The sequence below is a fragment of the Sparus aurata genome, chromosome 19 (genome assembly GCF_900880675.1).
Source record: "Sparus aurata chromosome 19, fSpaAur1.1, whole genome shotgun sequence".
Lineage (NCBI taxonomy): Eukaryota > Metazoa > Chordata > Actinopteri > Spariformes > Sparidae > Sparus > Sparus aurata.
This window is the reverse complement of record NC_044205.1, coordinates 9,829,558-9,898,741: the sequence shown is the minus strand read 5'-3', so window position 1 is coordinate 9,898,741 and position 69,184 is coordinate 9,829,558. Positions and strand designations below refer to the sequence as shown.

The window sequence follows — 69,184 nt, the reverse complement described above, 5'->3', positions numbered from 1 at the left end:
AATCTGGGAAGTAACTAACACAGCTGTGAGATCCAGTATGTAAGACTAATGTTAAAGCTATAATCAACGCAATGTTTTTTTACTGAAATTGAGTGTAAATACTGAAGGAGAAGTAGCCAAACATTCTAATAAATCACGTGTTTCAGTGTGGTCAGTGATGTGGTCCCTCTTGCCGACCTGATGGAGGATCCTCCCGTGCTACAGTTTCACCCACCATTAGAGATCACTAAAATAATTCCAGCATCTCTCAGTTTCAGTGTAAAGATTAAACACTTTGTGATAGACTAAATGTTGTTTTTTAGAGGCTTTTTCACCCTTGTAAATCAGAAGCAAATGCTTTCCGCTGTTATTTCTTTGGCATTGAAATTGACTTTATCACTTTACAAAGTTCTACAATCTTTCCTCCTTGAAAAAAGGCCAAATTCACACCATCTCAACTCCAGCCTCCACTAATTTGACTCAAATGCCAGCCTTTGCACCTCCCTCATTAAATCAGATGTTGTTTTTTTTATCACCTCTATTTACTTTTTACTGTATTTCTTCCACATTCTGCACCTTATGCTATTTCTAGTAACAGAGCTTTCTGGCAACAAAGGAGCTGGTGAATAGACTGTTGCTGTGTTATTCATACTATCAGTCCAGTCATAAAACCCAACATCATCGATACACTGGATGGCTCTGAATCGATACCCTCCTGCTGATTTAAATGGCTGTGTGAAACTGTTAATAGAACATCTCAGGGCCTGAGGCTGGATGCATTGATCCTATACAGTGTTTTCACTGGGTCCAGATAGAGAATATTGATATACTGAGTATAGATCCTCTGTATTAGACTTCACATGGTTGTGGAGTTTCTAGTCTTTGAACATAGATTGGATCATGGTAGGCATGTGTATGAGTGAGTGCATTGCTTTGTGTGGCTTTTCTAAACATTGTGAGGTTCAGCTAAAGACGCCGCACGAGCTCGTTGATGCAAACACGATCGCGACGCGCCCAACGGACGTCAGATATTCATGATGAATGGGCTTCAAGGCTGATTGATTTGTCTGAGACTTCCATGACAGACCAAATGTTTCATTATATCAATCAATACGAGCGTCTGGCCCCTGAAAGCGCAGTTTCATTAGGAGTAAGGAGTTAATCTAGCGTTTCATCTGCAGTGCGTGATGAGGGTTATTAGGGAACAAGGTTCAAAGATCAAAGCGGCTCTCAGAAGTCGTCCTCTCTCCGATGTTGCTGTTTGCGTTGCCAGGAAACCAAACACCGAGGCGATAACAGGAAATGATTTCATCGCCTCCTTCCTCTGACTTACAGCAGGAGCTGACGTGCTGCGGTGCATGAAAGATGTGTGTGTGGGGCGGGGGGGGTGTGACAAAAGCAAAATTATTATTAATTTAACATGGAGCTGTCAAATCTCATATGAGCTTACGTTAAAATGAAGCATTTTATATAGAATATAACTCAAGAAGCAGGTATATCAGGGTACACTAAAGAAAATCAAGTATGATTATGATCAGAATGTTATGTTGTGAACCATGGTGATAAACTTACCTCAAACAGTTATTCAAAGATACAATATGCAACATTTCTGCTTTCAAACTTTTGAAAACAACCAGTCTTTTTAGTTCGATCTATGTATGCACCGTTACATCTAATTGAAATGCAACGGAAGCAATTAATAGACTTCTATCAGTTGTGTACTTAAATCATCCCAAATGTTTTCAACAGTCTTCAAACCCAGTGAAATCTGTATTTGGTCCAGGGGAAATGGTGCGTTTCGATTGGTCACCTGTCGCTATAAAATTCCAGGAGAGAGTCAGAGAGCGAGGAAGGAAGGAAGTTGAGAACGTGACTAAATGTTACGTTGAATTAAAACTTCCATCCACGTTTCTGCCTGAGTCTCCTTGGATAGATTTTCATTAGCAATGGCAGCTTTTTAACAGTGAAAACAACAACTCCCATGATCCCACACTACTTACATCTTTTGTTTTGTTTTGATTGAAACACATATAGTTGCATATTATGTATATATTTCTTTATCTGCTCTAGCTCTTCTTCTTACCTTTTTATTATATTGTTTGTTTTTTACTAATATGATTGTATTGAATCATCTTTTGGCTGCTGAGGCGCAGAGATTTCCCAGTTTGCAGGACCAATAAAGGAATTTGTGGTTGTGATTTTCTGATACATCGCAAACTGCTCGTTTATTCGGCTACCAACTCATCTGAATTGTCACAAGGGCCAAAAAGGCTGAGAAGCTCCAGTGAATATTGAACTGAGTATTTCTTAAGCTTACCATATGTGTTTGCGGGTAAAACCTTAGCTGTAAATTAAACGTAGCCGAGAAAATGTGTAAAGGAAATACATAAAAAAAGTGTCCTGAATGTTTTCAGTATTTCAGGAAATGTTGTTTTCCACTACTGCACAGAAAAGAAGAGGAACACAGATCACTCGTGATAGGAGGACATTTTAAATGGTCTTTGGTTTTTATGGACATAAATCTGAGTGATTGCTTCCTGTTGCCTCACAGAAAGCTGCCTTAATGTGTGGTGGCAGCATGTGAGTGCCTCGACTACTGATCTGCGCTCCTTTCATTAGGAGGCTCAGTGTGCTCGGCGTCGGAGCTGGCTGATGGTTGCCAGGTCAGAGCCAGAAGGGGTTCATCTGTGCAGATAAGAATGAACCGTACCAGAGCAGCCTCAGGCACCCTCTCTGACATCTTCTCATGCCTGCTTGATAAAGCTGGGAGGAATGTAGTGTCATGTACACGTCCCCTCTCCTGAGCTCCCCCCTCCGTCTTTTGCCCTTTAAAAAAAGCAGGACGAAGAAAAAAAAAAAAGGATTTGGACTTGAATATCCACCAGCGTGTTGCGCGGAGGGATGCCGGTGTAAGAATCAGCTCTATTTGCTTGCGTTTTGATACTAAGTGATAGTGTCCCTTAATGAATATTCAACCGTGCGTGATGTCAAAACATGGCTGATGTAACAAGGCCTGTTCATCCTGAAGATGTACACCTCTGAAACCCTCCCGATCCCCGTCGTGTCACACAGCTCTGTCTCTTCCATTAACATCTTGATAATAGCCCAGCGGTACCTGTCAGGGGTTAAAAGAAAGACTTCAGTGTCTGCTCCCTCAATAATTTGTAGCGTTTTTTGGCCTCGGCGGGGGGAGGCCCGGGCCTTCTCAGGGGAGGCTCACTAAAGCCGAGCGTTACATTCCCAGAAAACATGGCTGGAATTTGGCTCCGGGGCAGATGGGTATCCTTTTGACAAGAGGAGGGTGGAATGTGTTTCTATGTGGGAGGGAGTGTTGTGTGTTGAAGGGAGGAGGTGGGGGGGAGGGGGGCGCTGCCTCTGAGTCGGTGCCAAACTCCAGCCAACGCTCGGCGGATGAGAGATGTATATGTGATGTAAACATGTGGCGAGCTGACGAAAACACGCAGCTCGAGCAGAGATAGCGGATCTGGGGCCGAGCCGAGCGGGAGCCGGAGGGCGGCGGCGGCGGAAGGCATCGGAGCCGCTGCTGCTCGGCCACGTTCAGGCTTTGATGCCGCGCTGTTTCACTGCAGGTTTTTAAATTATATAACTGCGCCCAGTATAACATTGTTCGTCTAATTTGATTTGGAATTTGAGTTTCTAAATGTTTTTTTTTTTTTCAAAAAGAGTGCCACAAAGTGCCGTGCAGCATAAAAAGAGGTTTATAAATTAAAATTGCACTGAAAAATCAGACACAGAAAGCCAAAACAAAGGAAGCGTAATAAATTGCTCTTTACTTAAATGCAATGTGAAAACATTTTGGACCCAGACACTGTTTTTTCTAGCCTAATTTCTACCTTATTTTTTTTGTACTTTCATCAGCGACATCACGGACCGACCAGCTTTAGTGTTAAAGAAAATTACAAAAAAACTCCCCAAAAAGCCGAGCATGTAATTCAATGCACAGTATCTAGAATCATTCACTCCTTAAAGACATAAACTGTAAAACTGACTTCAAAACCACCAGCCAGCGGTCCACAAACAATAATATGAACAAAAATGATTACGGCCCGCGCATTTAGACTTCATTAATATCCTCGAAAAAATGTAATTGGTTGGAAAATATGACAATATAAGCGCATGCTTAATATTGTCTAAGGGCAGAAGGAAAAAGGTTCAATAAACTCATCACTGCTTATTTCCAAGTATTGATCAATGAACCTTCCCATCATTAGTGTGTTCCTTAATCAGCCTTTTCCATTTCAATATTTCAATCAGGAGAGACTAATTGAAAGGACCGGGCTCGAAAAGTAATTAAATTATACGACCTAGAGTGCACAACAGGGAAACAAAGTTAAAGAAATGTGTGATCACATCATGAAGTCATCATTTTTTTTTCCCGGGAGCAGTCACGCTACAGGGCGTACTGGAGTATTTCCCCCAGGTAGCCACCGGTGTTAGAGAGAAAGTGACAGAGCGGCTTGGCTCAAGATCTGAATAGATGAGGTACTCCTGTGAAGAGAATGCAGCAAAGAAAGGAACACATTTTCAACTCTGACAGTAAGGAAATGAGCTCACAGAGGTTCTGTCAAAAAGTGATTGGTCAAAGTCCAAAAGAGCAAATGCCCAACATCTGCTGAGTGAGCTGGAAGCAGGCAAAAAATGTAAATACATAGAGTAAGCATGAGAACATCTTTCAAGTTTCATTAAGGCTCTGTGGATATATCCCTGATCAATTTCTAGTTCAGCATCTTACCTTTACTTTTTAATAGCTCAGAACTCTACTCCCCAGAAAAACTGCCACATTTACCAGGGCCTATTAAGTACCAATTTAACCACGTTAGCAGTGTAAAACAAAAAGCAACAACGTTTCTATCATACCCTTTCATTCAAGATGCAAATGCAAAATTCAGAGACTAATGTCCTCGAGATGACAATGAATGCGTGTGCTCTGTTTTAACACTACTTGACCTGATTGCAGCCTTTCACACAAAGGACTCTTGTAGACTGATTGACAGAATAAAACTCCTCGTTGTTCTTAATGAGGTACGGAGTCCCACAAGGCTCAGCTCTTGGCCCCGTTTAGTTCCCTCCATACAGCGGTGCACCAGAACATTATTCACCTCTCTAGCACCATGTTTTCAAATTTTCTCGATGAAGACACCCAGATGTACCTCCCAGCTATCATTTTCTGAAAACAGATGATAGGAAAATATGAAAACAGGTTGACCACACAAGGAAAAACAAAAAGATATCGCAAACATAAATGCTTGTCATTTGCCCCTCAGCACATTAACAAATGGGTATTGTTGATTGAAATCTTTTAACTGGCTCCAGACTGTCCAGAACTCGTGGGCAGAATCACTTTAGCCCGATTTCAGCCTCCCCGCACAGGCTGCCTTCCTGCCAGAATTGATTTTAAAATTCTCCCAATAACTTTTGAAGCACTTCATGCCCCGGATCCCTGCTACATGCGTTTTATGTTTATATCACCACCGACGGTGGTTCACTCAGAATAAACAGAAGAAAAGAGCTTGGCAGCGAGCATGAAAAGAGATAAACAGTATATGGCTGAGAGAAGACAGAGAAGTAAGCAACACTTACAGGAACCGACTCTGTTTGACTGACCGGTGACGTTTCCAATGTGAAGTGTGCAATTTCTTTTCTTCCAGTAATTAGTACCAAAGTACACACACACAAAAACAGATCAGCTCTTTAACGTGGCTCAGATCTAATCCTTTAAAGCTGCAGCTGTGAACACACTACACGGTCAGTTTTTTTAAGCTCTAAGTATCGAGCCTCACTTCTCGTATTAGCGAGGCCCGGGTGTTTACTGGACTTCGCTGAGCCTCTGTTGCATCCTCCAGGGAGAAAAGTCTCTTCCCATTAACTCACCCAAGGTTGGGGCAAGATTTTCATCTCCAAAGATATGCATTTCTAAACATTGTATAAGCATTGTGCATTATTCATTGGGCTTATTAGAGGAGGTGGACTTTGGGTTATTGCAAATCAGAGGAACAAATATTAACCCATAACATTAGCATACGAATGAGTAAGCTTCTCGCTGAATGACTTACAAGGACTGGTTGCAAAGAACATGCCCTCAAGGTAAGCGCTGCTCCACACCCAATACAAACAATATAGGGTGGAATTAAAATTGTATGTCATCTGGTCGTGTAAGGCAAATTTTTGTTTGCACCTAGACAATAGCCTGTGTTTTGTAGTCGTCAGGAGACCCCCATCTTTATAAATGTCACTGGTGTTTTCTGTATTTACCACAGAAACTAACATAACTAACCTCGCAAGCAGGAGTCAGCATACCATATTGCCGCTGTTCCGGAAAAAGTACATCAACAAAAGAACGTTATGGCTGGCTTGCTCGCGTCACGCGGACCTGGTGCGGCTTTGACTCAGTGCACATGCCTGCACATATGTTTCCCCCGGTTTATGACGTCTCTGAGCATCAATTCATCGCGGATGAAAATCAATGATCCTCCAGGACCAGATTGTCTGGGTATCGCCCGAGGTTTTTATTTCTCGGAGACTGCAGCCTAATGAGGCCCCCGCAATCCCTCCTTTACACACACATGCACATTTCAATGCCATCCTGCGCCCCCACCCACCCAGCCGGCTGGTCCTACACTCTACATGCCCTGATGCAGATGTCTTCAGCACTGGATACTCATTAGCCATAGGGCGCAATTCTAGCCTTGTCTCCCCTTTTTTCATTCATTATGAAACAGAAGTATTGAAATTATTCACAACCAGCGAGAAAAACTGGTGCCACGAGATGCAAGCTGATACGGCAGACTGAAACACTACCCGATGCATCATTTTTATGAGGGATCACAAGCCGGACTGCCGCTGTTTAAACAGCCAAGTAAACATTTGAATAGATTTCAATTCAATGGCCCGCATCAATTTCTAAGTGTCTCAAATTTAGGCCTAAGTATCCTTCATGTCAGCTTACAACAGTTTCCAAAGATAAAGTAAATGGTTTTTCACACTAAAATAGTATGAAAATACACATTTTGCCGCTCATTTGTGTCAATCATGTTCAAACTTGGCAGCATCCTACTCGTCTGTGGCCATCAGATGCTTGATGGGAGTCATCACACTTCAGTCATCGGGCAGCCTGTAACAACTTGTCATCTCGGTGATGCGCGCATCTCAACTTTGCTTGACCCGGTTAGATCACTTAATTTCTTCTCAGCTTACCGCATTTGTCACATTTATATTTTCATCAGCGGGTGAGCATGTGTGTGTGTGTGTGTGTGAGGGTGAGCGTAGGTGTGTATGAGAGAAAGTTAAGGAAGCTTTCGCTGCCTTTTCCGATCCCGACCGCAGTGTTTTTTAGTTTTTTTTCTAATTACTGTCTGGTACACAAAACTCCTACCAGAGCAGGTGGCTGCACATTTTGCAAGCGTCACCAAGTTTGAAGATCAACAATTGCAAAATGCACACTGAAGAGAACAGTATGTTTCTTGAGAACGTTATGCTGACAGGGAACACAATGCGCCTCAGTTTCATAATCCAATCAGGCAAATTGACCGTTAAACCATGTTGCCCCTCAGAGGCTTTTGATTCTCACATGACACAGATACAGTTTAATGCATCTGTAGGGATCAACAGGAAGATGTTAATTTAAGCCTGAAATTGATAAGGTTTTAAGTTGCTGTATTTATTATTTATAAGAAAACTTTTCATGTGACAGCCTCCCCCTAACCCACAATTTTTTTCTTTCTTTTTTCTATAAAAGTTCAGTCAGCTACCCAGTGAGGATTCTCCTTCATGACATGTACGACACATTTTACAAAGACGATGCTCGTTCCCCAAAAAAGTATGTAATCTGTACCGGATTGCACAGCCCTAACATTTGCAGACACAGAATTCAGACGCATCAATTGTTCACTGTACTCAGGGTTTACATATGCACCTATGTCTGGTTTCATATGAAAGCACAAAGGGCTTAGAACCTGAGCCAGCGTTCAAGGAGCGTATTGTTTTTACACTTTTAATGTGTGTTAAGTATGTCAAATCTCTTCATAAGATGGCATAAGGTTGCTGTTATGTCACATGAGCTATGTTATGTATCAAGGTTTTAATTCAACATAATAAAAAGAAAACAGCCCCAGAAAAGCCAGTATAATAAGATTAATACGATGCTCTGGCAGTGTCTTGATCCGCCTGATATTAAGTTTTTCCGTGGCTCGTGCCCGATACTCTCAGCCTTCCCCCAGCCAGACAGGTCAGTAATGAGAAAAACTTGTTTTACTCTTGAAAACATGGCTTTCCAAAGGGGAAGGATGGAAACACTTTGTTTGGCTCTTCTGACCAGAGCCTAAGTGGGTCAGCCATAGTAATGGGCTGCTTCATCGTCTTTCGTCTGGTAATTTGGAGCATTGATTGAACTCAGTCTCAACTTTCCGCTAACCTGTGCAGGGAGGCAGAAGACACGGTATCACTCAGGAGGAAAGGAGGATAGAAACGGGAGGGGTGGTCGAAGGGAAGGATGATGTTCTCGTACGCCTGACTTGGTCCCTGAAAGGAACATGTATTTCCAAATATAGCAATGTGACCCGAGGACATGGCATTTAGACCTCCGTAGGCCAGATTCCACTGAATGAAAGTTACCTGAAAAGCAATTAACTAGTCAATATAAACATGATTTATACTCTTTATTTGAAATATAAGCAGCTGCCGGAATTCATTTTCATGTGGACATGTTCGCGCTGTAAGCATAGCCTTGGCCTTTATGTAAACGTCACACTTTCAGCACCTTAACCATACACAAACAGTGGAGTTAACTCGCGTGCTGTGCTTAAAACTGCTCAATCCCTTTCGTCGTCACAGTCTCGCTGATGTATTTAGGCGTAATATAGTGTACATTGCTGTTCCGATACCAATAATCTTGTTTTTATAATCAATGACTCCCGGAGGACCCGTGATGGATCGCAAACGCTGCACGAACGCGGCGCCGACATTAATGATTTAAATTCTCAATACCGGCCGGCGCTGCATTGTTTGTCCTTGCCACATTTCGGCACATCTATTTCGTATCGAATGCCATTCATCATTCCTCAGTCAAACATGTTTCATGTGAGCACACATAATGTGGTCGTAAAAAGACGGATGCTGCGCCGCATAAGAAGCAGTAGATAATGGCCCTTTTTGGACTTGAGGGGATTTGTCACTTTTGTTTGTACACCGAATAGCAAAGTACATCAGCAAGGACAACTGTGGTTTACACGAACCACTGGCAGGCAGCCAAGCAAAGAGTAATAACAGAGACGGGAAGAAAAAAGGAGCCACCTTACATCATCTATCGCGCTGAAGACCGACAGGAGAGTGATGTACTCGGTGTCACACGGGGTTTTTTTTAGACGGCTTGAATTGTAGCGCAGACTATTACGACGGCTGCCTCGAGAGCCTCGCTTTCCACCTCGTTCGCCTATCTGTACAATTATTTGGAGTATGAATCTCACACTGAGCGCGTCGAGTTAACATTCAGACAGAAACGCTATTTCTTTGTGCGAAAGTAACAGCCTATTGAACCGCACCTCAAGAAAATAGGCTATATCGTGACCCTGTTATCCATTTTCTAGGCACTGAGCATATTTTCCCGGCTGCTGTTCGCACTTCCAAAGAGGTGACAGATTATTTTCGAAACATTCTAATTCGTCTGCGGTCCATTTGCAGCCCTCTGAGGTCAATAGATAGACGCTGCACCTACACACGTATTATTTCTCCCCTGTGGCCACCCCCCTCCCTCTCTTCTCTCTTTCTGACAGAGCTCTGGCTGCCTGAGCCAGATGGCATTTCTCAACACAAATGAACCCCGCCGCCGAACGCATGCCCGTAACGCGACAGAGAGAAAATAGTGATGGTCCGAGTGCGGTGTCTCTGAATAAATCATGGGCTGGAGAACAAAAGCTTCCAGCGGGTTTGATCAACGGAGCTCATTTAAATCTCTTTTTAATGCGCTAAGACCTGCAAAATGTATCAACCTGGCCGCATTAAACTCAGCTTAACATTTACAACGATGGGGGAGCCTTGTCTGAAGGAGCTGTTAATTCCTCATTTATTCTGCGGAAAAGGACACTCTCTGAGGTGCGCCGACTTAATCTCTATTAGTCGATGACAGTGTGGATTTTTGCTTTCATTAATCGGCCGGCCTTTCTTGACGACAGAGCAGAGGCGCAGCTAGTAACAACTGTGCTTTTATTCTGCTTTATCCTTTAGACCGCGGGAGATCCTGCTGGATTCACAGCCTCTTCTCATTTTCAGGTTGTCGAAGAGCGAGAAAGTTTTGTCCAATCCTACAGACCGGAGGTACCCAGTGAAACTACTTTTATAGTAACCTCTGTCGCGAGGTAGGTCGTGAGAAGCGTGTGGAGAGTTCTTGGTGACGCCTTGATGACGTCACTCCGGTCTGTCAGTGCGGCAGATGTCACGCGTCCTACCTGTGTGTGGCCTGATTGTACAATGCAACTCTGTGACATAAGTTACGTATTTGTCAGTATAACTGTAAGGGAACTTCTGTAGCCTAATTCAACAAGACGCACAGGACATGAAAATCCATCTCTTTGATGAAAGTCCTGTGTTTATTTGACCCATACATCAACCCCAACCTTCGCGCTTCCTGGACTTTGCCGCTCTTTTTATTTTGTCACCTGGCTTGCCTGAGCATCCAGTATTGCCATATTTACACTGGAGTTAGTTGAGCCTTGCGCAGTGTACCTAGTGGATCTGTATGAAGCGCCATGCTGTGTGAACAAAATACAAGTTTTTGACAACCTGGGGATGAGAATGGTCTGGGATTTCAAGAGCCTCCAAATGTGGCCTTTTTACAAATTAACCCATTTCAAATAACTCTGTCCTTAGCTATGCTAGCAGCTTGGCCCAAGGAATCACAATGTTGGTCAGTTGGTCCACCGCCAAACTTCATTTTTGTAGACTGTAGACTCTTGCAATCTTGTATTGTATGAGATAATCTCTGCATGTGTTTGATTACCATGGAGTCATGATTTGATCGCTATTTTTCTCTTAGATTTGACTGATCTGACGTGAAATCGGTAGCCTTCGACTCAGCTAGCAGCTTCAGACATGCAGTGGGAAGTCTTTTTTTTTTTGCAGAAACAAGAGTTATAGACTTGGCCTTCATCTTTTGAAAACTGCACTGTCTGCCCATGGCAATCGACTTCGCCTCCTGTTTAATCAGCTCTTTTTCTGACAAAGGTCATCAGGAAACCTCCAAACCTGGACCACAAATATTAGCCCATTTGTGATCAGAAAGGCCTCATCCTGAACATTTTACCTTGGATTTTTGCAAGCACAGCCATTAACCTTTTCAAAAATTGAATCTGGCTTTGACAAACTGGGGCTCGCCGTAATGTGCTTCATCCCTCAGCGTGGATTAAGAAAACCAGAGTCCTCTATCAAGCAGGACGAAAAATCAGAGATAGCATAGTGAGACAGTATGAGGTAAACTGTATCTGGGTCAGGTCCAGTCTGCCAGACTGTTAGTGCTTATTATTGAACACTGCCATCGCCTTCTTCTGTCTCCCTCTCTCTCTTGCCTCTCGAGTTCATCCAGCAGATCCTCTCTCATATTGACCGCATGCATTACGGGGCTCGGGGAACATGGCTACAAAAGTCCCTCATTAGAAGTTTGGGTTTCTCTGAACATTATGGGAGGAGGTGGAGTATTGATCGCTGCAAGATAGCTAACTGGAAAACACTTCCCATCGGAGCCGACTGGAGCTCATTTGGGAGGGATGCTGCTGGCAAGCTGGAGACTATTCCACATCTGGTTATTGGACCCGGGGCGGTAGTGACTACAGTATGTTTCTCCTGCAATCAGGAAACACTGGGAAATCTATATGTGGTAATTACAAATTCATGCCACCACTGTGAAATTGAACACTTGGCGTCATTATAAAGTAATGGGCACATTAGAGGGAAGTTTGCAGTGATGATTTCCCTCTCGTATGAGTATCATCAGCAGCGATCCACACAAATGCAACATTATCCCGTCAAATTGCACAAAGGATGGTATTATATGGGGATGTAGCTCCGGAATGTACTTTATCCTATCTTTCCTTTATATAAAAAACAAAGTGGAATGTGGCTCAAAAACTGAAATACGACACAATAGACGGTTCATTTGGTTCAAAGTAAATCCTTCACTTTGCTTACCAAGCTCATTTGGAAGCCATTAATTCAAGGGGGCTTTTTATATATCCACTACAATGGCCAATTTGTACATGAGATTGTAAAATATGCCATGACTCACATCCATTCTCTCTATCTGTAATGTAATTACCTCACATGCTGTAACTCCCACTATGATTTCATAAATATTCATGCAAATCCAACAATTCAGAGGAGGCACATATTCACTATCAAGTCTGAAGTGGCACGTGTGCTTTATGGCAAAAAATATCCCTGACTCTGTGTTCGGTGGGGGACATGAATGGCCGTTGTATTCCTGCTGCTGACAGGGTAAGACAATGGATATAGGTCATGAAGAATGGGGTCCACTTAAAAAGTGCTCATCTTACTGGAAGGCGCGGTCATTATTTTTCACAAAAACCCAGTAATGGGCCAGCGCAGATGCAGAGATGAAAGGCCAACATCTGCTTTCATAGTCATCTCTTGGAGACCTTTTTTTTTTTTTTTTTTTTTTACAAATGCTATCCGGCCTATTTCACCGTCATCGACAGCCTTTAATCAATGCATAAAGATCGTCTGACTCGGCCGTATCTGCCCGATGAAAAAGCCTGCTTGAAAGAATCCACTGTTTTCGTTCATCATTACGGATATTGGCGAGACTTTGTTTTCTCTCGAGACATCAAAGCGTCTCCGAGTCCTCTGCTGCTGCTCAGACACAGATTCAGATTCGCCCTCCGCATCTAAACACACATCCTTTTTACAAAGTGTGAAAATGACGTCTTTTGCCCGCCCATTGCTGCAGTCGAGATGTCACAACTCAATTATGAGTCCGACTTAACATCAGGAAGCTGTGGTTTTCCTCCGCGCTTGTGTGGCTGAAAGGCTTCTTGTAATTCACCCTCGCATGTCCGTTTAGCATGAAATGGTGTGTACAAAGCCAATTGAACTTGAGACAATCCCCCTCATAATTAGAGCTCTTCCCATCCCTTAACCAGAGCTATTGCTCCTCTGTGTCCTCTGCAACACTGAATAAGAATTTGGGCCCAGTCATCTGGAAATGAGGAAGGAGGGAGGTGACTGGAAGGTATTTGTTTTGGCCATGCTCGATGAAGCCGCTAATTGTCCTTGGCCATGTAAAGCAAACCTACATGTCCTATCCCTTTTTCATTAACGCCACTGGGCTGCCTCTTTATTCTCCAAAACCGCCAACGCCGTACAAGGCCGCTGATAAAAATGGCAAAGGGCGCAGAGCATGGACACCCAAGGACCACTCTACATTTTCCAAGGAGTATCTCACTATTGAATTTGTCCTGAAAGCACATTTTCCCTCATTTGCTTGATTCAGAAAGTCTTTCCGAAGCCTGAATGTCATTTCAGAGCCGCTTTCCCCCCCGCATGCATAGGGCACATAAATTAAGGGTGAGCTGAAAGGAGATTTCAGCAGTGGAAGACAACATTTCATGGTGCACAGAGGGGTTTGCTACATCATTGCTGTGTGGGTGTGAGCGCGATGCAACACTATTATTCCTATCTGAGGTCAGGCTGACATTGATAATACTCTGCAGACGTTAGTGAATATCAGCTATTTTAGTCAAACATTTGTTTTTTAAGCTAAATTGCGTCACTTACAGTCAACCCAAATGGCAAACTGGTAAATATGGTAAAAAAAAAATGCGATGTATTAATATTGGCAATTGTGATATTGGCTGATTTACTTAAAGGGGCCTGGCACCGATTCTATCAGCTTTTAAGTCTCCAGTGCAGACTAAAAGAATGAAAACATTCCCGTTTTGTCTCTCTGTTGAAAATGAAAAGCAATCCGGTTGTCTTTTGGAGTGCATAACCGACAATGATACCACATGGAAATGTCTGTTTTAACCTGAACAATTGCGTTTTGTGGTTCCACCAGTGTTGGGCAGGTAACTCGAAAAGTGTAATATTTTTAAACCCTCGGAATCCTCCAGTCACAAACACGTGTGTGTTTCCTGTATTTAACCTGTAGAAATAGAAAAACTAATCATTTCGGTTAGACAAGCAGCCAGCATCGGTTCAGTCCTGCCCTCACAGTAAAGCTGCGGGGCGAACACAAAATATGAATATAAACATTTCTCTTCTGACAGAGACTAGCTGCCTCCCAGACCCTCCAGCCCATGCTCGAGGCAAACGTGTATGGAGTCTGTTCGCTGAATGCATAGAGACCAAACTGATATCAGCCATCCATCAAGCTCCTGGTAAGACAGCAAGCACGTTAAGATTGTCAAGGTATCTATTAAAAAAATGCAATTCCCTAACAGTACACCACTCATTACTGAAAAGAGTCATCACAAACAGGGATGCATTACGAACTAGGGCTGCAACTAACTATTATTTTCATTCTCTCATGGTTTGGTTTGTCAGCAGGATGACACAAAACTCGGATGGAGGCTGGGTTTCTTCCAGCCCAGAACAGACCCCATTAACTTTTAATGGGGATCTGGATAAAGGGACGGATCCAGGAATTTCTCCTCACACAGGGTATTTTTCCAACCATTTTGTTCATTTCTCAGGGAAAAACTCATGGATCCTGATGAAAACAAATCAGGCCTATTCAGTTGGCTGGTATTTATGAGTGAGTACAATTGAATGCAGATCCAAATAAATACGCCGATCTAGCAGATTGAATTGTGTTTTTATGGATACTGGATTAGCTTTGAATGAATTAAAGGGGACTCCTGGGCCCTGGTGGAGGTATGGCCATTCAAGATGATTTTCATGATGGAAAAAGAAACGCTGCAATGACATTTTTGCTTGAAAAATGACCGAAACAATTAACTGATTATCAAAATAGAAACCTATTCTCTTTCAATCGACACATCGATTGATTGACTCATTCTCGCAGCTCTATTACAGAGCAATGTGAAGTTAACTTTTTGAATAACTCGCTCAAGTCCTGCTTTAAGGTAAGAGGGATTTTAGTCTGCGTCGAACTTCCAGCATAATTTCCAGGACTAATTCGTAGCTGTCCGATAAATATCGGCCATTTTTTTGAAAAATTCCTTTGGAATATTTTGGCTGCAGCCAGATTGCACACTGGACGATTAATGCTCATATATGGATTGCCACTTTACCATGACATGCACTAATGCATGGCGCGGAGAAAATGTATAAATCTGACGAAATCACTGGCGCCCTTCATTTTTCAGTCTAATGGCGGTAGCATTAACAGCTGCTAGTCGCTGTCTTATAGTCATTTATTACCACCCATGTTATCCTAGTCTGCCATTTTACTACCATAGCACCATAAATCAGGGGGGCAAGAAGGGGGCCAGCACCCCCATTCACGCCTGCTTCAGGAGAGAAATATGGAGCGGCGTGATGTCTCGTGCACCACAAGCCGAGGTGGAGATCATGTCTGAAACGTACCGTTTAAAAGTCAGTCGTAACTTCTCTTTTTTGCCTTCGGGTCAAATACTTTACTTTGCATTACAGCATCGCCCGTGCTGAATAACTCCACTGTTATCGTGCTTACATAATTTCTGTGCGACTGCATGATCCGTCATGCCGAATAGACTCACTTGGCTGTTGACAGCTTTAATGTCTGGGTTTGATTTCTCGACTGTGGGCAATGGTTTTAACTACGAATGCCTTCTTGCGGCTTTTTCCACGAGGCTGACGAGCCTTCAAAACACTGGGCGGGCATATATATATGTATATATGTAATGTGGTATGATGTTTAGGCCACAGCATCACAAGCCGGCGTATCCCCGCTCGGCCTGTGTTGCTCCTGTGTGGCATGACGACACACTGCATTTAATTTACTAGCGGCTCGACTAAATGTACCGGTGGAGGCTCTCCATAATTCATGAGCGAAAGAGAAAAGGGGAGAGAAAAAACATGATGAATCTACGGTTGCTATTCATGTAACCCCCCCCAACCCCCATTCACTTTCAATTGAATGTTAATGGCCAAGAGACAAAAGACGAGAAGAGATGGAAGCAGAGATAGAGATGGAGATCTGAGGTTAAAATAACAAGTTGAAATGTGTGGTGGAGTTTGTGTGTGTTTGTATGGGCGAGTGGAGGATCTTAAAGCTGAATTCTAATGAGACGGAAATAGAGAGAGAGAAAGAGAGAGGGAGAAAAAAAAAAAAAAGCCTTCTCAGACTTTGCATTAATCATCGCCAATTCTGTTCCTGACCATTTTCTTATCTCCATAATTAAGTAATTAACAGTTCTTGGTGCCAGTTAGCCCGGCGCTCGGACAGGGCACGGCGGGAAAATAATAACACTAAATCACTCAACCGTTGGAGGATTTTTGGGAAACTGCCGCGTGGTAATCAAAGATTAAAGGTAACGAGGGAAGAAATAGATATCCCCGGCTTGGCGAGGCGGCCTGGAGCGAACGTTCTCACACTCCCGCACGCAATACACACACACACACACACACGCGCACCGTAACAAACACACGCACATACACGCAGGCACTAACTAATCTGAGAGATGAAAAATGACCACGGGCACTTTCACACACTTAACATGCCGGCACATGCGCTCATGCACGAATTCACCCGCAGATGCGTCAAGTTGACCTGTAAATCAACGCCTGACAGGAAGGAATTTATCACTGATCTCTGCACTTTCCCCCGCTTTCACGTGGGAATGCACACAAACGGCATTGTGCAAACGGTGATGCATAGCAGGGATCTGACATCATGATCATGGAGATATACATGCATAAATATATATATTTACGTATAAACATCTAATATCTGGTCAAAAGCTCACCAAGAAGAAGAATTTTTTCCTGCCGCTATGCGACTGCTTGGGGTTTGCTGGTGGTAGTGAATTACTGTTTCCAGCTGATGATGTCAGTCCTGGTAATTGGAGCATGGGTTTGCAGTAAAAAATGCTACTGAAATTTCCGATGGCCACACAGGCTGTTAACCAGCTGGGGGCCCACATTTGTAGCTGTTGCTTCACCTCATCCCTGATTTCAGGACTTGATACATTTGTTGGTGTGTGTGGTGGAATTTGAATCTCAGAGTATCTCACAAAGTGCTGCCCCCCGCCCCCCCACTGTTGTGAGTTTTGTTAGTCTGGTGATTAAACGTCACCGCAGTTCAAGAGACTCAGCTAACAACAGCAGGAAACCCCTTTTGCGTAATGTGGGACGAATACAACATCAAGTATGTGGGAGCTGCTGAGGACATCAAGAAAAAAGGATTTTTGTAAAAATCAGTAGTAAGTCCAAATGGAAGCTAGTGGTAGAAAAAAAAAAAAAACTTGACACAAAACAATTAATGGCACAGTTCAAATGGGATCAAAATTAAGTTTTCCCACCCCTACTAATTAACTTCTTGGCATTTTTTTCCTGGAATAACAAATGCGACACACTAAAAGGGGGTGGGACTTCGCCTCTCTATAGGTTTCTGAAGAGCCATTGTGAAGGTCAGTGTGCTGGCGTTAGCTGTCACCATACTGGCACTGCCTGACTGCACAAAACTCTCAGCTACTCCAAAACTGGGCAAAGACGTGGAGCATGGGGGGAACGAAGCCTGGTGGGATTAGCTGAGTTGACGCCTAGCAGACAGCTAGCAGTTAGTTGTCATGTGTTAGCTAAGTTAGCTATGTGTATCATGCTTTGAACATGTTCATTTCTTAACTGTTTTCAAAATAACAGTTTTTTGCACCTCTACGTTGGCTTCATTTTTTAGCCCTGGAGGTCTCTGATTGGTCTGCTCGCAACGAAGACTTTTGAGTGTCAGTCAACCATTTCCAAATGGTCAAACCAGGCTTAAAAATGTCAAAACAGTATATTTTTTAAAGATTTAAAAAGATTTAAAGATGTGTACAATAGCTGCAGGATCATTCTAGTTTATATTTCGGGTTAGGGTTAGGGTGATGATGGTTGAATTTTCAGTTTGACTTTAACAACTTAACTTGGTATTTACTTTTGTCATTTTGGATGATCTGTAGCATCACCTTTGTATTTACAATCATATTTACGAGTTATTTCCTTTAATACATCCTGCGTGTCTTATAGCCTTTGTATCCGAGTCACATTAAAGGCCCGACCTTCACTTGCCCGGCTTCCATAAACAGCGCCTTCTCGGGAAAAAAAAACAAAAAACGGGTGCCACCGTTCCATGTAAGGCTCCGTGCACCTGATGCAAACTCAGTTTATCGCGATTTATTGGACGTGATCTTACACACACCTATAAAAGTTAACAGGCCCACTATTAAACCGGGGTTTCTGACATTTATAAGGTTGTGGGGGGCGTCGCGTTGCCTCTCTCAGAGAGGCCGGAGCACAAAGGACAGCTGTTGAAGGGGACGCTGATGTATCGTTCGTCCTTTGGCGTCCTCGGACTTCAATGAATACATCTCTTCTTTTGATCCGCTAAAGTTGTTTATAATGATTCTCTATTAGTGGCACAGTCATTACCCTTTCCCGTGGGAGTAGCGCGCCCCCACCTTTTAACACACACATACAGACCATTCATTCCCGTCCCCAGCAGAGCGTCCGGCAGATTAAAAAGAGAAAGTGGACATATCTCAAAGCGGCCATACATCAAGCCGTCTTTGCTTGCTGGTTGCTCTACCTCTGAGGTGCCATTGTTACGGCTGGGAGTGCTGGTGGTGGTGGTTGTGCTGTTTTTTTTGTTGTCATGCAACAAACTCCTCTTCCACACTTTTTTTTTTTTTTTTTTAAAGACAGAGAAAGGGAGGTCTTTCATTGTGTCCGCTTTGTGAGATAGTTAATCCCGGCGCTGTAATGGGCTTGTTCGACTCAACAATGTGGCCGGGCATGTCCCTTTGATTCGGAGGCCTTGTTCCAATCTGGCTCCAATCAGCGCGTCGAGTTTTCCGGGGCCACTGCTGATTTTCTCGCCTCAGATGAGTGATCGCCGGGAGACAGCCGGACATGCGCTGCCAAGCCTAGATCGCATGTGTTGAAAAATCACACAATCTCATGCTGAAATGACCAACTGTGTGTATTTGTGTGTGCGTGTGTGTGTTCTGGCAAGGCGCTGGTAAACCAAAATGTACTGGCTGGCCTCCAGTTTAAAAGTTCTTTAATCCTCCATCTGCAGGAGAGCGCGCAGGTTTGCACGACTCACCTCAGCACGGATACCTTTTTTTTTATTTCCACGCGTACACACTCGACACTGTGATATTATGCTGTTTGCGTTTGATGTGGCCAACTAAAGAATCCCTCTCATAACCTGGTATAAAACAGCCACAGCGGGGGAAGAACAACCTGCTGCTTCGATTGAAGTGCACTCGTCAATGGCGACCCGCAGGATCAAAACAACCACGTCGCCAACCCCTGTGGCTCGCACACCTTTGTCGTTTTCTTTAGAAGACACATTGTTAGACATTCAAAGGGGACACGGGAGAGGTTATTACTTTGTCAGAGAATATTTCCAACTGACAAAAGATGAAAAATACTCTTCCTCTCTCGGCAGCAGCGGGTGAAAGTGAGAGGAAGAGAGGGTAACCTTGGCGTTTGGCGAAGCGCTGACCCGGGTCACTTTGTCTGATGTATGATGCAGCATCACGGAACACACAGCACATTTATTAGACTGCGTAATGATAAAAAGATAGTGGGGGAAATGGATGATGGTTGAATTGGAGCCCACACATGGAGACGAGGCCCCTGTCCGCAAGTCTCCTGGCGGTAATATCATAAAGCCGAGCATCTCCTCAGGAATACAAATGCCGCCTTTAAGTTGGAAACGTGTGGTCTGAGATGGGCCACCATATTGAAGGGGGGGGGGGGGGGGGGGGGGGAATGGGGAGGAGGTGGTAGGTCTTTAGCCGATTAATCCTTGTCATCATCATGGCATTGTGGAGAAGCAATTTAGATGGTAAATACAGTTTGCGATCCATACATCATCTGGTTGGTGTCGCAGCGTGCCGAAGTTTGGCTGCACATTTAGGGGGCTATGCAAGATTTATGCTAAATAAATGGTCTCATGTGTCATTGAGATTTGCTATTTCTCACCACAGCACCAGCAAGAAGGTGTTTCATCAATTGTAGTGAAAGTTTAACTTGTGGGACGAAGACGCCTGAGTGGATGGAGGAAAGTGTTACAGTGTTACTTATATAAATAGAGAGATGTGCTGATAAGCATTTAGTTATAATCTAATTTTAGAATAACCATCATTAATAAATAACACATTCATAGCTGATTAAACTTAATTACTTAATAGTTACTTCACTGTTATAATGTGTTGTGAATGAGACCCTGACACACCAAACACCCTGGAAAGTAATGTAAGTAATGAAGTAGGTGCAAGTACAGCAACTAGAATATATAATCCTACTGCATGCACATGGAGCTGATGTGTTATGACTGTTGCTACATGTGTACATGGGGGATGTAGCTCAGTGGTAGAGCGCATGCTTTGCATGTATGAGGCCCCGGGTTCAATCCCCGGCATCTCCATGTGGTTTTGTCATTGTCGAGTTCAAAGTACACTCATCTTGTGACATTGTGTTCAGCTCAGCAGGCATCCAGATAAAATATATACAGAAAAACAGTCGAAGACAGAATAGATAGAGAAAAATGTGCTCAAGAACCATGTATGGTCGAATGTCTATGCTAAATAGAGAATGGAGACAACAGTGTCTGACAAAGTGTTTAACTTATTTTCTTCTTCACTTTATATGACTTACACGGTAGAGTTCAACAACAACTTAACAGGTGTGAAGTAAAACCTGACTAAAATTAAACATGATGACAGTATGTATTTACACTGGATAAATGGGCCAAATTCCATCCAGAAGAAGTCCTCCTCAATTCTTCAGCAATGTCAACATTGTTTACATGATGTGTTTTCTTGTAATTAATGGTGTTGTAATACCAAGCATACAAGACATAGCAATTTTCCCCCATACCGCCATGATCCTGTGAAATGTTATCTGCCACAAATACAGCCAAAATGTCAAATTATTTTGTGCATATACTGACTCTTCTCATATCTTAGTCAAATTCTAACACTGATGGAAAGTCTTGAGTCGACAGTCTGAATTGTAGGCTTCTTATAAATATGTTATTGAGTGTTGAATGTTCCAGTTTTTGAAGTTGTCGTGGCCGAGTGGTTAAGGCGATGGACTAGAAATCCATTGGGGTCTCCCCGCGCAGGTTCGAATCCTGCCGACAACGTAGGTTTTAGTGTGATTCTGCCAATGCTCATGACCACCATGTTCCCGAAAAGTACCTTCCTAATATCCATACTGTGGAATTTGCAGAAGTTCTCACGTAAAGTCTGTCAATGTTGAAGGTTGTTAAAGATCTTGCAATATTCTTTTTTCTCTCACACTTCCTCTTCTCGATTCTTAGTCAAATTCTAACACTGGGGGAAAGTGCTGAGTTGACAGCCATGAATCTAGGCTTCTCATGGCGATGGTGGTATAGTGGTGAGCATAGCTGCCTTCCAAGCAGTTGACCCGGGTTCAATTCCCGGCCATCGCAAACTCTCCTTTAAGTGATGATTTGCACATGTATCATCCTGGTTACAAATAATTAAAACGTTTTTGCAGCTCATCTCAACTTGAGACTATGTTATTGCCAACTATGTCTTGCAGCTGAACTTAACTAACCTACAGGTTTTATGGATGTGTGTGCCTGGCTGTAAAATGATGAGCAGGTATACAACCAGAAGGAGTTTTCATGTGTAAAATGAAGAATTACAGTACAGCTTAGGTTTCTGTTGGTCTCTTGCTTTATAGAGTTAGATATATTACCAATATATATAGGATTTTGCAGCCACACAAGTTGTTGAGGCCGCAGTACCTTGCAGCAAATGGACTGCCAAACACATCCTAACGATCTCCTAACAATTCCTAGCAATTCCTAACATATCCTAACATATTTGAACGAGGTCCTAACACAGATCCACAACACATTGGGCAAAAGAGCCAAACAGTTCCTAAGAAATGATGTTGCAATGTTGTTGCTGATTGGATGGCCACCGTTTAGTCACAGGTTACAAACTTTTCTCGATGCTGAGTCAACATTCTGAGGTAATAGGACTTATCGGAGACATGTACTGTCCTTTAGGATATTAAAGTAAGTATGAATGAATTAAATTCGTTTTAACTTATCAATTAAGACAATTAGTGTGCGGGGTTATAGATTAGTCCGATCGTAATGCTAGTTTAGATGTAATAGTTGTGTTTACGGTACGTAAGTGTTATGGTAATAGTTGACTTCAAATCATCCAAAAAGGCTAACGTTATGATATATCATTTTAAGGGGTGAAAGTTTAAGTCTATGAGACAGTAGGTTTTGCTAGATGCTTTAGATTAACATGGGAAACGATGTTGAAAGGGTAACGTAACGACTGAGATAACATTAGCCCCATACGTTAAGATGACCACTGTTGTGAACTTTTGTAATTAAACTGAGATACATTTAGTCTCTTTATTTCTGTTACATTAACAGATTTGGATTGTACTACGACATTTTTTGCGAAAGGTTAATTATTTTCAGTACAGACTAGATGTAAACCACTTTTAGGTAGGGTAATGTAAGGTAGCCGTTTGTTTGCTTTGGTCTGTTAATGTCGTCATCGTGTCAGAGATTTTTCTACAATAAGTGGTGGTAGGGGTAGCTTTCTTTTGTTTGCCGCTTCTTGTGGGGCTCACCTCTCATCTCTTGCTACTTATCCTCCAGGGTTGCCTTTTGCAATCTCCATTCTCGGAACCGATCAAGAGAAGCTAGTGGTGCTGGGGCTGGCTGGTAAGGAAGCCCGCCCTGAGGTTGAGGTGTTGGAGCTGGTGGCGGTTTATCAGGATGGCCACCCTGGGAGTGTGATGCTGGAGCTGGTGACGATGACGGCATGTAAGGTTAGAAACATGCTTCTACATCTTTTATACATTTGTTATCGAGTGTTGGCTTTCGTAGCTGAAGAAGTTGTCGTGGCCGCGACAACCTGTACTGTTACCCTTATAGAGGGACATTTCTGTCAATAATGGGATGTGGGAGGGGGGGTTCAAATCAAATTCTGCTTAGGGCCCCCAAAAAACGAGTTAACTTTTACGTGAGATTTTCTGCAAATTCCACAGGCTGGATATTTTGACCCAGCCATGGTACTTCACCGGATCTTTCAGTAACGCGATGGTCGTGGGCATTGGCATTGTCTCCCCGCGCAGGTTCGAATCCTGCCGACAACGTAGGTTTTAGTGGGATTCTGCCAATGCCCATGACCTTCGCGTTACTGAAAGATCCAGTAAAGTACCATGGCTGGGTCAAAATATCCAGCCTGTGGAATTTGCAGAACATCTCACGTAAAAGTTAACTTGTTTTTTGGGGGCCCTAAGCAGAATTTGATTTGGACCCCCCCCCTCCCACATCCCATTATTGACTGAAATGTCCCACTAGAAGGATAACCGTACACGTTGTCGTGGCCGAGTGGTTAAGGCGATTGACTAGAAATCCATTGGGGTCTCCCCGCGCAGGTTCGAATCCTACCGACAACGTGAGCTTTGGTGGGATTCTGCCGATACCCATGACCATCACGTTGCTGATAGATCCGGTAAGGTACCATGGCTGGGTCAAAATATCCAGCCTGTGGAATTTGCAGAACTTCTCCCGTAAAAATGAACTCTTCTTTGGGGGGCCCTAAGCAGAATTTGATTTGGAGCCCCCTCCCACATCCCATTATTGACAGAAATGTCCCACTTGAAGGATAACAGCACAGGTTGTCGTGGCCGAGTGGTTAAGGCGATGGACTAGAAATCCATTGGGGTCTCCCCGCGCAGGTTCGAATCCTGCCGACAACGTGAGTTTTGGTGGGATTCTGCAGATGCCCATGACCATCACGTTGCTGATAGATCCGGTAAGGTACCATGGCTGGGTCAAAATATCCAGCCTGTGGAATTTGCAGAACTTCTCCCGTAAAAATGAACTCTTCTTTGGGGGGCCCTAAGCAGAATTTGATTTGGAGCCCCCTCCCACATCCCATTATTGACAGAAATGTCCCACTTGAAGGATAACAGCACAGGTTGTCGTGGCCGAGTGGTTAAGGCGATGGACTAGAAATCCATTGGGGTCTCCCCGCGCAGGTTCGAATCCTGCCGACAACGTGAGTTTTGGTGGGATTCTGCAGATGCCCATGACCATCACGTTGCTGATAGATCCGGTAAGGTACCATGGCTGGGTCAAAATATCCAGCCTGTGGAATTTGCAGAACTTCTCCCGTAAAAATGAACTCTTCTTTGGGGGGCCCTAAGCAGAATTTGATTTGGAGCCCCCTCCCACATCCCATTATTGACAGAAATGTCCCACTTGAAGGATAACAGCACAGGTTGTCGTGGCCGAGTGGTTAAGGCGATGGACTAGAAATCCATTGGGGTCTCCCCGCGCAGGTTCGAATCCTGCCGACAACGTGAGTTTTGGTGGGATTCTGCCAATGCCCATGACCATCACGTTGCTGATAGATCCAGTAAAGTACCATGGCTAGGTCAAAATATGCAGCCTGTGGAATTTGCAGAACATTTCACGTAAAAGTTAACTTGTTTTTTTGGGGCCCCTAAGCAGAATTTGATTTGTACCACCCCCCCTCCCACATCCCATTATTGACAGAAATGTCCCACTCGAAGGATAACGGTACAGGTTGTCGTGGCCGAGTGGTTAAGGCGATGGACTAGAAATCCATTGGGGTCTCCCCGGCAGGTTCGAATCCTGCCGACAACGTGAGTTTTAGTGGGATTCTACCAATGACTCCCATGTTATCGAGCTTTATTTGGCCTCACCACAATATCCAGACTGTGGTATTTGCGGGCGTTGTCGGGTTAAGTCTGTGATTGCTGAAGGCCCTCTAAACTCCTCCGAATAAGTTCTCCACACATAACTTAATAAGCTATCCATTATACTGATCCAGATGTGGTGTTGAAGATCTATTTATGAATGTGTAGAATGATTCCTCTATTATAGATGCAGCCTATGGCTCCTCACCAGACAGAGGGTCCTACTGGATGAGCAATGAACAGACTGCAGCTATGGTGCTGAAAATCTAAATGTTCAAGTCAGTACTTGAATACAGTAGATCTGTAACCTGGACTACACAGAATTCTGAGCAGTTTAGAGCAGTTCTCTACATACAGCTGTAGTATTTTTTTCCTCATATAAGTTGCCAAAGACAGTTTCAGTTACTACGTTACTTTTGTTTGGTCATGTGCTTTGTATTAAGTTGAGTGAAGGACCTGTGCTGTTAACCGACGGTCCGACCAACACGCCCCCGATCCACGCCGGCTTATCCGTTCACAGCGGTTTGGTTCTCCAATAATACAGCCCTGATACTTCCTCCGGAGGTGTATCAGGGCTGGAGCGAAATTTCATCCCTCGCCGCCTCTGATAGATTCACACTGAGACGGAGGCGGGGAACTGACGTACTAATGCCGCATCCAAAAGCCAGTGTGAATGGGGCTTGTGATTGCCGAAGGCCCTCTAAACTGCTCCGAATATGTTCTCCACACCTCACGGATATAATAACCCATTTTTTATTCCAATACAGATGTGATGTTGTAGGTATTTTTACAAATGTGTAGAATGATTCCTCTATTATAGATGCAGTCTATGGCTCCTCACCAGACAGAAGGTCCTCCTGGATGAGCAATGAACAGACTGCAGCTATGGTGCTGAAAATCTAAATGTTCAAGTCAGTACTTGAATACAGTAGATCTGTAACCTGGACTACACAGAATTCTGAACTGTCATCTGAATGGCTCCAACGTTACTTATCTTATTGCAGCATGGTCTGTGTGGTTTATCCTTCTTTCTCTCACACTTCCTCTCCTCCTGTCTTAGTCACATTCTAATTCTGGTGGAAAGTGCTGAGTCTGCAGCCTGAATTGTAGCTTACACATAGCGATGGTGGTATAGTGGTGAGCATAGCTGCCTTCCAAGCAGTTGACCCGGGTTCGATTCCCGGCCATCGCAGAGAACTTTTTTTATACATGCCTCAGTCTGGTTGGAAACACACAACCAAACTGTTGTTGACAACTGCGTTTTGAGGCTTTTTACCTCCACTAACCAATGTAGATATCACTGTGGATCACTTTGTACATTGATGCAGCAAAGGACAGCTGAATATGCTAACATTTGTAATTTGTCCAGAGACAAAAACCCAATTTGGCATATATAGAAGGTAAAGTTCCTATAATGAATTCAATGATGAATAAATATTTTCTGGGTTTATATAGAGCAGTTTGTTCCAGGAAGCTACTAATCAACTGCTTACAAATCAATTAACTGCACTAATTCAGCAGTCTCAGAGCCTCGTCTCTACTACTGGTGAAAAGGAGTGGATGTCACGTCACCTGATATCGAACATGTGCCGCAACGTTGATCATTCAGCTCATGAGTATGAGCCCATTGCACATGCGCTAATCTATAAGATCGCTACCCTTGGGGCAGTGGCACAGATGGCATCTGCCTCAGATTTCGGAAAGGTAGTTTGTTGGATCAAGACATGATTCAAGATACATCTATCATGTCATCTCAACATTTCTTTTTAGATTTGGCGAGGCACTGCCTCCCCTGACAGAAGCAGCTCTGTTTTTCTAACTAAATCTCAACATGTCCAGTGTGAGTCCATCGCGCCTTTCAACATGTCTTATGTCATCACCACCTTACCAGAATGTTGGATGGGAGGGCTTTTTTCAGCGCGGCTGCTCCCTGTCTGGCTTTCCTCACGTCTGTCTTCTAATGAGGAAATATGTTTGGAGTCCGCCCAAAAAAACTCACGCTGGTACACAGCAGACCTATAGAATGAGATTATCCATCCAGACGCTGCTGAAAACTGTGGGAAACAAAAGCTTCCGTGGAAGTTATCGAGCAGTCCCAACACTCCCCAGACTGTAATGTCTGAGATCTACTGCCTTAATATGTCTGTTTGAAACCGTAAAGTCTGCCTCTTTACAAGTCCCAAGAAAACTCCGGCGTGCCAGCTACACTCCACTGGCCCGGTGACAGAAGTAGCTTGATACAGAGCGCATGTTTCATATTCAGTAGTCAATGGGGTGAGTAGTGAATTATGCTACAGTCTGGCAGCAAAGCATACAGATTGTCCCCTCTGTGTGCATAACAAATGCAAAACAATTTTACATATGGTATTCATGACATCTGGAGCTAATGGAAAAAATATAAAACATAGCCTCACGCTGAGTGATGGAATTTTAAATTGTATTCTACACATGAATGGCTCCCAGGGTGGCTGTCGGACCGCAGACGCTCCTTTATGGTAAACAGACAGTGTGGAGGATTTCTTTTTTTTTTTTTTTTTTTTTTTCGCAGCAAAGCGATCAGAGAAATAAAAATACAGGATGTAGAAATCAAGCTCTCTTTGTGTTGCTTTCTGTCTTCCTTCCTCCATCCGTGTCTACCATACAGACACCCAGGGAGGGTGATGTCATCCTCAGACGTTGCATGCATTGACCTGTGCGCAGACTGGAGGGAGCGCAGCCTCGGATAATTGACAGTGGGACGGCTTTGAAATGCTGATTAAGCACAACCTGCCCCATAGCCCCCCAGACTGTTGGCTCTGCATGCGGAGGAGGAGGCTTTTGACACGGGGAGGAATCCTTCAAGGGAGCTCTTGGTGATGCGGTTACAGTATCATCGCACATCAGAATTCAAGGCCACTTCTCCAGAGATGCTCATGTATGAAAAAAAAAAAGAAAAAAAAAGGGGGGGTTGCTTGTGAACGGCATTCATTAGGGCGTCGGCGCTTCATTAAAACCTCCTCTCTGGTTAATATTTTCCTGGGTAGCCGCATGCAAACTCTGTCACATCGCCTCAGCTTCTTCTCCACCGCTGCACGGGCGCTATCTGCGCTCCGTTCACGCCATGTTACACCGAGATAGCGACTCCGTGGCGAGATTGGGATCGCGTTTGGAATTAAAAATTTAACGGCTCATTAATTTTTAAATCACCCCTCGCACGCCGTGTTATGTTAACACGGTTTGTCTCATTTACAAATTTAGCAAATTTTTCTAAGTACACCGCTCTCAATCGTTACACATGGACATCAATTTTGGGAATGCTTCTAGGAATGTAGTAATGATCTAATTAAGTGGCAGTAACGGTGATATATTTAATGGCTGAACGGGAAAGTGCAGGGCGGAAATTGAACTTCGGGGTCTTTAGATTCCGCCATTGTCTCCTCTTGCCAATAATCGCGACAAGGTCAATGATCCGGGGGTCATTTGTCTCCCGCCACCTGATGAGAAATATTGACCAAGAAGCTGTGAAGAACCAGGAGAGTGTCAGGGCGCAACTTTTTCACTTTGACATATAAGTGAAGCAGTACAGTGAGTGTGGATTAAAAGACTTGATGCGGCGGAGAGAGCTATCACTCAGGATGAAGGATTGAGAGCAACCGGAGGAGGGGGGGGGGGTTATTGCGGGGCCATTTGCGCTCAGCCTCTTTTTTTTTTCTTTCCGGGTATATGGTCAATAGCAACAGACTGGAAACCCATAGGTCGAGTTCTGGCGGACAAAAGCGATGGCTTACCCTCAGCTCGTCTCACTCGGGGACCGGTCAAATTTGTCCCCTGGGAGCGGCGAGGCCTTCTACCATAACTCAGCCCTTTGACCTTTAGACCCCAGCGAGGCCTTTTCCTGCTGTGATGGATGGCTTTTCGTGCACGCTTCAAGTCCCATGATTTATAGAGAGCTGCAAATATTTACTTTTTTTTTTTTCCCCTCCCCCCCACCCCCCTCCTACGCCAACTTCATCCCCACGTTTGATTGAACCTTCATTTCCCAGCTGTCTCCACTCACAAGTCCATATTTTCTTATCAATTAGCATCTTGCCATGAAAGGGAGAATCCACCCTGCCGCACGAGATGGATTTGATAATCATGACGGAGGCTCTCCCTCGCTCTGACATCGCTGTGATGGGGTAATCTTTCACTTTTTTAATATCCATGTGCCAGAAAGTGTGTTTAATGGCTTCCCAGGGGCTATAGGCTAAAACGTACTTTGTGTGTCAGCGCTGTTTCCCGAGTGTTACGGGGAACTCCCATGGTGAGGTAACCCTTTCCATTAGAGATATGAAAGACTCTGTCTCTCTTTGGGATTGACTAAGAGGGGTCTTCCAAGTTTTTGACCCACACCCTAAACTCTTCTCCTAATCAAATCTCCAACACAGTAGAGCGCATACCTCCGCCAAGGCCCAAGAGTGCCTTTTAAATTCAATCAAGCCTGATCCAATATCAAAGCCCCGTATCACTGAATTTTAAACCACTCATAAGCGCTTAACCATAATTTAAGACCACCACCTACATACATCTGATCAGAACCAAGCTGAGCACCCGGGTGACACATATTATTTAAATGAATTGGTTTCATAACTCGATTAAACCAGAATGCACTGATGTCATCGCATCCAGCTGGAATCAGTGGAGGAAATGTGAAGGGCTGGCCGCCGGCATATGTGCGCGACTGTGACATCATACCTACACGCAACACAGATGTAGAATCGTATTTTCTAAATTTGAATCACAGTTTCTCAGATAATCAATCCGATAACAGATATTTAAAGGGAAACAGCAATTCTGCGGTATCATACACATATTTGTCTCTGTGTGTTAACTACTGTACAATTTTATTTACATTTTTTTCCAAAATAAAGTCCCATGGGGCACGCTAGAAGGGACTTCACTGTTCATCAGATTACATGCAGCTTCCTCAGGAGCCACAACATTCTTGGTGCTAGTTTTCACATACAGCATGCAGAAGCACTCTCAATCACCTGTATACACTTACATTTGCAGGTTTAAAGTTACCCTTTAAACCTGCAACAAGCTTGGCAGCTGCGTTAGCCTATCACCTGAGTAACTGCTTACTGCTGCTAAATGTAGCTGCCATTAGCGGGTAAGCTCAGCGTATAGCTAGCAGTCATAGCAGCTGACTCCGGACTGGGAGCTCAGAGTGCCGGTGTTGTGTCGACGTCTTTGATATAACGTCAAAACAGTTATTTCATCACATTCTGTTGGTAATTTGTGTAGTTTTTTGTATGTTTTAAACTAAAACTCTTAAATTTTGCACCTTTAAACTTGCAGGCTTCACACATACGTGCTGATGAATATCAGCTCCTTTCTCTCTCCTCCGTCTGTCTCTCAGACTGAGCATCCAGCAGAGTTTTTCCTGAGTTTATTTTTCTTGATCTCTGCTGAGAACATGGAGTTTTCTGGAAAAAAGGTGCCAGACAGCATACAGAGCGGTGTGTGTCTGCATAAATGGGCCAGTGGATGCACAAGATTCACATTCTCGCTGGATGCGTGTCCTGGTTTGTTTTTTTTATATAGATTTGCATCTGTTTTTTGGATTATTGGACACAAAGGGCTGAGGCTAAGCATCAATGATTATGAAACAGCCTCTTATAACTTCATGTCTTTCCTCGTACTCAGCAAAGCTTGACTTTGTCTTCAGTACCAAGAGGTTTTTTCAGGACACACCACAAACAGGAAGCACTGCGTAACACATGCAGCATGACTCGAGGACCCGGCGCTCAGTAAACCGCTGTAGCGTAAACCAGAAGAGAAAAAAAGACAGCTGTGGTGTAGCATCCAGCTCGCCGTCTCCCTGGCGACATCACGCTTCCTGTTGGTTTTTCTGTTGATTGTTGATTATTGTTGCATGGTAATGCGGTGCGCCGTTATGTAATAGCGAATCAGTGAGGTAATCTCGTCGGTGTTGAGTGTTTACTGGGGATGTTTGACGTCCATTGTGATGACTACACACTCGAGCGTGTTTCCAAAATATAACTCAAGAACAAGAATTAAGAGTTGCTTTGAGCAGGAACAGAGAAAATACAATTTAAATTCCCTTAAACGCAGTAGATGTGGTGTAACGCATTTTTGATGTGCGCTAAATCATGCAAAACCACTGTTATGGTCCTTTAACCCTCAAAGCAGCCAGATGATCTGCAGCGAGGCCCGCTGGTGAAAAAGATGAAGAGTATCTGCAGTCATGCTTTTCTGGGACACTTTTGATGCTCTCTTGGCTTCTTTTTTTTCTTTTTGCTTTAGCTCGTCTTTGTGTTCTCCTTGTCAACCAGCCGCCCATCTACATAAGCTGCTCTGTAAAGCGGGTTCAAAACACATGCAGTGACGGCTGCCAGGCCATGGATAAAGTGAAAATTGGAACATGTACGAGCCGAAAAATGGACTAGAGTTAGGCTCTTAACGGTGTTAACTCGCCTTTTCCTGTGTGCCGTTTCATCCTCTACCCTGAGCACTTCAACTGAAAAATCCTGTCAGTCGCACCTGCATTCATAGGTAACCCATGGAATACATAGGCCCGAGTGGAAAATCACTGACAGCGTATGGAGGGGAAGTAGGCCAATGTGTTACATAATAAGCTGACAGGTTAGAACAGTGCAAGTATCTCCCTGCAGATAAGTGACCCAGAAATATCAGCTGCAGGTTTATGGCGCATGCTATATTACATACAGCTCTCCCCTTCCACGCCGTCTGGCTGTTTCCCCTGCACTCTCCAACTGCGCGTTCTCTGTGTTCCTGCCAAGAATGAGAAACGTCGAAATGTCAGCCGAGGGAACCAAGAAACACATTTAATTCACCATTTATCCAACTTATACATCGCTGTCAAGTTGTTTTGCAGAAAGGTGGTTGAGATGGATGCACTGACTGTGGTCTGTGTCACAGCGCTTTCAGCCACGTATAGCACGGCTCTATGGACGGCGGTGTCAGTCAGGGCCACTTTGGTCTAAGCTGAAATATCTACCAGATGTATGTATTTATTAATGACATTCCCATAGGATGTATCCAAATAACTTTGGAAGGGGTAGTAAGGCATTACAGGTAAGGAACACTAGTAAAACAGATGTACTTTTTGGGGAAAAAGGGCTTTTCATTTATCAACCTTATTCCTAGATCCCGTGACACCTTGCATGAATAATGGGCACCCAGTCACTTTACAGGGATTGGTATATTCCATAGTAACATGATGCCAATCCTCATTCTTAGAGCCATTGGTTAGGTGTATCATGCAAGAGTCAGGTTAGCGACTTTGTTGGGTGAACACAAAACTGTAATCATTATTGCTTAGCCCACGGAGCTAACGCTGTAAATGCCGTTATTATGTTCTTCTGTTATTTAAGCTACATCCACCGAGCACGGAAGTATCACCCGCTATCACTTCAAATGCCTCGATGAACACAGAATAGATTGCTGTGAAATTTGTTGGAGACGTTCATGGTCCCCTGAGGATGAATTGTAAGAACTCCGATCCTTTATTTAGTGCCGTCATAAGGTCAAAACGTCAGTCTGTCCAGGACTTCCTCAGTTCACCAAATACCTGCAAAAGTGGTGACATTCCCATTGGGCTCAGTTACACTGTGTTTTTAGTGCTAATTTTGCAATTGCTAGCGTGCTAACGCTCTCAGTTAAGATGGCGAACATGGTCGACATCCTACCTGCTAAACATCAGCGTGTCATTGTGCTCATGTTTAGCATTTAGCTCTAAGCGCCATTGCATTTGAAAAGGCTTTCAGAGGGCCACACTGCCGTCACAGAGACCTGAAATGTTTCCACACAGCACAGTATCGAAAGACTGAAAGTGTCACAGTAAGTTTTAGAGCAAGGGGGCCGACACTGAAACCCAATGGTGCCCAGAAGCAACCACGTATTGTCTTGTCACAAAATAGCGCCAGGATCTCAAGTTACCCTCACAGACTGACTTCCTGTGTGAAGTGTTGCAGTTGTATATGCAGATTCAGAAAAATAATCAATAATAAGGGATCCTACAAAAGAGCATTTTTATCTTGATAGCATAAAAGAGCATAAACAGCTTTGTACATACTTTATCTATGCCGGAAACATCTGGACAACTTTGCACGCCCCCTCCCCAGGCCCCTCTTTGGGTAGCCTCGCTTTAAAGAGATAAAAATCAACACTTCAAACAAAATAAGCCCTTACTCAAGCCATTAATGTGCTCCATTCACATTTCTGTGCCATCAGTCATTAAACACAACCAGTTGTTGGGACGGCAGCTGCTCCACGTGTGGGACAATCAAACTAAAACCCCAATTTAGGAGGATTCACTTTCTCCCCCCCCCCCAAAAATCTCTAACAAATTTAGAGTGACACCCATAAACCCCCCACGGAGCTCCAATCGGCCACAGGCGTGAGAACTAAAGAAAAGGATAAGTGTGTTTTTATAGGGGGAAGAAATAATACAAAATAGCTGTGGGCCAACTGGAATTAATTTAAATCTTGCACAAAACATCAGTGATTCACTTCCGAAAATTCCCCCTGCCAGCCAGCTGTGATGTTTACAACTTTGACTTGTTTTCAGATAACACGCACCACACAAAGGTTTTCTTTTCTTTTTTTCTTTTCCCGTTCGCTACGAATGGCAGAGAGGAAGCGACGGAGGAAAGAGAAAAAAAAAACAAAAAAAAACCCTGAATAATTAGACAGATCAGAGGAAGAGATCCTTCGCTAGAGGTCATGCGGCTGATAAACGATAGGCCTGCCTGCGATGCATGTTAAGTGAGTATCGGTGTAATTATCCCGGCTGCGGCGCCTTATGAATGTGTGTAATGTCACGGCCTTTCTTCCCTTCACCCCCCTCAGGCGCTTTCCTTCCTTGTCAGACACTCGGCAGACAGGGAGTGAAGGTCACTTGACCAGAAGACAAAAAGGTCAAGGGAGGGACCAGGTCCATGACGGACTGATCGGCCCACCGCCGCAGAACAGCAAATTTAATTAAGATCGAGACACGACTCTTTCGTTCCCAATCTCTCCTTTTGCCTGGCTACAAGCCTGCGAGGTTCTGATTATCAATTTTTACTGAAAGAATAGGCACTTCAATCAAATGAGGATGGAAATCCCCCCCCCCGCCGCCGTCGCCCCGAGGGGATTAATGACGATTTAGTGGGCTTATTTTTCACTTCCCAGCCTTTTTCTTTGGCAGGAACTTTCTGGAAAATCACTCGCCAAAAAATTCTCTTTTTACCTAATCTCGGAGGTTGACAAGTTCATGTGTAACAAGGCGCTTTAAGAAACGCGCGATATCTTCATTAAAACATCAAAAAAATAAAATGATCCACACTGCGGCGGCGTCTCATCCGAGGCGGACCCCCTTCTTCTAAAATTGAGAGGGGCTCGTGTGCCGTGACAATCCGTGCTTGCTTTGCAGATTCTTTGGAGCCGATGGGGGGACCCGGTGCAATAAAAGGAGCCCTTCCTGAAGGTTTTGGCGGTATGTTTCTGTGGGCGACACGCGGGAGATCAAGGGAGCGAGCGAACTGACTGGGCAGGCCTAGAGCCGCCTCTCTCTCCGGGGATTCTTCTCTTTAATCACAGTGCAGCCAAGCAAAGTGATGGTGAACTCCACATGCCTTTGGTCTCCCTCGTTTCTCTCCCTCTCCTCCTCTCTCCGTCTTCATCTCTGTCTCTCTCATTCACTCTCCTCTCTCTCTCTCTCCGCTTTGCTCTCCGTCCCCACCGCCGCTGCTCAGCTACTCCTCTGCTCGTACACTTTACCTTCTCATCTTCTCAGTGGCCCCTCGTGGATTTTGTTGTAAAATTTCAAACTGCAGCGCGCATGCATTTTTTAATATTGCAGCACAAGGTGAATACATCGCACCAGAGAGGTGTTAATCGCGTAAAAGCCGGCTTCTGCTAAGCAAGGAGGCTCTTTCCAGCAGCTCTAATTGAGACTTGGACATGTCCCCGATCACTGAGCCTCCAGAGGCTGGCTGCCATAAAAGCAGGGCTAGGAGCAGTCATTACTGCACTGGGAAACATATGGTGTCAGGTATCTTTAGGCTTAACTGTCCGGTGGCACATGGAAGAAATGAAGGCTGGGGACATGGGGAGCTGACCATTATGAGAAATCCTGAAGGTGTTGCACAGCGGAGGGCCTCAGACAAGCATGTCATTTACAGCTGGCTGTTGTCTCCTCCCTGTTTTATTGAAACAGCAGAAATGTGCTGCAAGCTGAGGACCTGCAGTCAGGCTGAAATGTGTGATGGCATGTTGTCAGTCAGCCATTTTGCGCAGGGCAGGTAGTGTGACGTGGGTTTCAATCCACTTTTTTGAAGCAGCTGGAAACAGAGTTACCAACGGCAGAGTTGCTAGCTTGATAATGATAAGCTAATAATGTGCTAGTAATGAGCTAAAAGGCTCTGCAAAGTTGAGATAAATTACAGAGTTTGGGGATATTCTCTGTGGGTTTGTGACTTTGACCAGCTTTCCTATTACAAATATTCATTTGATCCATCGGTATTGGGAAAATACAAAGTAACGGCACTAACTCCTGCTAACCCTTAGCTAGTTAGCTCAGTAAGCTGTGCAGCTAGCGGTTCGGAGTAGGAGATCAGGGACCAGGGGAGTGTTGGTGCTTATACAGCTAGCAAGCGATCTTTGGACCAGGACGGGCCAGGGCTAGAGGGTTAGCATGCTAACTTCAGTAGATGTTTAACATGGTACATAGACATCATAATGCCAAACCTGCTGTTTATTCACATTTTCAACAAAAATTCTTACATTTTGCACATTAGAGTAAGAAAAGTCAGTCATCAATAAAGATTATCAGTGTATGATTCTGCAAACCACAAAATTGTGTGGCACATTTAGTTTAATAAGGTTGAATTTTCAATTATTTGTTGTGACAACACACTGCTTATGGTCTGGTTGGGTTTAGGTACAAAAACTACTCCTTTAAGGGACACCAAAGGTTCATTTTTTTCGGGTTACTTTGTTTGGTGCTTTGGTGAAAATGTCCACGAAAGTACCAAATTCTTTCAATGCTTCCAAATGTTGAAATTCCAGCTCCAACAGTCTTGGTCGCCACCATCCCCTCCACCTCCAACATTAGAGTCAGCTCACAGACATGTAACGTAAATGCAATTCGACATGTTTGTAGAATGTTCATACAATATGTGGTTTGCAGGAGTGTACAATTCTTACATTCTCCCTGGGAAATACTAAGCAGGCCATACGCTATGATGAGCTCAAAGGCTGCGTAAGGTTGAGGGGGTCTACTGATATCATCATTCACATGATACATATGTATCCTCAATTGGTCATACAAAACTACAGAAAAATGCAGATTTCAAGTGCCTTAAGCTACATCATTGTTGTTAGTTAGTGCCTGTTGTACTGTTGTTCACTTGTTTTTTTTTTGCCTCATAAGCTTCTGTTTTCCACATTGCTCATCACTTTCATATGATGAGCGTTGGCAGTTTCGACTACCGCTAATTTAGAAAAGCTAAAGCTGTCATGAATCAGCTACTGCATGGATCACTGTGTTCCCACTTTTATTTATTGATGGAACCTTGGAACTATTAAAATCTGAACTGAATTGAATCAGAAGTGTGAAATCTGCAGATCCCCGGCTGTACGTGACTCCTCAGCAGGAGCGGGTCTTCCTGCTGCAGCCACATTCCTGTCAAATTTGGCCCTCCGGCTTCTGACAGCATCTCCAGATTCCCAGGATGCCTCTTTAGGCAAAACTGCAGAGCGAGAGAGCAAGCGGCGAGCACATTCTCCTACAACAGCACAGGAATTGGGTTAGAGTGCGCATAAAGATACTCTCATAATGTTCTTTTATTGCTCGCAGCAAGGACCTGTGAACCATTAGCATTTTCTGCAGCGCCGGGCCCTCCTTCGCTCTAATATGATGCAGAGTAGTAAAACTGTCACTAAGTCCTTATCAAGTCGATGATGTCTCTGTTGCTTGGCAGGCGTCAAAAACAAATGACGGTTGAAGCGCATTCTCAGTTTTGAAACTCATTTCCTATCGTGTGTGTGTGTGTGTGTGTGTGTTTGCACGAGCGCGGGGGGAGGGACGGGGAAGACAAATGTTATTGAAGTTACCATGGTGATTCAATTTTAGAAGCACCCCCCCCCCCCACACACACACACATCGCCACCACCACCACCACTTCCCTCCGCCTCTCTCACCCTCATTTCCTCACTAGGACAAAAAAGCAAATATTTCTGAGAGGAATTCCCTCGGTTGCGAGGAGCTGCGGCGGGTTTTCACCATCTGATCTGAGCGAGGTTTGGGTGAACGCGTCTCCCGCCGGGGATCCCTGCTCAGATATGCATCCTCCTCGCGGATCTGCTGAGCACAGAAGTTACACGAAACAATGTTAATTTCTGGAATTTTAAGTATTTTGTGAACATTTTTTTATTTATTTATTTTTCCCAGGCAGGAAATCATTAGAATGGAAATGAAGCCTGTGTGGAGAGAAGGCATTACATTACATTTTCTAACCGGCAGTCGGCTCTTTTTTTCTTTTTTTTGGGGGGGGGGGGTGTGTGTCGATGAACATCATCGTTAGGAGCGCAAATGTCAAGCCCTTTGCATTCTTTGAACCCCAGTCAAAGGTGCCTGCTTAGCATAAAATTTACAGCCCTGCCAAGTCAAAAATGTCACTTTGCTAGAACCGGATCCATCCAGCCCCATTAGGAAGCTATGGGTGACATCGTGTGCTGTTTATTTGCAGTTCAAACAGGAAGGCTATTTTTACGCCTCCATCTCCTCCCACTATCCGAGCGGGGTCCACCGAGGGTTTGTTCTGCTCCCGAAAATAGAAGCTAGCAGTGTTTTTCTAATTCCCCCAAAACAAATGATGGGCAACGGGGCAGCTCTGTTTTGACATCCAACAGTGTGATGACAGCAATTTGTTTTCTCCCTCATCACTCTGAATCGCTCTGGGTGAGGAGAGCTGTGAGAGCTTGTTAGGAGGGTGTTTTAATTCCATCTTTTCTATGAGATGAGATGTTGCGTGGGACTGTGATCCATCCGCAGAACGCACAGACGGAAACACACACTTGCACACACACACACACACTGGCTACCTCCTCGGTTTAAGCTCAGCTCTTCCTCTCCACTGACTGTCTCACAGCCGCCATCTGCCATGTTGGAAATCTGCCCTCAGTCTGAGAGCTGGAGGCCGACTTGGGAGCTGTATATATATAGTTCTCCATATTTCAACCTCTTTGGAAGGGGGATTTGTAATCTCGCCGCCTCTAAATCACAAATCATTAATAATTGAGCGCATTTTTCAACTCCGAGCGGCGAACGGTGCACTGCGCCGGCCCCCGGTAGCGCTGTCGAGGCACACAGCCGTACAACCCCATTTTGTGGTTTTCCTGAGCCGAGGCCTGTGTGGCGCGGTAATTAGAGCTGCCACATGTTTTCTGGCGGGGGGGGGGGGGGTTACCGCCGACCAGTTGGCGCGATCGAGCAAGATGGGGGAAGCCCGCGGGCCCGTGCCAGGGAAAGGTTGACGGGAATCCACGTGACACCGCGGCCGTCACTGGGCTGAAAGGGAATCCCTTCCTGTTTCCCCTGTTTTGTCAGGCTACTGCCATGGTGACCCTGTGTTTACTGCACTGAGCGGGTTGGCAGCCGCGCAGCAACAGGCAGATGACGTGTCCGCATGGTAATGCCTATTTATAAGCTTCGACTGTAACTCTTGTGTGCACAACGCCGCCTCAGTGGAAACCCCAAGATTAGACGAGCCACCGGTCAAGTTGCCGAACAACAAAAAAGTTAAGTAATGTGGAAACCGGATCTGCATGGCAACCGTATCATAACAGAGGCGACTGCTCAGATCTCTCTGTCTAATTATGCCACATTAGAATTATAAGTTCAATCAAACGGGACACCGTAGATCCCTCACTCCTTCCCCTCTGATTCCGAAACACTATGATTTGTGAGAGTCGAGCAGGATCTTTTTTTGGGAGCATAAATTAATCTTTTACCCCCTCCTAAAAAAAGAAAAGGGGGGATATTATGCATGCCTTTTGTGAAATAATGAGAGAGATTCCTGGCGCCGGTGAAAAGGACCACCGGATAGTAAAGCTCTGTAGAGCTCAATTAGGACTCATCTCTATCATTAACTCAACCTATAAACTATTAATGGTCTCAAGCCATTTTTCATGATAAGGCTCCCCACATTTGAAAAAATCTCATTAGGGCCTAAATTAGAGAGCTCTCGTAGATCAAAATTGGTCTTATCTGGTTTTTAAAAAATTCCAAAATAAAGATTTAATGGAATGTCTCTCCTCCTGACTTTCTCTGCTAGTCCATCGTTCTCTCCCATCCGGCTGATCGCTCTCTCTGTGTGCATTTGAGGCTTTATTTATGCACGGTTGTTCCATGTTTAATTTATGTATCGGCGTGAATACCTCAAAAAAAGGTGTGCTTTGATGCACCCGTGCGAGATTGTCCCTTCGAGGTAGACGTCTGTACGTCTGTGCCTGTTTTTTGTTGACGTGCACGACACTCTTTCCTGCCTCCCCCTCCTTCCCGCGTTGTCAGATCCATTCCTACAACATGTCCATTGTCGCATCATTTACCGCAGAATACTCGATGACTTCACACTCAACAAAACACCCAACACCTCCGATTTCTTTTTCCTCCAGAAAGCCCGCCGCAGATGTGACTTCGCCTCGGCACGTATAGAAAAATAATACGTCGGCCCTCTTTCTCCTTCTCCCCTGCATGATGAACCCCCCCCCCCCCCCCCTGCATTTTAAACAGCTCCATAGGAATGAAAATGAAAGCCATGTAAAAATTAATATTACATTTCCGTGACTTCCTATGCTGTTTAAAAAGTAATGAGACTGAATAAAAAAGCACTCAAGTTAATAGCCTTGAAATATTGTGCCCCTGACATTTCGTCTGCACTTCCAGGAAGCAGACAGTGTTCAAATTGTTGGCAATATAACCCGCCTTTTACATAATGGTTGTGTCCATTTGATAACTTAATTGTTCCCTGCATTAGTAGGAAGCTTTTTAAATGTATTTCAGGCAAACAGCCTCAAGGATCGTCTGAAAAGTTGACAAGTTTGACCGAAACCGTGCTGAATTCCGAGAAACCTCCGGACGGACTTTTTATGGAGGCGCGCAGATGGTCACATATGCCTGGGTGTGTACATGCTCCCTCACAGGCCTACACACACACACACACACACACACACACATGTACGTACTTTGTTCTGGGTGTGATCCCATGTAGGAGTGTGAGCAGGGATATCCCCCTATGGTTTTCAAAGAGAGGGGCTGACTCATTGCCAAGTACTTTTTTTTTTTTTTTCAACAAGGAGAACACTCCGTCCTGTTTTGCCGGTCCAGAGGAAGCCCCCTGTTCTCTGGGACGGACACGCCTTCCATGAGTTCTGCACATATTTACTGCGAGCCCTGTCCTTACACTTCAGGTCACCGTAACTTGTGGGAGAGCAATGCGGATGAGTTTTAGGAAACAGGAGTCGTTCAAAAACAAAATGAAATGAAAACAAATCTTTGCTGAGAAATGAGTATGTCACAGGTGTTGGATTTTACTTGTGTTTTTCATTCTTTTTTCGTATTATTTTTTTTTCCTTCTGTGTTTTGTGTTGGTTCCTGTTCATTTAAAAGATCTCGAAAGTTAAAAAAAGGTCCAAGCTCACGTGGACAGAAGCTCCTCTCTCCCACGGAAAACACCGCTCCCGAAACGCCTCGTCAGTTGTCCCTCCTTTAATTCTGTGACCGTCACCCTACGTCACGAAGTCACGCAATTATGTAATGTATGCCGAGTGGCTAGTTTGGCATGTAAGAACTGATTTAGTACAGCTGCTGGGTCAGGCCTGTGTGAGCCGACCAATTAGATGAGAGGCGGGGTCCTTAAAGAGACAGGAGGCTAAAACAGAACATTTCCGACAGAGCGGGGATGCAAAACCTGAAAGCGAGCACAAGTTTATTTATCTGCTGCCGTAGCGCTTCCTACATCACTAGCTTGGGAGAAATATTAGTGTTAGTTTACATGCAACAAAGGTGACTGGCTGGGATTGTACCGGTGACAGTTGCAACCATGCGACATCCGTGTGGTTTGAGCGCACGACGCCGGTTAAACGCCCCCCCTTCAATAAAGTGACGCAAGCGCAAGAGCGAGTGGCAGGAAAGACGATTGAAACATTAAAGAAAAGTAATGTTAACAGGCTTGGACAGCTAGCTTAGATGTTGGAGATGGGAGCGTTTATTTCTTTGAAGGGCAAAGAATGGCACTGCATGGTTTTCTCAGTAGAAATGTATTCACCAGCCAGCTCCATTGGTGGTATAGGGGCTAGTGGGGCAACGGATAACTACGGAGCAGAAGATTCTAGGTTCAACTCCTGGCTAGCTCGATGTACCCTTGGGTGGCTGTGGCTCAGGGCTAGCAGCTTGCGTGGTGGTGCATGGTGGCCGCCGTCATCAGTGTATGAATGTATGAATTACTGTAAGTAATCACCTTTGGACAAAAGTGTCTAATAATGCCCTAAAATGTAAATGTTATTGCTTTCCTACTGTTGATCTGACAGACTGAAAGTTAGCCAATGATAGATGGAGATGGACAACTGGTTTCTAGCTTTTCCAAATGGTTCTGTGAAACAAGCCATCTAAACACAGCAGGTGACAATGGATCCCCCTAAATGTTCGATTTTGTGAAGGTTCCGTCGGTCTTAATCAGGACCAGCTGAAGGCTCGTTAAAGAGCGTGAGAGCAACGCAATGTTTGCAGGTTAAAGAGCTGCGATATGATCCAGTCAGCTGGGCACCAGTAGGCAGCGACACTCCCAAACGAAGGAAACAAAAATGGTTTTATCATCGCTTGATAAAACATATAAATACCTACAAGTGAGGAGAATGAGTTGAGGTGTTGTTAAGTTGAGGTGTTAGAGCCATTAGGTCTGGGCTGTTTACCACATCTCCGATAATCACAATCACTGGGACTAATACAAAGCATTTGGCGGGTCTTATGAGGACACTGGATAATATTTGGATCATGTTTGAGGTTCCTCTCTTGTTTTTTTAAATCTACAAGGCTAAAACACTCGATAGAAAAGCTTATTTACAGTTTTTTTTTTTTTTTAATGAATAATGAAGAGTGGCCTCCAGGAAAAGGAAAGCGTTCTCGGAGCGCAGCCTGAATTGCCGGGGTGTTCCCTTTGATAAGCGAAGACGCCAAACACGGTGCACTTCCATTCGGCGCTCAAAGTTAACTGCAAGTCAAAATTCCAAATGTCCTTTTCAACACATACGTACATTCCTACTGAATGTACACATAGCTCAAATATTGAGTTACCGTAATCAGCCCCCCGATCTTGTTAAACGCAGAGCTGTGGCCACTCTGTAAACCGCAAACCTGACATTATCCTGTACTCTCTGCGTCTACAGAAACACTTGCCGCAGCATATGCATGAGATTACTCCTATCCCCTTTTAAATTTACAGCCTGTAACAGTCACTCGTCAGTATGTGCTTTTTGGACTCGGTAGATTACAGCATCACTGCAGTAACACAAACAAACTGAGGGGCTGGCGCTGCGTAATTGGGAACATCTGGATTCCATTCCGGTCTCTTCATTCCCCGCAATCATGAAGGCTATAACATCTTATTTTGGCCGCTTGCTACAGTGGCTCGAACAAAACAAATTCCTGAAGTAAACATCATTTGCCGCGGAAGGCGACACGCTCGAGTGATGCGGGGGAAAAACAAAAAAAAAACGTTTTGACACTCCGGATTACGCAGGAACGGCGCTGCTACGTCACCCTCTTCCTCGTGTCCACGCGCATTTCGTTCAGTTTCGGTGGTGTTTGAAATGCCTACTGCAGCAGTAAAAAAAAGAAAAAGAAAAAAGAAAAGGGGGGGGGGTCGATCAATAGACGAAACAACAAGGGGAGGGAAAGTTGAGGTGAGGGAGGAAAGAAAGAATTAAACAAAGGAATAAAGAAAAAAAAAACAGCCTGTATCACCTGCAGGTCTTGAGCCATGGCCACCCTCTTAAGGATTAAATTGCATCTGACAGGTGAATAGCCCCAGAAAAGCAATACAGCGGGGACTACAAAATGAAAATAAATGACCTTTTAAAGCCTAATGAAGGATTTAACCTAAATGAAGTACAGGTGGCTGGTAATAGGTGCTGCTTCTACGTCCACAGCGGGGCGGGGCGGAGGGATTTTCAGAGCACTTCTCTCACCCCCCACCACACACACACACACACACACACACATCCACCACCACCTCCTCCCCTCCCAGCCCGTGGCCTTGCCTTTGGTATTTACTCACGCTTTTTCCTGAGGTCGCAGTGTCAGCGGGCTTAGCTGATGGGAACGTGCCGTTTTCCAGTGTTTTCATTGGCCGGGGAGAACATGGGAAAAGAAAGTCGGGCATCCTCTGCGGTCCCACCCCGAAGCAGAGGACCCCCCCCCCCCCCCCCCACACACACACACACACACACACACACACACACTCACACACACACTCCTCCAAAGCAGCATTACCACATGTAACCCCTTCTGCTCCGGAACACGCGAGGAAATAATGATGTCAGAAAAGATGGGGCTCGACCTTTAGCAACCTCACTTCATGGGAAGAAGTTTAAAACCAAAGTGACAAAGAATCCTCCCGGGTACGAGCAGGCAGAGGAATTTTCAGCACTGATATCCATTACACTCAGAGTTCACGAACCGCTATCTGGCAAGCATTACTTCCAGGACAGGAGGAGTAAATATATGATAGCGGTATTTGTGTGGCTGCAGTGCTCAACAATAGCTCCAAAATCCTCTTTTTTTGATAGATTAGGCAAAGCACCAAAAGGCCGCGTGAGAAAACGAAGGGCTTATTTTATGATTAAACAGCTACATGATCAAAATTATCCAGATCAAAGAAGCTCCCCGAGTTAAAACTGAATAAAAAATTACTCGGTGGAATTAATTTATTTTCTATTTTCTCTGTTAACGCCTTTTACTTTGCATTTGGCATTAAGGGCTGGCTACACATTCCACAAATTGGCTTTCCCCCCCTTCTCCTCCTCCTCCTCCTCCTCCTCCTCTTCTTCTTCTTCTCTCCCCGCTTATTTGTTACATTTGTAATCAGATATTAGCCGCTGATGTTTCAGATATTACTCAAGCTGTGCGGAAAGATCCCTCGTTAATTTAAAGACCGGGTGTTGGGTGTCACTTTCCATATATGGAAGTTAATCATTTTTCCAGCGCGAGTGGCTGTCAGCGAGCGCGCTGTGTTATGTAACCGTCATTACCGCGCATAGACAGGAAGTCTGACCATTTACTGTACTCGTACTCACTCGCGGAGCCTATATGTTTATCCCTGTGTATTGGAGGAAGCGCTCGCAGGAAGCGCAGGCTGGGCTTGGGTTGTTTTTTTGAAAATATCACCCTGTATTATAAACTAGGGAAGCAATAATTGCTCCACGCTGCGCACAATGTATCTCTTATGTAATTGGTTCTAATTTATCACACCTCCAGTTTTTTTTTCTTCCACAATGCTGTTTACTGGAGGGAACAGTATCCGCTGTATCAATTATTTAAAACCGTCCTCGTAATGAGCCACGGAAGAGAAAATAAGCCGGCTTACATGTTACATGGAGAGGGGTTTTATGATCAGAACTGGGGGGTTCTGTGGAAAGATCAATCTGTGTGTTTGATGTTAGCGCTTATTATTTAATAAAGTGCTTTGAAGCGATTTTTTTTCTGGGCCCAGTGTGTCTCCCTTTGACATTATGTACTTCTGTTTTAGTTTGTGATTTCATTCATTTCCAACCGTTTCCTTGGTTTCTGTCGGTTCAAGCTCGGACATTCTGCGACTGCGTGAAAGGAAACACCTCTTGATAAAGCAGCATTTTTTCACACCACTGCCCCCTAATCAAGTACATGTCTGATAACATGTTGCAAATGACACTGCTGAAGAGGCCGGGGTGAAAAAAGAGGGAGACATTGCGCTAAATGGGTGAAATCATGGGTACTACAGCGACAGACTCGGCACAGACCTGACCTTCCGATCACAGTGATTTCTCCTCGCCGACACTGTTTCTACATACGCAATCGGCCTACAAGCCAACTGTGCCAATTGTGCAGGAGATGCAGCGCCGACTAGACCCGCCGATGCTCACCGAAGGCCCCAGCAATGGCCGACAGACGACCATCGGCCTGGTGGGTCAGGGCCTTTAGGATAAGCTTGTGTTTTGGCTGACCCGATTTTGTTTCCACAGACGCAGCTGGAAGTTGTCCCGAAGTGCCATTGAAAATATCCAACGATCACAAGCTCACAGTTGTTTAATGTTGAAAAGAGGTCTGTTGCAGTCACCACCACCTCCTCCTCCTCCTCCTCCTCCTTCTGACATGAAAGTCGGGTCACCAACATGTAATCTGACACATATGGAGGAACTGTTGATATGCCATGCATGAATCACACAAATTCAACATGACCGAGGTTTACAGGAAAACGCGATGCCAGCATTTTAGTTCGGCGACTGGGCTGCGAATCAAATCTTTTTTCGCGTAGCTCTCTTCCAGAAAGCTGACAGGAAAATCACTCTCGGCAAAGATTCTTTCAATGTAGCTTGGTCTCAAAGAAATGATTACATCAGCATTCTTTTTCTAACAATTCTTAATAGGAACTCATTACTACTGAGGTAATCCCAGGGTGATATGGATGATTCAGGTAATGAGTCAGGTGAAGAGTACGTGTGTTTTTTGAGTTATATATTACATAATTATATATTGAGTTTTATATATATATATATATATATATATATATATATATATATATATATATATATATATATATATATTTCATGTTGATGTATTTGACAGATGTTTTATTCATCGGATGTTTACAATTTGCCCTTGTTCACAAAAGGAGGTGTGTCATTCTCCGTTTTCGCTTCCTGTTGATTGTGTCCAACAGAACATTTGTTTTCAAGTAGATCTTTATAGATTATTACATTGCATTAAAGTTTAATGGTGAATTTTCGGACATGAATTTGCCAACAGGCCTTTGACCGCAAGAAACAGGACACTTATGCAGAGAGTTCCTCTGGTGAATATCTCATAGTTCACTTCATATTAAAACTCCTGCAAGTGTTTCATTTCACCGTTCTAATGGAAAACACAAGGAGACATGCTCTTCTGGCTTGTCTCTGCTTTGTTGTCCACTATGGGGAGAAAGTGGCGGGTGAAAAACGAGTCCAGAGCAAACATTTCAAACACTAACAAACCACAGGCGAGCGCTGCGCAGCCCTCTTCCTCCCCTACAGGGTTTATCGAGGGTGTGGTTCCCCCACGAAAGTCCAGCTGGTGCATACTGAGCGGGTGAATAATAAAATAAATTGTGTTTGAGGAGGCTTACATTAAAGATTAGTCATTCATGAATCATGAATAGGAGGGGATGAGAGACCTCCTCTTTGAGTTTTATCCCTGCCCTTTTATGGCTCACCACCAGCACTTCTAACCAAACCCAGGCCCCAGCTCTTGGACCGAGTCCTGGGCCTTTTTTCTGACTCACAGCATGACTTATTCACTGCTCACAGGAGGCAGGGAGAGAGCAGGGTGAACGGCTGGCCAGTCGCAACCAGCAGGTGGTCGGGGCTCTCCGCATGCAACCGGGTCAGCAAAAAAAAAAAAAAAAGCTAATGTTTGGCCAGACAGGCACGACCACTGTGACAAGTCACCTTGGCTCATATTTGCTCATAAAATCATTTTATTAGAATGTAAAACATCCTGCAAAGACGACAGAACATCTTGCACATCTGAGTGTGGCACCAGATTTGACTATGAACTATTTTCATCTCGGATCAAAGCTTCTTTTGTGCCATGCGTACTAATCTGCATGTGTTTACAGTATGCCTCAAATCATTTTTACTTTCTGCCATTTCTTGCACAAATATAAGCAAAAGTGGAGCCGAAACAAACAACAGCGCAACACAACCCGTGGACGGACACAAGGCAACCATCATGTACCTTTTGAAGTGTGTTTGTGGATCTTTTCTTTTGAACATGCACTTCTGACCCCGGAGCAACTCAAACTGCTGACGGTTTCCATTCATTCCTTGATCCTGCACGCAAATCAGGACACCAGACCACACTTAATTGAAGAATTGACTATTTTTAACGCTGAATGCCTCCATCAGGTGCAGCTGATGTCATTACAGCGGTATAACAGCGGTTTACTATATCGGTTCCAAGAAGTTTGGGGACTAATAAGATACAGATTAGGAAAATGGTTCAAATCAAAGCAACCGAGGCCCAAACCACCCTGACTTTAAAGGGCAGCTCCACCAGTTTTACACAGTGTTCTTTTCACAGTGACCTTTTGTCGCTACGGAAAAAGCAGCATGCACTCTACTGTAATAAAGTGCCATCCAGTGATGTCACTCAGTTGGTAAGTTGCACTGTGGGTAATGTAGGCACCAGGTTTTGAAAAGGGAGAAGAATGCGTAAAATGTAAAAGGTGATATACAGTTTCTATTTCCAGCTGACCGCTTTACAGAATCTGGAGCCTACATTATCCATAATGCAACTCAGCCACCAAGTGACATCACTGGAGGCCATTCCTTCTGGAGCTACAAAAGGCATTAAACTGCTTTTTTTCCCACATAAATCACTCACATCTTTTTGTAGACCCTCTCTGTCTGGTAGATACGGATGTCGCTCACACTCCGTTTTCCACACCTGCAGCTTGTAAGAGAGGCTTTCTGTTATAAATGTTGGAATCTGAGATAACCCTTCCCCTTTAACTACAGCATGTTCTGTGTCTAAACAAATATAAAAAAAAAAACATGGCGCACTGCACAACGTAAGTACCAAGTTCCTTCAGACTCAAATCTAACATGACTTACAGAGATGGATGTTTTTGGTGCCGCATTCTGAATGAAATGGAAAGCTGACGCATTATGTTTGTCAGCAGCACGCTTTAATCTGAGGGCAGGATGGAGGAGCTGTAACGCTAAGTCATGGAGAAGTAGCAAACAAATGCAGAGTAAATCCATTAATAAGTTACAGACAATAAACTGACTCTGCTCTGGTACAGTCTGACTTCATGGATTTCTGCCAGGATGCAAAGAGGGGGTTAAAGAATTGGTATGGTGGTATTCTATATTTTTCTAAAAACAGGAAAACCAATAATGAATTGATCCAACTGATGATGACTGTGTTTGTCTGGATTTTGCCGCTTCCATCAACCTTTTCCGATGTGCTGCTTCAAAGTGTGCGTGTAAACAGAGCACTGAAGCAACACGACTGCTGTCACATCCTGTGACATGTTCCATCATCCTGATGAACATCGTGGGCATCGTGGTTCATCTTGAGCTGAGTCCACGGAACTCCTGCTTCAGCGGACAATCACTAGAGCGCCAAATGTGGATTAATCCGCCACTGAAAATAGTCCCAAACAGGCACACTATTTACTCCAGTTTGAGTACAGTTGGCCCAACGGCACAGTTCAGTATATTACAGACAGTGTTTCAGGAAGTCGGTAAGCCTTTTATAAAAAATGAAACCCTGTATTTGTGACCAGTGCAAACTGCTTTACATCTCCAGCAGGAACACAGAGGCTTGTGCCACAGGCAGGGTAGGGGAGTCGGAAAGTACTGTGAGCCGGGCTCACACACTGAAAAATATGGAATATGGCCAGCCTTATCCTTTAAATCACTCGGCTCAGCCGTCAGTCACAGGTGTACGCTTGAGCTGCTGTGCCATGTGATTGGTAGCAGTTCTGGCTGAGATGCCACAAAGCAGAGCGCTGGCTGCTGCGACTGCGACGGCAAAAGACACACTTAGACCCCAGTGCTGCAAGATAATATATCTCAATATACGGCAGTGGCAATTATTTGTCCCTCCCCCATCGTGCAGCACATGCAAACAGGCCCCGCCGAGCATGTCTTCATGCGCCTGCCTCATACATGCACTCATTCACACAATTAAAATCCATTTTTCATCTTTTCCCAATCTGTGGCCTTCCTCAGCTCCGGTTATTGAATGACATTTGAGGGTGAAATCTGTTCAGGTAGAAGACAAAAGAATGAACCTGCTTGGTTCAGTTTGCCTCCGTCCCAACCCTGTGCCCCATGGGCAGGAAGTGGGGGAGACTTTCACCTTATCTCCTATTGATCTCCCCTCCTGAATGGTGTCATTTATTCGCAGGGTGATATAAGTGGGACTGATTAGAACAAGGGGCCTGATTGATTTGCGCACACATGCCGCGCGACAACCAGGAGAAAATCAGACCTGGCGGGGGAGGGAGAACATTCATCTGAGGTTTGTCCAGCTCTCTCATGCCAGAAAACATTATCCTCTGTGTGCGTGTGTGTGTGTAGGCAAGCATGTGTGTGTGTGCGTGTGTGTGATTGCAGGATGCGTGAGTGCTTTAAATCAGCCAGAAAAGCTTTGAAGGAAAAAAGCAAACAAATGCAATTTGCATTCCAATTTGTTTACAAAGCAACCTTACACACCGTCAAATGATAAGATAAATGATGGTGTGCGCCTTTTGTAAAGCACTCCCTCGATTCAAACTCCTCTGATTGATTGGAGGCGGACGCTGACCCTGGCACCGAAGCCCCATTATAAGCATCTCCAATGTCCTTGTTTGTGCATTATGTCTAGCTGAGTAACTCTAATAAGCATCTTTCACTTGTTGTGTTAGCAGGATGAACAGAGCGAGATGTGCCCTCCGATCTCTGGGCTGATTAAAAGAACGGGGCCGGGGAAAAAAAAAGGTCTTAAACGTCCTTTTTGCCCCTTGTGCCGGCCATGTTTCTTTATCCATCACCCTTGAGAGTGTTGGTGCTCCTTAAGTGGATAAAAAAAAAAACAATAATTCGAACACTGATTCTGCCTGTTTTTATTTTTTTTTCAGAGCTGCTGCTTTTCGAATCCCCAGATTTGATGATTCATTCCTCTCTACCTGCTGACACATTTTAACCCAGCACTTCCCGTTTTCGGAAAGAAAGTTCCGTTGAATTAACTGGAGTTCAGCCGAGAGTCAAAACCCATTCACACTAATGATCTGGTCAGAGCGCTGAACGTCGCCGAGCCCCAGACACATGCCCCCAATTTCCTTAAAAGCGAGCCATGTTCTTGTAAACAACTCCTCCAGCTGAACATGACATGTCTCCCCTTCTCCGTTCAAAGGGCATCCTCTCTGCATTACGGCCTGCTTAATGAAAAAGAAGCAGGATGGGGAACATCAGGGAAGATTTCACAAGAAGCTTTCCTTTAATGTCTGCGGAAGCCGGGGGGGGGCTCTAAAAAAGATTCTCCTAAAAGTCCTGTCGGCTCGATCGCTTCCACAATGAGTTAGTTAACTACACCTTCCCTCGCCCCGCAGACAAACCTCCCCTGTAAATGCCACAGTGATATTTTCACATTGCAAATCTCTCTCTCCTGCTATCTCCAGTGGAGCTACGGTTTGACTCTTGTCTATTGATGAGCGGAGGCTGAGCCTGGACCTGTAGGGGGGGCCGGCTTGTCTTCCAAGCAGCAGACACTATCGCCGCTAAATATCTGCTAACAGGCACTTAAGCCGCAGCCGGTTCACATTCCAGCAGGGTAGGAATACAGCTGCAAATAATTTAGCTACCTTTTGCTATTTTCTAGATGGACTAGAGTCATGGTATATGTAGAAATATGGTATTTTTAAAGAAATCATATTGGAAGCTTTAAGGGGAGACACTACATGTGATAAAAAAAAAAGATCAATTTGGAGTTTTGGGGCTATTTAGCCTGACTTAAATGTCTTCTTGGAGACAAGTGAGAAATTTAAGGGAAAAAGTCCAAAATACACATGTAGGTGTTAATTGTAGTCCAGATGTCTGTTCTAGATATGTATGAAAATTAGCACAGTTAATTAGAGCTACCTGATTTGCGATTGTCAAATATGGGATATCGAAAAACTTGTAACACAAAAATAATTGTCTTTAATGTAAATAATCTACTGGGGAAGTTTCATGTTGACATCTTTGAGTAAATATATACTTATCCTATTCTAATCTTTTGTTTCAAATATAGTACTGTTTTGCCTGGTCTCACTTCAAACACATCAAGTACAGCAGCCTAGTCTGTGGCCCTATGCTTCTAAGTTTGCTTTAGGTTCCCCTCTAGTGTCACTTCTCGAAAAGCCAATCTAGTGCCTAACCACGTAATTTTGGTGTTTTACCCTAACCAATTAGTTATGGTGCCTAAACCTAACCAAGTAGTTCTGGTTCCTAAACCTAACCGAGTAGTTTTAGAGCCTAAACCTAACCAAACTGCGATCATTTCACAACATTAAAAACAGTCCAAAAGTCATAATGCATGCATATACAGTGTGAACTATTTGTTAGTAGGCTTTATTTTGAAAATCTAACCAGGACCTTGCATATAATGCATTATTACTGACGTGATAGTGGAGCCTTGGAGAGACTCTGCATCATCACCACAGCGAATGCTTACCATTTCTCTGTCTTTCTTTGTTCCCACTGAACCAAGCAGCGCTGCGGATCCAAAGATGTCTCATTGAATATTTTTCCAAGTTGCACTCTGTCATCTTTGTGATTAAGTCTGTTTGGATGGATGTATTACATTTTTCCACAGAAGTGTTGCTAAGTACTGCTTTTTGATTGATCATCCCTCTAACTGTGTGTCTGAGAAAATCAACAAGAAAAGTGTGTCAATCAAACAGAGTGATTTTAATTGCAAAGCGCATAAAAAAAAAGAAAACTTTGGAATTTTTCTTTATGACACTGACGCTCTGATATTCTGACAATTTCCACTTTAGCTAGAAAATAAATGTTTTGATACACAATAATATTCCAAGGGCACGACGATATTAGTATGTATGACGAATTGTTGTTGCTGGCACACAATGTTTCTCCAGTGTTTACAGCAAGTCAAACTGAGTCAGGTTTATTTATATAGACCTTCATCAAGAGTCTGTCTCCAAGCACTTTGCAGAGAATGTGCCTAACTAATCAGCAGTCCATCACACGAGGAAATGAGGCAGTGAAATGTTACAAAGCACTTTGGAAACTATATGGTCTAATGGTGCCACTGACTGTAAAAGGATATGAGAAAACCTTTAAGTAACGTGTTGGTTTGAAGGTTTGTACATGGACACAAAAGTGGACAATCAGACAGATGAAGGGTTAAAAGGTGATTGATTCAACAATCAGTGAATATAAGTGCAGCTCAGGGGCAGCCAGTTGAAGCAGATGAAGAGGGCTCCATGAGGAGAGGGGTTACTTGAGGTCATGAAGCTCCAGAGCGAGGTCCTGAGAGCGGCTCGGCTCGGGGGGTCTGGGATGGAGTGTGGCAGGCTGGTTTGTGGAAAGGCTGGAAGGCGTGGAGAGGCCAACACCGGAGCTGTTGAAAGAAAACCCTGAATTGCAAACAAGGTCGATTGTAACTTTCTGTATTTGGAGTATTGAATCCAGGAAGGTCTTATGATTATAAAACTTTACCAAAGCATAACATCATTTAAATGTTAAGTCTATTGGCCATGGGGCAACATCTGGACAGAGTCAGTGGGAGAAACACTTATTTGCACAACTATTTTGGAGCCTGGTATCCAGTTCTCAAAATACATCAATGGCCAGATTATTGGCAGGGCACAGTAACTTCCTGGAGTCTTGTTACCACTGTGAGTCTGCCAGTCAACCAGCTGGGACTCCATTGTTTGCTGGAAATGCAACCAGCTGCTTGTAGTGGACACACTAATACTTGAAGCTCATAAGCTTGATATTATTTTAACCAGAAACTTTAGTATTTGGATTGTGACAAATGGTGTTTCAGATTAAGTGGGCTAAACCTTCTTCATCAGTGTGTCAGATAAATAATGTATTTACTCAATGTTCAGGTAGATGTGAGTATTGGATCATCACACATCCTGGATAGAAGGACTTAGTTTGGGACTTGGGCCAAAAAAACTGGATTGGGACATCCTTAGTAACTCTAATCAACACAAGACGCCACCTGCCACTGAACTGGGAGACTTCGGGGTGCTCAGATGATCCGGGGCCTGAGGCAGTTGTCTGCTTTGCCTGAGTGGTTTCGGCTGGTAGCCTGAGGGATAATCATTGGTGTGCAAGGATCTAAAGTTAGGAGCGCAAAGGTTGGAAAAGGACACGTCTCTTGCCTTGTCCATGGTGTCCGAAATGACGATTTGACAAGAAGCCTGTGGTTAAAAGTGCTAAAACACCGGAGGCCAGTCGGACAGACCAGTGAATGCACTTAATACTTTAGTAGTGTTTTGCTGTTGGAAGAAAAAACACAAAAAAACTACCTGGCCCTCAGCAGCAGTATCAGTAAAATTGCTTTGTTTCAACCAAATTCAAGGTCTGGCTGTACTGAAACAATCAGTCCTGATTCTGCCTCTCTCACCGTAACAAAAGCACTTAGTCTGCATCTTCTCCCAGCGATTGATCTTGAATGTCCTTCTCTCTATGGAGACTTTAGTTCGTCCCCGGTCCTTAATGCTCATCTCTCTGCCTCTCTTTCTTCCTCTGTCTATCTCTGCCTATCTCACTCTCCCTCACTTGCTCTCTGCGCATGCATATTAACGAAATGTGCCTCGTTCCACCCTTGCCTGATAGTCGTTTATCCTAATGTGGGAGGAAGTTGCGGCTTTACCGGCCTCCTCATTACTTATTCAGGATAATGTGCGACAGTGACGCTCCTAATGGCATCCTGTTGGAGAGCCCACTAACAAATGGCAGGCCTGTAGTGTCCACCCGGAGTCTGATTAATAAGCGGTGGCAATCGATGGAGGAGGCCCGACCCCCTGGGGTGATCCTTAGGGAGAAAACCAGACGGGACAAGAGTATGGACAGAGTGTACATAATGGACCATATGTTTGACCAGCTGAATGTACTGTATGTGTGTCCAAGTGTGTGTGTGTGTGTGCAGCAGCTTCCAGTGATGGACTTTTTCTGTATTTATATATCTATTCAGTCATGGATGCACCCAATGCGAAAATCATGTTCATACTGGACTCATGATGACCCTTGTTTTTTTTGCGAGTCCTTAATCTGAGCTGCTTTTCTTGCTGTTTCCTTGGCAAACTCCTCTTTCCTCTTAACCATATTGACCCTGTGAAAAGCAAAACACACACAAGTCCAGCAATTTGGTGGTCAGCCAAAGACACGGAAAACCCATCAATGGAGCCACAGGGGCAATACACAGAGGAGACATGGCACAATCCCCCGGAGCGTTCCTTTTTAAGATGGCCCCCGTTCCTTCCCCAGTAAACTCCCAAACGATGACAAGCCAATTAACCTGCATCATTAGTTTGAGAGGAAGCTCTTTTAAATGAAACCACAAGGCAGAACTTTAAGGAGGTTTTGCATTATTGATCTAATGTCAGGGCCGGAAGCAGTGGTTGTCATTGGGGAGTTGACGCAGGCTGGAGCGAATTACTGTAATGGCTATCTGTGCCATCTGAAAATCAGCTATCATTGTTAACCACTAATGGGCTGTAACATACTGTTAGTGTGCTTGCTAATGCATTACAGATTAGCTGGATTTGGTTTCCTCCTCTTCATCTGTTTGGGACAGAACAGATTTGAAGGGCATTGTTTTATGTGGATTGTGCATAAAAGGAGATTTTCACTTAGCCTACACTCTTAAAACAAGCAGCTCTATACGAAACCTTTTCAGGTTCTGTATCTTAGTCCACCCTAAATGGTTTAATATTTGGGTCTTCATGCTGAATATTGGATTCTTTATAAGCATTAAATGTTCTTTTAGCTTTGGTCATAGAAGAAAGTTGCCATTTATGGATTGTAGTCAAGTTCCATTCCACTTTATAAATATTTCAGATACATGAAATATTGTTGCACCTCATTTGTTTACTGGCCTGTAAAAAAAAACAAATGGCCCCAGCCCATTTTCAATCCAGACATTTCAGACATAGCAGCTTGGTTAGTAGCCCTACCCTTTCAATCCTTCAGTTATGTTAGGGTACGTTAAGGTACATAAATTATACGTAAGTGATAAGTTGTCAGCAGTACTACTATTTTGTGCCTAAACCAATTTGCAACATTTTCACAATGTTAACAACAGTCCAAGAGTCATATGTCATAACACATTAACTGTTTCTCAGGGAGCTTTTTTTCTTTAAAAGTCTAACTGGACGTTGCTTATGTTTTATTGTTAACCTCAGAGCCATTCAAATGCGAAACTGACGCTCGAGGGGTTAGTGGAGCTGCCTAAAACATCTGAAGCTCAAGTCCACTGATCGAGCTGCTGTATTTGGCGAGTTAGGTGTGAGCAACATATTGGTTTTATTGTTAAATACTTGAGAAATTCATGTTTAGTGAAATGGCTGAGTAGGCTAACATTGCTCTTCAGCACAGTACAGGAATCTTGTCTTCTATCCTAACAAGGATGGTAGTTGTATAAGAGCAACACTCCTCAGGTTATTTTGGAAACCAGAACACTGACCCTGTAAAGTGAGTTTTGTCAACCTATGTTTACATTCAGCCCACAACCTAGCTTATAATAATTTAGCTATGTAATAATTTTGTAAGGTTTTCAGGAGTTTGTGGTAACTTTGATAGAGGCAAATTTTGTACATACAATGTTAGTAATATGGGGGCAAGCCACATAGCATCCAGCTTTGCTAACTCACTGGTATGGCTAATGTTAGATAGCATTCATGTTAGCCAAGCTACAGTCTTGAAATAAAATGTATCTTTTAAAAGGTAAGAGAAGGCATACTAGACATTACTTACCATACCACACCTGAATAACATTATAGGGAGGTTAACATCTTCTGCTCATGGTTAACGTTAGAATGTAAATTGGCTAGTCAGCGTGAACTGACATGTGACACTGTAGAACATGCAGTTATTTGATTTATGCACTTGTTTTATGTTGAAACGGTGATGCTAAAGAAACACAGGTTGGTTTAAGGGTGCAGCAGGTAAGATTGGGATTGTTGAGTCTCATTCACAGGTTATTGAATAGCCTCAATTTTTTGGGTTGGCAACTGTAACCAGCCACCAATCATCGGTATGTGAGACTCAACAATTGACAATTTTTCATCAGAATTTCTTATTGCACCTCTAAGTGCAGGGGAAATGTCTGAATGAATAAACAAATGAATTAACAAATGAATGAATGAATGAATGAATGAAGAGTACCAGCAGCTCAACAGCTATTTTCAAACTACATAATAATAATATCGAACCTTTTTTATGAAGACTGAACTCAGGGTTCATTATTGAACCTTCTTATAAGAGAATTTTAACGGGTGTATAAACATAACTCTTAGGCTTTCCAAACCTCGCTATGTGCCATTTCATCCTCCAGTTTCATGATTTACTGTTTTGCTCCAAGCAAACCCTGACGATAATTTATGCTGACCAGGCCTATCCATTTACATTCGATAAATAAATGATCGCTTAAGTTTCAAACTCTTTTTTTTTTCTGTGGTTCCTCACATAAATTGTTCATGATCCCTATATCACTTTTACCACCCAAAACCTGGCTAATAACCACTGCATTTCCACGTTCCTTATTCATCTCACTCTGAAAGAGTTTTGGAGATACAATAAAAATATTATTTTCCCCCTTACCTCGCATGTATTATTAACTGTGTGACAGGAGATTCTCTCATATCTCATTACCCATAAAAATGACCAGTATAACAGTGAGTTTAATACGCTCATTGCGATGGATAGACTCGTCGACTTTTTTTTAATAGAGCGAAGAGTGATATCACATTTTGTTCTGGTAGAGTAATGTGAATTCTGATCAGTTCAGGGTGATGTTAATGCCTTCGCATAAAAATTGATGTTGCAGGCGTCGTTCCCGTTGAAGTTCAGGGGCCCACAGAGCAAAGTTTCCCCCTCTATTTTCCCCAGGTCTTTTTTTTTTCTTTAAAAGACATGCATGCCCTTAGTGGGGGTTGGGGCACGGTGCCGCACTTCATTAGAAATGTACTACACGTGCCTTACTAAAGTGATATGTAAGCAAAAAAGAAACCCAATCGAGAACACGCTGCTTTGCCATGGCACCACTCCCTGCCTCTGTGTGCCACGAGCATGCCTCATTACCTTCAAAGAGCATTTTCAAACAGCATTTTGGGAGGCTTGCCAACATTTTTTTTTTTTTTTTTTTTTTCCTCTGGAAATTTTCAAAACAATTTGGTTTTGCCATCTTTATTTTTATGATTTGAGTACTGAATAATTAATGTTCTCCCTGCTTTGCCTCATCAAGCACAACACACAATTCCACGCACGTCTCTCTCATCCCCCCCCCCCCCCCGCGGTTGATCGTCGAAGATGAAGAGACAGATAATAAATATAAAGATATCACTTTACATGGGTGTGACGCTCAAGGAAAAAAAGGACTGCGGGTAATTACCAATAAAGGGCAAATAATTATCCCCAAGTGGTCACGAGTACAAGAAACAACATATTGAGTGTCATTGACTGGATTAATCAATTTTACAGCTTCTTGCTTGCTTTCTTTTTTTTTTTTTTATTAAGTTTTGCAGGTAGAAAACATTTTAGCATCCCTGAGCTGCAAGAAAAGAGAGAAGCATTCAGCACATTCTTTCGACGTATAAAGCTCCAGGGGTTATGGCTCTCAAAGGAGCTTGAAATGAACAGCGAGTGCGTTGCCGCTGAAAAACAGCTGGATTGCAAGACAAACGTGCTCAACCAGACGTAACTCAATTTGCTTAAATATGCTCTGACTTTGCAGCAGTATCAGCTAGCTCAGGCCTCAAGTTATTTTTTTCTCCAACCCCCCCCCCCGCTCTCAAGTAGAGATGCAATTATAGATGCTCTGTTATATGTAGAGGATGTATTTGTGTTTCCACGCATGCATGCACACTTGCAACGGGTGGACTGGCTGGGTTTGTGTGCATGGCCGATTGAGCTCATCCCCTCCGCCCGATGACTGATAGCTGCCCTGCAGGCAGGGCTCACCTGGCCGCCCCGGCGACCCTTCACCTTTCCCATCTCGCCGTAAAAATCCTGGCTCCCTGTTGCATTTTATTTTGGGTGTAGACTTCAAACGGAGGCAGGAATGTCGCCTTTTGAAATGTGTTAGCTCGTTTGAAGCCGAGGCGACAGGCCAAAATCTAAACGTCCCGCTCCGTGCGGATCCACATTCCACGTGTCTCCAGCTCCTTTTTCTGTCCGGAATAATGAACGGGGGTTCACCTCCCATGACAGCCAAGGTAGACAAGCGCGCTCGCCAGGCAGACATGACATGAAGCGCAATAACATTCGCGCAGGGAGGGCTTTTGTTCCACAACCTCGCTCTGCACGTCTCTCAGGGAGTCTCTCCTCGCGGAAGAGACTTTTCCAATCGTGAAACACATTTTCCCTGTTGTGGAGTTGAGTGTATCCGAAAGGTCCGAGCCATAAAACGAAATGAGGTGTAGATGGCCATCCCTGGATGGCACTATGAGTGAACTGTGAGTTTCGGCTGGTTCGAAAAAACAGGAGTTATTATGATTAGGATGCAGCTTACAAAGGGTTAGGCCCGATGTGACCTCCAGCTGAGCTGGTACTTGAGCTAATACAGAAAACATGCACGCTGTGTCTGCTTTAAGAGAAAGAGGGATTTACCACCCGCACTGCTGACATCATTAGAGACTGCTGGCTCTCACAGATGCACTTATCTGTTTCTTTTTTTTTTTTTACCCTGCATTCCAAGTCAAGTGTTCGGGGTCAAACATGGTGACCTGGCCTGCAGTTGAGTAGATGGACCAGTATCTGACAGATCTGGGCTACTTCACTCTCTCTCTCTCTCTCTCTTGCCCTCTGCCTCGTTCTCCAGCTGAGATGAAGAGAGCTTCCTCGGCTCTCTCGGGGGGCCTGAATCAAAGTAGACCCCTCCACGGCCAGGCTCGAGGGGGGGGGGGCTGGATGGAGGGGACACACACAAAGGGAGGCCTGGAGCGGCTCTCAGGTTCAAAGGCCTTTATCACCTCCAGAAGCTGACCACTGTCAACTCCAGTCGAGCCAACTGCCTTTGATTGTCTCCTTGTCCTCTTGTATCTACCGGGGGTTATCCGCCTCGACTGACACATGCTAAAGGCTGTTAGCTTTGATAATCAAGCAGGGGAGAGGGGAAACTGCTGAGCACATGATCCACCGAACATCTAGACACTAAAGCTTCGGTGTTTATCAGCTAGATGCACCCTTTGCTTGATTAACAGTGTCCTTCAGCGTGAGAGCGTGGCTACCAGCCCCCCCGCCCCCCCCCCTTTTTTTCTTTCTTTGCACGGTTTTAACGAATTCTTGATGAAACTTGCCGACGCAACCGCTTTTTGTTTATTCCACGTCGGAGTTTGACTGAAACCCCCGAGTAAATCAAGTTAATGGCAGCGGACTGCGATGGCATCCGATTTTCTCTGACAGCGCATCACAGCGCGGAGAGGCACATGGAATGTATTCCAAGGATGTCGGAGGAGGGCAAACGCGCCTCATTGGCTTTCCTGTGATGTCCTCGACCGCTTTGAAGATGTCCTCCAGCTCCGTTCACCTTTGAATTCTTATCACGGCCCAATAGATCAGTAGTGAAATATACCCTCAAAAGTTATGAATTCATGAATTTTACACAGGTGCATCTTTCACCAAGTCCGTATCACCAAGGGGAAAGTTTCCCCCCGCTCAGAAGGGAAAAGTTTCACCCTGTAAAAAAAAAAAAGGAAAAAAAAAGGACAGAGAGAGAGAGAGAGAGAGAGAAAGAGAGAGAATAATATAGCAGCATTGATATTCCATGCTAACACCTGCGTCATGTTGCCTGGAATTAACTTCATGTAAGGGAGGGTCCGCGCTTATTTCATACAAAGGTCACCTTTTTATCAGGCTGATAAAGGTTGAGCTCGCGTACCCGGCCCGGAATAAAAATGATGTACTGCGCTTCTCACGTCTCCGTGTCTTAGGAGTGTCATCCCTGTGTGCGCCGAATAAAAACACGGCCCCGCGTGATCCCCGCGGGAGTCATTAGGCCCCTCTCCACTAAATGAGACTTTGTTATTACTTAATGCCGCGGCGTGTCAACAGTATGTCTTAATAAGAGTGTTCCAACATGTGCTGGCGTGGGCGTGGGTCCACGTGCGCTCCGCTGTACTGTCTGTTCACCAGCTCTGCTTCTTATAATAGTCCCGGCGATGTGTAATAGCACTGCGGTGACTCATACCCCTCTCAAGTCTGCACTTGCAAACAATCACAGTCGAGCGAGTGTGTGCGCTGGTACTAACACACACGCACACACACACACACACACACGTCTCTTTCCAACGACCCATGCACACAGTGTCTGAGAGACGCAGATAAACAGCTGTGATTTACTTCTCTTTTCCATTTCTGCTCGCACCGGAGTGCCAGATTGCGGCGGGGCTCGCTCACATCCCTCCCGTTCACACTCACGCTCTTCAGAGGCTATCGGAGGGGCGCCTTGCCCGGTACTGCGCGGCACGGTTCGGGTTAAGCGGCGTGCGAGCCTCCCGAGGCGGTGGGATAAACAAGTGTGATTTACCTCTCTGTTATTCCGCCCGTGAAAGGGGGCAGAGACGTCGGTCGCGGTGGCCTCTGGTCTCCCTGAGAGCGGCCCGCTGCTCGCGTCGGCCCGAGCCAATTGTCCCAGAGGTCGAGTGGAACAGGGAAGCAGCTGGGAGTGTAGGAACACACACCGTATTTACAATAGGAAAACACACAGATACACAAAGCCGAGGCGGACAATATGACATCCTCTCCACTTATCAGGCCGCATCTGTTTCCTGGAGCTCACGGCCGCTGACGAACTCCACCGAGTCATGTGGGAGAAGCTCGGCTTGCGCTGCTCAGCCGAGCTGCTATTCATAACGCTCATCCCCCCCCCCACCCCCCCAAGTGGGTCTTGGAGAAACCCAGGTCCACTCATTTATATCTCCTCACCTCAGCTACTATAAACACCTAAAGGATGTTCGCCGTGTCCTCGATAGCCTCCACGTCCTACAATAACAATGGTGTGGCCACTGTTTATATGTTAACATGGACACAGCGCGGATGCCAGATAGCGGCGCTATGAGCTAACCAGTTTACAAGTGTAGTTTGTGTTCATTTGGAATTGAACCAACATGGCACAGCATGAGCTTTCCAAAGAAGGGCTTTAAATGTGCAGGGCCAGAACATTTTGCACAAGCACAGGAGAATCACAAATGACATTTTGCTGCATTTTTCAGTCGCTGTTTGAAAGCAGAGACCTGCCCACACTGACGAGAGCAGTGGTGGTCAAGAGAGCTGGACGATCGGCGCGAGCACCGACGTGGAGCAACGACGATGTTAGATTTCGTGATTGTTTCATGGTGGTTCTGTTCTAAAGCACAAATAAACACAACCACACCTTTGCACGCCGCGGTTGTGGCTCACCCCCACCTGCAGATCTCGCAGACAGACACATGAGACAGTGATGTAACTCATCCCTGCCTGAAGGTTGACTCCCAGAAATGTTCCAAACAGCTTAATAGTAAGAACATGAGAAAATACTGAGGACAGGGTGTGTTGTTAACGGTCATACTTTTAGTATGAGTCTGTAGTTTTTTTTAGGAAAGGCAAATTATATCTTAAAAAGCTGTTTTTGACACCGCAGGTCACATTACTTTATCAGGTTGCTCTTGTATGACTTTCTTTCAAAGGTCTTTTCACTTAGTGTTTGATTTTAATCAGGAAAGATCACCATACTGCGCCCCTTCTTAATCGATGTGGCCTTTTACCAAACAAATATGGTTATATATTTCATTGTCATAACTGTAAGAATGCATCAAAACATTTTGTGCCAACTGAGTACCGGTTGAGCATTGCACACTGGTAGTATTATTAAACTCATGATTAGCAGTTCTTATTCAAATGTGTAAATGGGTGCAGCAGACAAAAATAGACCTCCCTCGGATCATAAAAATTGATAACGGAAAGACTCATAATTGACCTTGCAGTTCGAGATGTACGGTCATAGCTCTTTTTGCAATACCACAAGTGGCCACTGGGCAACATTTGAGGCAAGGCTTTTTTTTTTTAATTTCCTACTCAATGAAGGCTCTCAATTCAAGATCCTTTAGATTTAAGTTTGGCTCCGACATGTATCAGTGAGTCGAGGGTACCAGTTGAACAGGCTTCTGCTGACCTGGCTTCTGGATTATGTAACAGTCTCCCTCCCCGGGTGAGTTCAAGCAACAGTTGTAAATCTAAAAGACATTTTTACTGATGCTCCTTTTCCCCATTTTATTCTCCCCCTTCAACAATGTGTGCTTATCTTCCACTCAAATTTTTCCCTGCATACTTTCATCTTTACTTTGTTGCCCTCGGATGTTTCCGCCGCCGTCCATATTCTCTGCGCCATTTAATGTTTAATCTGGCCTCTGGTACGTGACAAACACAATACACGTTCATACACCCATAGCTCGTAACAGATAGAGAGGTTAGCGCTCGCGCTGAATGACGGATTAAACGGAGAAACAAAGACAGGAAGAAAGGGGAGAGGCGCGAGGCAAGCGAGTGAGCGAGCGCAATCATGTGTCACATTGTGCTCTGAGCATTTTAAACGCTATAGCACAGAGGGGCCGTGATGAAGCATCCAGTTTTTGCTACCCAGCATGGACTCGCTACGGGATGTAAATGAGACCTTGATGGCATCAGTAACCATTTTCCCCCCTTCGCGCACACACGGCACATACAGATGTTAGGGATCCGTACACCATACACTCCCCTTGAACCGGGCCTGCTGGGGTTAAGCACAAGAGAGACGCGGCAGCTGTAAGAGATTTACCTCTCCAGCCTCCTCCCTCCCTCCATTCCTGCGTTGCTTCATCTTTCCGTCCCACACAATAGCGTCGTCTACCTCCAGCTGACCCGGCCCCCGCTCAGGTCCGACTCGGAGGCCAATGCCACTTCTGTTTCCATGACCCAGCTGGACGTGTTTTTTTTCACCGCATGTGCGTGTGTGTGTGCGGTATGTGTGTGTCTGTAAATGCCGTCATGATTCACTCTGCACGCACAATGTGGACCTGACTGGCTCACAATAGAAGGCCCCTTTTGTTTTGGTCTGGGCCCGGTCCACTCCCCAAAACACACACACACGCACGCACACCGCTGTCAAATACATGTGCGCACACACACACACACACACACACACATACATACAAATCCCTGCCACAACCCCTCGTGAAAGAGACGGCAGAGTGGTTATGAATGAATCGGGGGGGGGGGGAGTGGAGGGGGATAAACGGGCCGTGCACAATGACACTTAACAAAATGTCTGAGTCAATTCAAACACATCTAAATCCTTCCTCCTGGGTTCCCCTCTGACGCTCCATTATCCCTGCTCCACAGAAAATCCCTCTAAATGGAGAACCTCAGAATGGCATCGGGGACTTGAAACAAAACTGCCTATTCATCCGCCGATCTGACTGGAGCCCCATTAAAACCTCTCGGGGAAATTATTTGCATGATGGGTTAAATCCGTCATGGTAAACAAAATACTTCCCTTTGTTTGGTCCTCCGTTCTTTCCCCTCTCCTTGACCTCCTTGTTAAAAAAGCTTGTTTTTTTTTTCTGCTCGGCTCTCTCGGTCGCAAAAGTGATGCTAACTGCCCCGACGAGTCCGTCCTCGAGCAATCTAAGCAAAACCGGGCCCCGTCTCTGAAGTGCCATCAAGAGGCCGCTGAGCATATGCCTTTCCGAGCATGCTTCCCCCCCCTCCTCCTCCTCCTCCTCCTCCCATCTGTCTGCAGAGGCATCGCAGCACTGCGAGGGCGAGGAAGATCAATGCCCTTCCTCTGCCAGTTAAAGCAAAGCGATAGAGCCCTTTACACCAATCTGCGCTACATTTACAGTGTGATGTACAACACAAACAGGCTCTCCGCAGGTCGGCAAACGTGCGCGCCGCTTTATTTGTTTTTCCACCTCTGCCTGGCCACAGCTTTTGGCAGTTACTGTCTCATACAGGGGAGCAAATGATGGATTCCCGTGGCTTTAATGTTATACACCACGAAGTAGCACGACTGCTGGATGTCACTCTGAAGATGTTTGGCCCCTGAGCTATGGACCATTCGCGGGGAAAAATATCCGTTTCCCTTTCCCGGATGGCGTGTGTGGTTGTATTAGCAGGGCGGCAAATTGAACATAAGATGTCAGCTCAGTTGTCACATGTCACTGCGGAAACAAGAGCTAAGAATTCGGTCAATTCTTCCACGTACTTAAAGGCCCCGCCAGTAGCCACGTCAGTCCAGGAACTAGATTCCAATCCTCGATCTGACCGAGCAACGGGCCTAATATGACAATTACTCGCTTGCAGCGGCCCCGCTTGCCAAAAAGCCCTCACAGTTAATGACAGGAGATGGCGGTTAATCACATCCTTATGCAGGGATCAGGGTGCGGCTCATGGGAGCTAAAGCCTCGGCATAACCTGCCAGCGCAATTACCTTTAAGCAATTACAGCGAGTGTTGTTCAGGGCACTCCAGCGAAAGAACGAAGCTTAAAACAAAGAGACGTCTGCCGGGCCGCGCGGCCGTGAAAAGGCCGCAGCGGTTTGTAGGTCAAACGCGGGACGCTCTTAACGCTCAGGCGCCCGTGCTCTCCGGTTTCGCCCACAAGAGGAAAATGTATCACGAGAGGAAAACAAAAGGTAACAAGGCCGCGGAGGCGCTTCGGTCAGTGAAAAGTGAGAAGCTAAAAATGTTCTAGGTGCAAAAAATTGGTAGCATCTCAGACTGGCGTTCATCAGCTGTTTTACCATCCCTTAAGTGGCTCTGACTGCTATCGTCGGTCAGGGCGATATTTGCAGTGGCTACATGTGTTTGATCCATATGGAGGCCAGAGAAACACATGTTTGCAAGTGCAGTCAGTTCGCAGGATCAGCTGTCCTCAATGACCAACATCTGTTACCATGCAGACGCCCCGGGCCTGAATACAGTGTATGAGTGAGTGTGTGTGTGTGTGTGTGTGTGTGGGACTGATTTAGTGTCCAGATACAAACATGCGGCGCACATACAGTATAAAAAAACATCTTCGGGCCATGTGTGTATCGAATCTAAAGACATTTTGGTTCACAGATGCTTTTTTTAAAAATAATTTCCTATAAAAGTTAAGTGGCAAGAAAAAAGGTGCTCTCAAGCCCCCCGATCGCCTCGAACTCGAAAAAACCCCTCCATGTCCCGCTTAATCTGATCTCGCGGCCGTAACAGCTTTTACCCCAGTTAATTATTTCCAAATCTTAAACAAATACATAAGGTACAGCCTTCAATTGGATTTCAATGTGCAAGTCAGGCCTCTCGAGGCTGAAAACCGCTGCTGTTCTGTATCCATTTTTACTCAGGGTAATCAAATGACCGATAATGCCGGCTGTGTCTTCTCAGAGATGAGGGGAAATGCAGCATCTTACAAAAGATAAGGAATCAGTTCCTGCATTTTTTTTTTTTTTTGATTGGATTACATCTGGAGAGGGTAATCCTTCATAGTGCCTCTCTCTAGGAGTCCATGCAGACCAGAAAGTAAATGCAGAAGAGAAGGGGAGAAAAAGAAAAAAAAGAGAGAGAGAGAGAGTGGGAGAGGATTTGGAGATTTGAGTCCCGAGACGAGCTGAGAAAATCTAGGTGGGGAGAGTGAATTAGTAACTCCATCCTCTATCCCCTCAGTAATGGCTGATGAGGTACCCTGGAGCAAGGCAGGTGTGAATATGTTTCCCCTCAGAAATAACTTAGCAGGTAACCTGGTATAATGTTTTCCAGATTCACTATCTTGCTTCGAAGTGTTAGCGTTCTGACATTCGTTAGTGAGCACTCAGCTAAACAGAGTACAGCGGGGGCTGATGGGAGTGTCGTTACTTGTGGAGGTATTTGGTCGTTAACTGGATGAGATCATTCCTGATCCCCGAAATTAAAGGGTGAAGAAGAAGTGTGTTCTCCATTCTTGTTCCCATTCAGTCTTCTTACACTATATTATTCATCATTTATCTCTGATTATGTAATAATGGTACCGTGCATCATGTTGCAATGTCCGACAAGTCATGTTTTGTCTTTTTAGCGTGGTGGACAGGTATGTAAACAGCTCCACCTGTAAGCCTCAGCCTATTTTTGCTGTAGAGAAGCCACCAGCCGGAGGTGCACGTCAACAAACCGCTCCCTTGTTGAAGCTGAGGGCAAAACACACACTATTTTTCGTTCTGTTTGTTGTTGAATGTACCCAGAATCTAAAAATACATTTCATTAAGCTGCTGCCTGTGTTATCAGTTTTCCCAGCGCCATCGTCTTTAGCGTCGTACAGGTCCGGCGTGTAGGATTGAGGGAGAATATAATGTGCTTTCATTTAACAGAGAATAGCGTTTTCATAACCTCAGAGTGAGCCTTTCACATCTCAAAGGGAGCGGGTTCTCTTCCACGGCGTCCGACGTGGTGAACCGTCGGGTTTCTCAGCCCGTTCTCTCTCCCGTCATGTCACATACGGTCACATACTGGTCAGTGGCCCGATGCCCAGCTTGATGCTTTAGCCAGTGTGAATTAGCGTACATACATGACGGAACACAAGTTTCACGAGTGACGTACGTGATGTGAGTTTCATCGCAATTTACAAGGCTGGATGTAGCTATTTTAAACCAAGAACTGATCTTTTCCAGAGATCCTAACCAAGTGATTCGGCGCCTAAACCAGACCAAGAACCTAAACCAGGATCGCCACCAATGTTGGTAACAGTCCGAAAGTCATCATATGTGAAATATTATTGCTTTTTTTTTTTGTGCATTTTTAGCAGCCACTGTTGTCTCTTCTACATGTTCATAGGGCGACGGAAGGTCCAGAGCAGTTCAGCTGTCTGCGACCTCACTGCTAGAAGCCTTTTAAACCTCCTCGCTGGGCTTCAGGCTGAAGTGGTTGGAGGATTCTTATCTAATTGCACTTTTGGAATCATCTTTAACTTTTGACCCCAATTCTTTTTTTTCCCTCTTTTAACCTTTTTTCTGCTCGGCTCGATTTTTTTCTTTTTTTTTCTTTCTAACGCAGCCGTTAACTTTTTTATGCTGATAATTCAGTTATTCATGCCTCTGAGCCTTGTAGTGCCGTCGATATGAAAAATGAATGGGATTTCGACTGAGGGAGTGAAGAGCTCCCCCAAAATTTCATGCAAAAACAATTCATCCTGAGGGGGGGGTGTGGGGGCGGGACAGGGAGAGTCTGTTGCAAATTTTATGGCAATTAATCTAGAAGCTGTTGGATTGACTGACGTGCAACCGGTGCGGCTGAAAAAAGCACCGGGTCTACATATTCACGGCCTCAAAGTGAGGAAAGGGAAAAGGTTTGAGACGTGACTAGACGTCCCCCGTTGGTCGGCGTTCATCCTTTTATATCAGCTTCTGTGTTGATGAAATTCCAGCAGTGGTAGAGTCAGCCTTGTATCACCTCTTAGCATCTCCACAGCCCGTTTTCTAAAACAGTTAAATCAGCGTAATCAGTGAAGTGATTGGGCCGCCTTGTAGATACGGCGGTCCTCTGGCCCCCCGAGGTCTGAGCTCTGTTTGGAGCAGCTGTCTGAATGACTGATTGACCTCCGGGGGACGTGAGTCTGACCACGAGCACTGGACACCGGGAGAATGAAAGACATTAGTCGGCGCTGACAGATAGTCACCTTTCTTGTCTCCTGTGAACAAGACAACGATCACTTTCTCTTAAGAGCCTGAGAGGCAAGGAGCGGGAGCCGGAGTAAACGTGATAAAGAATTGTTTTTTCTGCACCGTTACGTTGTTTATTTCTTCCAATGTCAGACGGAGGCAGCGGCAAACAAGTCAAACTAAAACCGAGGCGGAAAAAGAGAATTTAAAAGTTATTCCAAGGTTGAAAATTTTGAAAAAAAACAGAGAGATGGAGAGAGAGAAAAACGTCTTCACATGCACTTAATCTGACATCGAATCAGAATCTTCCTCCTCCACAAAGTGTTTGTGCTTTGTGCTCTTTTCTGTCAAGAAAACAAACACTTGTCAACAAGGCAAATCTTTTCCCCGGCAGTCCTCAGATAATAAGACAGATTTGCAGAGACTGAGAGCTTGTTTACATTCTTTGAGCCCTTGTCACAAAGTGTAAAGCCGCCCGGGGTTAAAATGAGTCACTGACTCCTACCAGGTCACGTTAGGTATGTCTGCGTTCAGAGCGCCTCGGTATGCAACCTGTGCAGACCTGCCCCCCCCGGTTCCCCTCTCCGAGCGCCGGCGTAGAAATTAATAGAAGCTCTTATTTTTCAACACATCATCATTGCTGTGCAAGGCAAACATTTAATCCCGGTGCAATACCGAAGTGGGCGAATTATCTCGGGTCTCGTTCTATCAGCCCCTAAATGAGATGATATTGAATTAGATTATGCTAGAAAATGAGGTGTTCACGCCAATTGAAAGTAATCAAGGTGGTTGAATCGAGGGATAATGAAAGCCTCTCGAGCTAATCCAGGCCTGCAGAGGGCTTTCTGACTAATAACGGCTGTTTGTCAAGTGAATAATGGTGGAACCAACGGACAATAGAGAGGAGCCAAGGCGCTGCGAGCTACTGTAAAGAGGTTAATGGCTTAACAACATCGGCGGGGGGGATGAAAGGTCTATTGACCAGGTGTTTACATACTGTATGTCACGGACCGGAGAGCGCCACTACTGCAGAAACCAGTGGCTCCGAGTAATGCAATTTCGTGTATGGATTCCTGCCAAGGTCGGATGACATAGGTGCAATGTTGCAGGTTAGCCCGGTAATCAAAAATCCAATGAGCAGGTAAGCAAGTAAACAATTAGCGTCAAATATCCTGTCGGCCGCCGTGTTTCGCCTCAATCCCACATGATGTGAAACGAGACGTCATCACCAGCCCGGTGTTTCCTGAACTTAAAGGGACAGTTCAGCCCCCCAAAAAACACAAAATGAAAATACCTCTACATGAACCCGGTGTGAATAAAATGAGGTTTGGAGTTTTGGCAGTTATAGCTTCATCCCGTGGTTGCCATAGTAGGGGGGTGCCTAGGGGGGGAGCCGGGAGTTATGACAAAAATCAATGAGGGACGGTTCTGCACTGCTGGCAGAGCATGGGCGAAGTTTGTGACAGGACTCCCAGGTGAAGTGCGGCAGGCAATGAATCTACACCAAACGTGACAACTACCATTTTCTGTAATATCCTTTGCACAAAAATATATATGCATATTGGTTATATTTATATTAGTTTTTTATGGCAGCTGCTCTACATGCTATAGCGGGGTTTGTTGTATGTTTTTTTTTGCCACTAGTTCTTGTTGTTGTGGTGGTGAAAT

At 44.6% G+C, this 69,184-nt stretch overlaps 9 non-coding genes across 9 annotated transcripts; all 9 read left to right on the top strand.

Moving 5' to 3' along the window:
- The first annotated feature begins 20,509 nt into the window (after positions 1–20,509).
- On the top strand, positions 20,510–20,581 carry trnaa-ugc (transfer RNA alanine (anticodon UGC)). Its single transcript has one exon. It is a non-coding gene; the product is annotated as a tRNA-Ala (tRNA).
- Positions 20,582–21,219: 638 nt separating this feature from the next.
- trnas-aga (transfer RNA serine (anticodon AGA)) lies at positions 21,220–21,301 on the top strand. The gene has a single exon. It is a non-coding gene; the product is annotated as a tRNA-Ser (tRNA).
- A 237-nt stretch (positions 21,302–21,538) lies between these two features.
- Positions 21,539–21,610, top strand: trnag-ucc (transfer RNA glycine (anticodon UCC)). The gene has a single exon. It is a non-coding gene; the product is annotated as a tRNA-Gly (tRNA).
- A 1,927-nt stretch (positions 21,611–23,537) lies between these two features.
- Positions 23,538–23,619, top strand: trnas-aga (transfer RNA serine (anticodon AGA)). The gene has a single exon. It is a non-coding gene; the product is annotated as a tRNA-Ser (tRNA).
- A 221-nt stretch (positions 23,620–23,840) lies between these two features.
- On the top strand, positions 23,841–23,922 carry trnas-aga (transfer RNA serine (anticodon AGA)). Its single transcript has one exon. It is a non-coding gene; the product is annotated as a tRNA-Ser (tRNA).
- Positions 23,923–24,143: 221 nt separating this feature from the next.
- Positions 24,144–24,225, top strand: trnas-aga (transfer RNA serine (anticodon AGA)). The gene has a single exon. It is a non-coding gene; the product is annotated as a tRNA-Ser (tRNA).
- Positions 24,226–24,446: 221 nt separating this feature from the next.
- trnas-aga (transfer RNA serine (anticodon AGA)) lies at positions 24,447–24,528 on the top strand. The gene has a single exon. It is a non-coding gene; the product is annotated as a tRNA-Ser (tRNA).
- A 226-nt stretch (positions 24,529–24,754) lies between these two features.
- On the top strand, positions 24,755–24,835 carry trnas-aga (transfer RNA serine (anticodon AGA)). The gene has a single exon. It is a non-coding gene; the product is annotated as a tRNA-Ser (tRNA).
- A 1,173-nt stretch (positions 24,836–26,008) lies between these two features.
- On the top strand, positions 26,009–26,080 carry trnag-ucc (transfer RNA glycine (anticodon UCC)). Its single transcript has one exon. It is a non-coding gene; the product is annotated as a tRNA-Gly (tRNA).
- The last annotated feature ends 43,104 nt before the right edge of the window (positions 26,081–69,184 follow it).